Source organism: Lissotriton helveticus, chromosome 3_2 (assembly GCF_964261635.1).
Source record: "Lissotriton helveticus chromosome 3_2, aLisHel1.1, whole genome shotgun sequence".
Classification (NCBI taxonomy): Eukaryota; Metazoa; Chordata; class Amphibia; order Caudata; family Salamandridae; genus Lissotriton; species Lissotriton helveticus.
In genome coordinates, this window is record NC_136062.1 from 510,569,174 (window position 1) to 510,641,262 (window position 72,089).

Genomic DNA, 72,089 nt, shown 5'->3' on the forward strand with positions numbered 1-72,089 from the left:
AACTCAGAACAGCATTACATTTGTGCTACTATTCTGAATCCACGATACAAAAAGGCGCTGGCAGGCCAAGCATTCTTTCCTTTTGCTGATGAAGATGTTAAAAAGTACAAACGTTGGCTAGCCTGGTCAGCCAAGAGGTTTGAAAAAGAACGGCAGGATATTGAAGGAGAAGGCAGTACATCAGCATCAGCATCAGCAGGCCATCCCCAGTCAAAATAATCCACTTCTGCACCTGTGGCTGTGGCACAAGTGACCTCTCAGCCGTTAATGACACCGGCAACCGGATCATCTGCACCACACACAACAGTAACAGTGGCTGCTGTAGAGGATTGGCTAACTTTGCTTGGGTATGGTTCTCGAAAAAATGTCACAGGCACAGCAAAAAGTAAGCAAAGTGGAGGTACCGTTGAGGACCTTGAGTCGATGGTGCAGGACTATCTGAATGACTCAACAGAGGTCTTTCTTAATGATGAGCCATTGCAGTATTGGCATGGGAAAAAACAATTGTGGCCACAGCTCTCCAACCTGGCTATAAACTATTTGTCTTGCCCACTCGCAAGTGTGTCTTCTGAACGTGTTTTCAGTGCTGCTGGTGGCATTGTAACTCCCAAATGGAGCCGCCTCTCGCCCAAAAATGTGGAGCGGCTGACAATGATCAAGATGAATCAGCACCTCATACCACCAGATTACAAAGTACGAGAAAGCACGCCGCATGAAGACGAGGAGGAAGGCAACGTAGATGAGGGGATTTGTTCTCTGTTCGGTGACACTGACCTCATCCTGCCTGAATTCGCAGAGTATGATGACGAAATCTTCTTCTTATTCCCTGACACCGAGCCCTGAAAATGAGACAATGAATCAATAACTTTCTTTTTCGTCCTTATTCACTTTTATTCCTGTGTGTCTGTCTTTCTTTGTTTTCCACAGTTAATTTAATTCAAACTTTAATCACCTAATCCCAAAAACAAGCCCATCAGCAGAACTGTCTTCACTTGTTTGCTTATTGATTTGAAGGTGCCGCAGTCTACATTCCTCAGGTTCACAAGTTCAGAAGAACATGCTCCTCTATCCTCCTCCTCCTATTTCCCTCAAAGCAGAGGGCTGGATTACGCCCAATGAAGAAAGACTCAGCACTTGTGGGGGTGTTCTACTTCTTTGCGGGTGAGTTGACGGCTCTGGGCCCATTGCTGTGAAGGTCTAATAACGGATAAAAGTGTTTAGGACCAAATATGAGGCTGAAATTTCTTGCCGTTTTTGCTGACTTGCTTGCCTTTGAGGTGCTCTTTGGCGGGGTTCCGGGTGTTTGTGGGTGAGTTTTGGGGTCTGGGAGCACTGCTGCGACAGTCTAATCTTGATTGCATTTCCTTTTCAGGAAATCCGTGGTGGAAAACAGGAGTTATGATGATGATGACCTAGCTGCACAGCGCGTTTGGACCGAAGGCTGAGAGATATTGTAAGTATGAGATTTTGCTTTTTGGCTGTTTGGGGGTGTTGTCGCGTGCTTTTTTGCGGGTGGGTTGGCGGGTCTCTTGGGGCATTCCTGTGAAGGTCTAATACCGGATAGAAGTGGTTTGGACAAAATCCATAAGGAAAAGCCTTTTTTTTGCTATTTCTTCTGACATCTTGCTCAATGTAGCGTTTTGGGGGGCTTCCTGGTGTTTGTGGGTGGGTTGCGGGGTCTCTGTCGAAGCACTGCTGCGACAGTCTAATCTTGATTGCATTTCCTTTTCAGGAAATCCGTGGTGGAAAACAGGAGTTATGATGATGATGACCTAGCTGCACAGCGCGTTTGGACCGAAGGCCGAGAGATATTGTAAGTATGAGATTTTGCTTTTTGGCTCTTTGGGGGTGTTGTCGCGTGCTTTTTTGCGGGTGGGTTGGCGGGTCTTACGGCATTCCTGGGAAGGTCTAATAACGGATAGAAGTGTTTTGGACAAAATCCATAAGGCAAAACCTTTTGGCACTTTTTGTAACTTAGGGTTCGTTAGGGTTAGCCCTAGCAGCAGGATTGCATGTGTTTCGGGGTGTTCTATTGCAACTCAGTTCCGGGGTTTTAGAGCCCTCTTGGAGCGATGCTGGCTATGGATACTTTTGCTTGCTTGCAAGTGGTTTGAATACAATCCACGGTGGGTAAGGGTGTATTTGGGCCTACTTTTATTTTTAAAGTACGTTTTGTCACCATTTTTCTGCTAGGCCTCGTTTTTTGAGATCTGATTGGGGGTCTTCTACATTTGCGACTGGCTTTAGTAAGGGTCTTGGTGGGAGCATTGCTGGGAAGGTCAAATTTTGTTCTAAAACACAGTTTACAGTACACCTACCTTGAGGGGAAAGATCCGCTATAATATTTTGGCCATACTTATTTATCCTTAAAAAGGTGACTCTGACAGAGTACGCAATTTCAAAAATATTGTACTGTCTATTAGGGAAATCAAAGTGTGACTTTTTGCACCACACAGCGTACATACCTTATATTTATTTATCAGTGGTATTGTAATAGCACTTCCTGTTTTCCGTTCAATAATTACAGGCCGGGTTTCATTCAACATCTGCCAGGCAGGCAGTGGACAGGGTGTCTTCTGTCAGTGGTCACCAACATTGATGGACGAAGCGTCAGCTGGAATGGAGGAGTGCCGCTAATAAGAGGAATTGTTTGCTGCATGCAACTTACTTACCAAATTCAACAGGACAACTCCAACAACATACAGAATACAGATACAGTATCAATTGTTTTCTTCTATGAGTGTGACTGCATTTGGTTAGCTTTAGTTTGTACCCAAAGATTTCTTTATCTTCAATTATTGTTTGTCCATGCTGTGCTTTTTTTTCCTTCTCTCAACAAAACCTACCCAAAAAGAAACCCCCATTCCCATCCATTTTCCAAACCCTAACCCTCTTCCCCCGGGCTGTGTGGTTTTGCTTGATGTCTGACTAAATGACATCAATAATTCCACACACTTGCTGGGGAGGATAAGGTCATAGCAACAGGCTGGTGAAGGAATACGAGGATATATTCTAGACTTACTCAGCTTTAGTACTATTTCTTGTAGTAGTAGGAGCCAATGTCAAATAAATTCAACGCAAGTACTAGTTATACTTGCAATACTTTACCATTTGTTAGGCAACATTGTGGCACTGTTCTAGTGTACTGTCCCCTGCTATATTCTCGAGCGTACCGTAACCGTTGTAATGCTACAGTAAGGACAAACCAGGTTTCGTTTTCTTTTTTTCCATAGGCATGCAACTGCCACTGTGTCACACCACTAGTACCACCGCAATGAGGAAATTTCATCCGCCAACCTTATTCCCCATTTCACGTGGAGCCAGCCCTGGGCCTAGCCCTAATTTCTAACACAAATTTCAGGTAAGATAAGCGTTTGGTGGGAGGTAGTATAATGGAGTATTAGGACTAGACGAGAGATTGACGGTAGTACTACTAAAGTCCTAGGACTCTTCAGGAAAACAAACTTACTGTTACACCCCCACCCACCAGACTGAAAAGCAGTAAAAAACAGGTATGGTCAGATAAAGTTTAAAAAAAGTATATTTATGTAGCCCTAACAAAATAATCTCCCTCAAGACCCTCCCTAACCCCAACGATTGTCTTTGAAAAGTCCCAAAAAGCACCCAACTCCCAAATCCCACCCCCCAAAAGTCTCTAAAAAAAGGGCAAGGGACACTCCACTACTGGAGGGTGCTGGTGAATTTTGCGGCCAGGGCATCATACTCCTTGCGGAGGGTGGCATGCTCGTAGCGGAGGCCCTCCACCAAGTTCTTGTACCTATGGACCTCCTGCTCCAGGTAGGACATTCTCACTCCTAGGCGGGGCTGGCGTGCCGTTCAGCTCCTGTGGGGGGCAGCTGGTCTTTTTGCTGCTTGGCGGTGGCGGTTGGCTTTGTTAGCCCGGCTCCGTACCGCTGGAGCACTGCGCTGGCTGGCAGCCCGTGGGGTCACGGAGGAGGATGCAGCTGTCCCAGTCGAGGATGTTGTGGTAGCACCGGTCGACTGCGTGTCCTCCGACTCCTCCAGGGCCACCAGCCGCCGATATTCCGCGACAGTGGCATCCAGCCTCCGTTGCCGGGCCATTCGAGCCTGCTCCCTCCGGGATGTCGATTTGGAAGGAGCAACTATAGGAAGAAAGAAAGACATAGTCTGTAACCAATGCTCCTTAACATTAATAACACAAAGTGATTGAGCCGAAAGTTGTGTCACAGTACAAGTAGCAAATTGAAAGCACAGTACATAACTATTGAGGACAGTATCTATCTAACCTCCCACTTCTGCATCCTTGCTCTAACATTAGTGGTAGTTTAATGAACAAATTCTACGACCACTATGGACTTCCATTACAGTCGACTATGACAGTACACCAGTCTTATTCTTCTTCTTCTCTCTTGTTTCGGAAAATTGGTACGTTATCTTATGCAAGCCGGCAGAATGCCAGCGCAGTAAATTTGCACCCGAGAAAAACAGACGCACACCATGATGAGTGAGACAGACTTGCGTTACTGTACCGGTCCAGTACATGCAGGTGGTGAAGCTATTACTTTTCTATTACGGGTGGCACTGAGAATACTCTGTTACAAGGGCTACTGCTTAATTAATTTACCTTTCACCCTACAGTGCAAATAAGTACTAGAAAAGGAAAATGTAGAAGCGAAATAATTAGATTATCTATCACTTCACATGGGATGTATTTGATGACATATGGGATGACTTTAGGTGCTTTGCTTATTATTGAGTGAACAGTGATACACCCACACATGAATGACGTACTACTACTAAACTAAAGTTATTAAGAGAGGTACGGAGTGTCCACCGTAATAACCGGATATATGCTGTGCTTGCAGTTGCAATACAAACTATTGCTACTATTCATGGTAGTATTGGACAAATTTACAATTTCTTTTCCTTGCCTTCCCTACACTGGAACGGACGTGCGGGTGCGGTGTTACATGCTCTTCAAGGTAACACTTAGTTCATCCAGTGACCATCTACTCTCTCTAGATACACATGTGCTATCTAAGAGTCAGATAATACCATGCTCCAGGCATCCATCCATTCAAAGTATATGCACACATACAGTTTATGTTTCACCCACCCAGGCTGTTGTCCTTCCACCCATCCTTCCTTCATCATTGACCCAGCCATGCACCATACCATATTCTTTCCTTCCCAGCCACCTCGGGGGCCAAACAAACACATATCATTCTTCTTTGCCAGCCATCATAAAATTTCTCGTCCTTCCACACTTACTTACACCCTTCTTTCGCTTTTCGAATATATAGCTTACCTGTGCCCGCCACCACCGTGTCAACCCTCACAGGCACATTGGTGTCGTCCGCCACTCGCACCGCCTCCTCCCCAGAAGAGTTGTCCTCCTCATCCACCACCTCCGCACTGGCCCCGCCACCAGATGTTCCACCTACAAAGTAAATTTTTAGAATGTTAGAATACACCACTCACTACTGTATAATATTTGGTCTAGGAGGAATAAAGAAAGTTAAAAAAAACGAAATACAATGTAATAATTTGTAACTGTATACTCTACAGTAAAAATGTCCCTTTTTCCAGGGAAGGCTGTTGTCTTGCTGCGCTTTTTGGCACAACTGATGAATGCTTGCTTTTTATTTTTAACACACAACACTTTTTCTCCTAACAGAAGCTTGACTTCTAAGAACACGATCAGGGTCAAGCTCAAGTTCAAACCAGGTGAGAGCTCAGCTCGACCACAAGAAATGTGTCCAATTAATCGTTAGCACTAAGCACTTTTCCATTTTCAGTTAAACGTTTACTTTTATGACAAAGTTGATTTTAATAAATGTGTTTAGTTTTAATAAAGCTTTTAAACTTGAAATGAAATGAAATGAAATGAAATGAAATGAAACAAATATTTATAAGAGCGCACTGCGGCCAAGCGGCTTCCTGGCGCTGAGGAACACAGCCATAATTTGGAAGAGAACCGGGGGGAAGTTAGACAGGAAAAGCCTGAAGGAAGAGAAAAGTTTTAAGAGCTTTACGAAAATGGGAAAAAATAGGAATAGAGCGAATCGAGAGGGGAAGAGAATTCCAGATCTGGGGGGCTCGCACCGAGAAGCGGGTGCCTCCGGTGCGGGATTTACGGAAGCGGGGAACGTGAAGAAGAGAGAGGGAGGACGAGCGAAGAGAGCGACAAGGGGCATGAGAGGAAACTAAAGAGTTGATAAAGAGGGGAGCAGATCGGGCATGAGCCCGGAAAGCCAAGCAGGCGAGTTTAAAGTGAGATCTGAGGTGAACAGGGAGCCAGTGGAGGGATTTAAGGGCAGGGGTGATGTGGGAAAACTTAGGAAGACGCAAAACAAGACGGGCTGCCTGGTTCTGGATGGCCTGAAGGCGGCGAGTTTCGTAGGCCGGAATACCTACGAACAGGCCATTGCCATAATCCAGGCGGGAGGTGATAAGGGCAGAAATAATAGTTTTAAGGGCATCAACAGAAAAAAAACGGGAAATCTTGCGAATGAGGCGGAGGGAAAGGAAACAAGCGGAGACGACGGCGCTGATATGCGCATGCATAGTAAGATCATTGCTGATCTTAATGCCCAAGGTCCGGACGGAGGAGACTGGGGAGGGAGGGGGGCCAAAGGAAAGGGGCCAGTGAACAGCAGACCAAGGGTTAGAAGGGCCACCAGTGAGGACAAGCTCAGTCTTGTCAGGATTGAGCTTTAAGTGATTAAAGCTCATCCATTGGGAAATGAAGAGTAGAGTAGAACTGAACTTAGAAAGAGAGTGAGTAGGAGAGGACAGATCAAAAACGAGCTGGAGGTCATCTGCGTAATTGTACACAGAGACCCCCAGCTCGAGAAGGGAGGAGATAAGAGGGCGGATATAGAGGTTGAATAGAAGAGGGGACAGAGAAGAACCTTGGGGAACCCCACAGGTGACCGGGAGAGAGGGGGCAGAAAAGTCAGAGAGGTGAACTGCCTGTGATCTGCCCTGAAGAAAGGACGCGATCCAGGAGAAGGCGGTTCCCTGGATGCCCGCTGCGCCGACATGGTCGAGAAGAATGGTATGATCGACCGTGTCAAACGCAGCGGACAAGTCCAAGAGAACTAAGGCCTGGGGGAGATTGCTGTCAGCCTTCCCCTTCAGTTCATCCAGGACCGCAAGGACCACACTCTCAGTGGAGTGGCCAGGTCGAAAACCAGCCTGGCGAGCGGCCAAGATGTTATTCTCCTCGATGAAACTCGAGAGACAAGAAGTAACATAGCTCTCGAGAATCTTCCCGAGGTAGGGGAGGAGGGAGATCGGCCTAAAGTTCGATGGAAGGGAAGGGTCCAGGCCAGCTTTCTTCAGGATAGGAAGCACGATGGCAGTTTTGAAGAGAGAAGGAACAGAACCCAAAGCCAGGCAAGAATTAAGAAGAGTTAAGGGAGGAGTGGGGCAGGAAGTGTAGAGGGATCTAAGGATCCGAGCAGGAGCACAATCCGCCGGAGAACCGGACTTGACCTTAACAAGGAGGTCACGGAAGAGCTCAAGTGAAATAGGTTGAAAGTGATCAAAAACAGAAGAACAACAGAAAGAGTGGTCCGGGAGGTTGGGTTCAGGTACAGTCGGAATGTTGGACTTGATGGTGATTATTTTATTAATAAAATAATCATTAAGGGAGTGACAGAGAGATAGAGAGGGGGCGGGGGACAAACTAGCACGATCGGAGGTGGCAAGACTACGCACCAGTGAGAAGATCTCACGTGATTTATTGGCCGAAAGAGCTACGCGCTCCGAGAAATACTTGGATTTAGCCGCTAGGATGGCCAATTTGTAGCTGTTCAGAAGAGCTTTGTAGGTGAGGCGAAGATCAGGACAGTAGTTGCGGCGCCAGCGACGCTCAGAGCGCCTAAGTTCTAATTTCAGCGATCTGAGGTCGCTGGAGAACCACTTATGCGCATCATGGGGGCGGGCTAACTTAAATAGACTCTGTGGTTTTTGGTCCTCCAGACTAGAGTGGATGAGCTAAAGGTTTTGGAATTTTTGCAAGCATGAGTGCCTCTGACACTTCTTGACTGTGACTCCGTACTCTTGCCCTGCGTAGGATAATCTAATGATCATTGGGGATCAATCATCGGTGACTTAGGGAGCTAAATGACTCTGCCACACTATCTAGTCAGTAAGGAGATTGGGGGTTCTTCAAAGTCTGATATCACTGAGGTATGTGGAAAGAAAGTCTACCTGCGCCTATTATAATTGATAAACAATGCACTATTTAGTGTTCATAGTTCGGTTTGTGCAGATTTGTCCCTGCAACAGTAGTAGAATGGATTGTCCCCCTATCCAAAACAAAAGTAAAGTAGTATCTTATTCTTTCTTGGTGGTCATTCACCTTTTTATTGTTGGCAATTGTCAAAGCATAAACATTTAGAAGACTTGAAAAGACATTATGGACAATCCCAGAGGACTGCACTCAGTGCATAGAGCTATTGCTGACTAGAATGGGAGTCCAATGGAATTGCCAAATGTGCAATCTTAGTTAGCTACACAAACAGACTAATAAGAATAATCTAGTAATACCACAGGGAGTCATAGTCGAGGCAGGATAAGAATTTAGATCCAGTCTACAAGAAGATCAAAGACGATTTAGAAAAAATCGAATGAGGAACGCTAGGAAAAAATAGGTACTCTTTATTAAAATTAAAACTTACTGGGGCCAGCAAAGGAGCCCTCGCCTGCCCGATCCTGGCCTGCATCCTCCTGAACAGCACCCTCCTCCTGTGTCCTCTTGCCCTTGGGGGGAGCTGATGTACAACATGAAAGAAAGAAAGACCAGAAAACATGGATGAGATTTGTCAACCAAATCAAACATTTCAAAAGAACTATAACAAAATATTTTGGAGAAATTGTGGAAAAGTAAATTTTGCCATGTTGTATGTGCCTACGTGTTCCCCATCTTATGTTATATGTGCATGATCGAGATGCATGTATTCCCCTCTGATCGATTAAAGACGCAATTACAGTTGTGTCCATCTCTAGTATGCCAGTTTCCAGTCCTCGTGAAAACAACGAATATTAGGCCTATGTAAACTTATGTTGCCACATTTTACAGTGTGCACGTTAATTCATTGAATTGTTCCCGTTACTAGGCCTCAAAAGGGCCCGGACCCAGATTCAGCTCCTGTCTCCTGAACCCTCTCCGAGGAGCGATACAGCCCCCACCTGCATCCCTGACCCTTCGCTTACTTCCTACCTTGCAGTGCCCGGCCCGGCCTGGCTCTGCCTCCCAGTCTGCCAAGAGTATGTTATGTTTCTAGTTATCAGTCCAGCCCTCCTTCTCTGCATTCCTAAGCTACTGAATCGCATCAATAGTTTCCGTCATGGTCTAGCCTTTATGTCTCCATGTAAGAGAAATACTGTATTAATATTCATAGAATATTCCTCGCACACGCAATACATGTAGAATTATGCATGCACCAGCCTTAGTGTCTATTAGCCTTTGCCCTGATAACTTTTGGATTCTATCAACATGTACTCTAAACACCAGATACTAGATATGCCTTGGGTACATGTCGCTCTGACACTCCAGACTTTAGTCTCCTCTTCTAGCGCATAAGTCATAGCCCCCAGTTCTCCCAGGTAACACGTCATTGCCCGTTTGCGCGCACCACTAGGTTAGAGGTCCCAGCTGCTCAGGTAGCCCCCTCCATGTTTCCGCCCCGTTTATGACATATTCTGTTACGTTTACATCACATGTCTATGTATACGCCCTGTACACGCCTTCTTGTTACACCATTTTGCCCTTATCTTTCGCGACTGCTACGAGTCACGCCTACTGCTACGCCTACTGTATTGAATGTAATGTATTTGTTTAAGTATATATATTGTGCACCCATATTAAAAGTTGCCAATTAGCCCGCCTGATTCCCAGATCCTGCCCCCGGCAGCTGCCTTCATTCCTTTACCGTTGCTGGGGTAGTATCTAGACAGGGTCAAATTAATTTGTCTCTGGTCCGTGGGTTTGGGTACGCAGATCCAACACGAAGTGTTCACCTAGGTGGACGCGGGTCCTGACGTGTCTCTTTATGGGACCGGTAAGTTTCGTGCTGTTTTAGCAGTGCATCTAGTCATTCCAGTAAGTTCTGTTCTCGAGAAATTCATGTGTTCTGTCCGAACTGTTATTTTAAATGTTATTTCATGTGTTTTCAATGTCGTGGTATGAGTGATTTGTTTTTCCAGTTATTATTGTGTTTATCGTGTATTGTATTGTGTCCAGACTCCAGCCTAAAGAATGCCTCTATTCTCAAAGTTACGTCAGTTAAAAACTAGAAAAGGGTTGCTCGAGGAAGCAGTTCCTGTCCCGCCTAGGGACAGTCCAGGTCATTTTATGTATCATAAGCATGGCTTAAGTGCCATATTATATCTAGACTTATGGGTGGAGTACACCAAGGAATTAGAAGAGAAATATAGATGGCCCGTATCAGGTACGTGGGATGCCGAGTGCATCATACGAGTAGAAGAAGCATTATGGAAAAAGAAATCCAGACAGTCCCAGAAAGATGCCATCGAGTTATGGCGCAAAGAATCTCATAGAAGAACGGAAAAAGAAATCAGAAAAACAGAATTAAGTAGGGAATCCTCAGAAAGAGCCCAAGAAAGGGAATTGATCGAAGTAGGTGAACGAGTTAAAGCCGAACAGTCAGACAGACAGAGAAATGCCCTTATTAAGGGTATGTATCCTCTTCTTGCCGAGGGCTTGCCAAAAGCAACCCCGGAAGCACCATGTAGTTTTCCGCCGCCATTAGTTCCGATTAAGCTACGTCACAAACCGACCGCAGCTGATATATTTCTCTCGTCCTATTTGGACGACACAGTCCCAGCCTATGCTAATCCTGTTCCGCCTGCTCCCGTAAATAATGTAATTCCTGTTCCTCCAGTTACCGGGGCACCCGTTACAGCACCTGTTACGGTACCCCCGGTCCAGCCTACAGTACATGTACCCGCTACATCAGTCACTCTCCCAGCACGTACAGTACCCGTTGACGATTCTAGTCTAGGGGCCACGGGGGGGTAGTCCTCCTGGAACCCCGCCTCAACCCAGACGTATAACGTTACTCGAGCTACATGAACGAGCGTTACAGCGTTCGCCCAAACTTCAGTCAGTTGCAGATATCAAGCGAGCCCTTACCGAATGCCGTTATGATCCAGTCCCAGGCGATGATGATATGGTCCTGTATTCATTACGTGTAAGACGGGTGACCGAATATTTGGACACCCTACCGAATATGAAAGGTTATCTAGACAGAATATATTGTTTCATCCGTACAGGAGTAGATCCAGAAAGTATTGGCGACGCCATGGTACAAAGGAAAGTCGAGATTCAGCTCATGCTTTTAAAGTTTCTAATTAATTGTTTAATAAGGGAACAAGATTATCCGGATAAAGATCCAGAAGAAATGAAAGTCCTGACCAGGTGGAGTGACCATATAGCCGAGGGATGACACAAGACACAGAACTGTATAGAGAGTATGTACAAGAGAATCCGTAGGGAAATAATAAAGTTACACGAGAAACGAGAAGCAGCACAAGTAACCGAGAAAGAAGACAACTTTGATACCGAAGAGGTAGACGACGAGAATCCCTCCAGAATAGCGTATGTAGGTAGAACTAGACTTCCCGACCGACATTCACGCCTAGATCACAAGAAAGTTTTCCCTCCTCCAGCACCAGAACAAGGTTCTCTTGAGCAGGTATTTCAAGCTACCGATCACATTCTGAAATCACGAATCGGTTATAGTGAACTTAGTACCATGCATGAACAAGAACTAGCCCGATCAGCAGTCCGATGGACTACTGATTCTACCACTTTTCCAGACGAAATAGTGGCACAAATGTTTCTGAAACTGCCCCCAGCCGCGCAGCGACTGGTGGGTATGTATATGATCCAGCACCTCATTACACTGTATGAGGGACAGCATTCTGATCCCGGTCCGTTACATGATGTTCTGAACGAGTTACTCCAGTATAGATGGAGAGGTCTAGGTACCGATTTAATTAGTATCATCCTAGGACAGCGCCACAAATATCGAACGTTTCTGAATCCGCATTTTGTTCATGTCCCACCTCCAGAAAGTAAATCATTTTACATAGATAGACAGCATCCGTTACGAGAAGTACACCCAGTTAGGACAGCGGGTGGTGATCTAGAACGAGTATTTGTTTACACCCCTATCACAAAGATGGAACTCTTAGAGATGAAAAAGTTAATTCCCTGTCACGACAAAGATCCAGCAGGGTTCCATCGAGAATTAAAAGACATGCTCCGTATGGGAGAATACACGTATCCTGATATCATTAAAATGTTAAAGGTCCTGTTACCCGCAGGGGTATATGAAAAACTCAAGGAAAAAGAATGGGAGGTGGGAGAGAAAAAGATAGATTGGACAGCTCTAGAAGCTGAAGATATTTCACGAGTACCAGGTACCGGTCTTGGGGGTAAAGTTAAAGAATTGCCCGAGTTATTGATACAGGTTTTGCCAAGATTACTAGCCACGAAAAAGGAAGATTGGGATGCAATCTCAGCTTGTAAACAGAAACAGGATGAAGACACTAGTGATTTTTATTCTAGATTCGAAAAATGTTTTATTATTAACAGTGGTCTGAAAACAAGTAGTGAATCGTACCCTCATCTTTTTGTTACCAAACTAGTCGAGAATTCAAGTCCACAAGTTAAAAATCGAGTATTGAAAGTCGAAAGTAGTTGGCAAGCTAATACTCCGTCACAAATGTTACAAATGCTCCAGTATCACCAGAATAGAATCAGGGAAGAGCAAGAACACGAAGGAAGACGTATGAAAGACACGAAAATGAAAGTATTAGTTGCACAATCTGTTCCACAAGACAGTCAGAAGAGGGGTCCGAATCAAGCCAGTCATCCTGCAGGTCCCGTTAAAGGGACTTGCAATTACTGTAAACAGCCAGGTCATTTTATAAACGAGTGTGCAGTTCTGAAACACAACATAGCTACTGGTAAGACTAAAGAAAGACCACGTCCGCCTAGACAAGAACAAGTTCCACAGACTTCTCAGCCACCACAGAATGCACAATAGACAGTTCCAGCACCGCGGCCTATCGCTGCAACACAACACGTTACACAGCAGATGTACCAGTACGCACAGTCAGAGTATCCAGATTATCAGCCGTATTCATGAAACAGCCTAGAGAGGGAGGCAGGCTTGCCTCTCATCGAGATACCTGTAGATCAAGAGGGTCCCTATGTACACAATCAAGTATTAGGGAAAGACAGAAAGTTTTTGATTGATACAGGGGCAAGTAGGACTACTATCAGTCATGACGAGGTTCCAGGGGCTCCGCTCTCAGGCTCTAAAAATGTTTCCCTTGGATTTTCAGGAAAGCCAATTGTTAATGAAATTTCGAAACCAGTTACTCTAGAAGTTGGTCCATTGTCCCGAACTACTGATTTGTTACTCACGAAATCATGTCCAGAAAATTTGTTAGGCATCAAGACATTGAAAGAATTAGGTGCAGTAATTTGCTGCTCCCCAGAAGGGGTCCGATTGTTTCTGAGAGACTTTAAAGGTCATTATGTATTACGTGATTTTGATCCAAGATTATTGAATGTACCACAGCATTTATGGGCGCAAGGTCCAACTGATGTAGGTTGTATGCATATCACACCCCATCGTGTGACTCTCAAACAAGGTATAGTTTTGCCACGAATCAGACAGTACAGATTGCCACCTGAGGCTGTAGCAGCCTTATCCAAAATTATTGACGAGCTTATTGCTCAAGGAGTGGTTGTAGAAACTGACTCCAATGTATGTAATTCTCCTATCATTCCAGTTCTGAAACGTACTGATCCAAATGCACCTCCAGTATATCGATTAGTGATTGACCTTCGAGAGCTTAATAAATGTATCATACCCCAGTATCCAGTAGTCCCAGATATTTCATCCCTCTTGACAGCCATTGATTCTGAAGCTACATTTTTCACAGTTATCGATCTCAAGAATGCATTTTTCAGTGTCCCCATTCATCCAGACAGCCAGTACCTTTTCGTTTTTTGTTTAAATGGAAGGAGCTATAAATTCACACGAGCTCCTCAAGGTTTCACAGAAAGTCCTAGTATTTACAGTCAAGCACTTAAGAGACAACTAGACAATATCCGCATGCCAACTGACACTGCCCTGCTCCAGTATGTCGATGATCTACTGATCACAGCCCGTTCTGAACGTGACTGCGAGCGTGCGTCACTCACGGTTCTATATTTTCTGGCCGAGCAGGGGCACAAGGTGTCCCCTTCCAAATTACAATTCTGTGTCCAGCAAGTGGTCTACTTAGGACACTTACTGTCCAAATGGGGTAGGCAGTTGACACCAGACCGTATCCAGTTAATAGCGAGTCTTCCACAGCCCAAGACACAGAAGGAGGTACGAGCTTTTATTGGCCTCACTTCTTACTGCAGACAATGGATTCCTCAGTATGCATTTCTAGCCAAGCCACTGATACAGTTAACGACACAGGAGGCAGCCGTATCGACTGTCCTCCCTTGGACCCAGGAACATACACTTGTCTTTAATGAATTAAAGAAAGCCTTATGCCAAGCACCTGTTCTAGCAACACCGCACTACAGTAAGCCTTTTACACTTTTTGTCACAGAACAAGATGGTACTGCATTATCTGTTCTCACACAAGATCAAGCAGGACAATACAAGCCCTGTGCTTATTTTTCGAGCGCATTAGATCCAGTAGCCCAGGCTCTGCCTGCGTGCCTCAAGTCAGTTGCAGCCACAGCTCTAGCTATCAGACAAAGTGATTCCATAGTGTTAGGACACTCCCTGACAGTACAAGTTCCACACTCCGTGGAAGTTCTTTTAAACCGAACACAGACTCAGCACTTGACCATTGCACGTTTAACAGGTTATGAACTGACACTGTTCCAGCCACACATAGAAATCAGACGCTGCAACATTCTAAATCCAGCTACACTGTTACCGTCAGTTACTTCAAATCCGGCCACACATGACTGTGTGGAAGTTGTTAACACTATGACAAAGCCAAGACAAGACCTGACAGACATTGCATTACCTAATCCCGACCTGACACTTTATGTGGATGGTTCATGTATGAGAACGAGTACAGGAGAACTAGTAGCCGCGTATGCAGTGACTACTGAAACTGAAGTTATAGAAACACATCGTATTGACACCCTGTCTGCTCAAGCAGCAGAGCTAGTAGCTCTGACCCAAGCCTGCATACGTGCCAAGAACCTGAAAGTAAACATATATACAGATTCACGTTACGCATTCGGAGTCGTACACGACTTTGGAGTGCTCTGGCAGGAGAGAGGTTTCATGACCTCTCATGGAACCAAGATTCAGCATGGTCTCCTCATTCAAGCTCTGTTAGATGCAATACATTTACCGACAGCTATCGCTATCATGAAGTGCAAGGCACATACGAAAGTTACTGACATCATTTCCCAAGGTAACGATCTAGCAGATCGAACAGCCAAGCTTACAGCTCAGACCCCAGACATTCCAGTTAACACGACACAGACACTCACTCCAGATCAGACTACTTGTATGACAGTTAAGGACCCTACACAAGATATCATAGACATACAGTTACATGCTACTCCCGTAGAAATCAAGAAATGGTCCGAACAAGGAGGGGTCCAGACCGATCAAGGATGGTTGACGAAGGGAAAAGCCACATGGTTTCTCCCCGACTCTATGGTTCAAGTCATTATTAATACCGCACATAGTCCAGCACATCTAGGAGAAAAAGCTATGTTAGACAGTATTCAGAACCTTTGGTTCAACAAGCATTTACGAGCTGCAGCCAAGCAGAAAGTCCGTACCTGTATGATATGTTGTCAGTTCAATCCAGGGAAAAGTGTCCCGGTGGAACAAGGTGGATTCCAACCTCCTGACCACCCTTTTGAAGTCCTCCAGATGGATTATATTCAGATGGAGCGATGTCGAGGTTTCAAGTATGTCCTCGTAGTTGTATGCGCTTTGTCCAGGTGGACAGAAGCATATCCAGTTCCAGATTACACAGCTGCGACCACTGCCAGGCAGTTGGTTCGTGAGTTCTTTCCCCGCTATGGACTCCCTAGGGTCGTGTATTCAGATAACGGCCAGCCATTCTCATCTGAGCTTATGAAACATGTTTCCCTTCTGTTAGGGTACCAGTGGAAGTTCCATTGTGTACGCCATCCTGAAGCAGCCGGTCTCGTAGAGAGACATAATCAGACGTTGAAAATACGCATTGCAAAAGTATGTAAAGAAAAAGGTGTAGACTGGCTTGTAGCTCTGCCAGTTGCTCTGTTCTATATGAGGATGGTTGCACATTCCAGATCAGGTCTGTCCCCGTATGAGGTCGTATTCGGCCGCCCCCCAAACATGTGGGGTACACCTAGACCCCGCAGTATTACAGATGTTTCCAGTAATATGCTGACAGATTACCTAGCTTCCTTGATGTCTGCCCTACACTCTTGTCGTTCACAGGTTGCCGCCGCATTTCCAGACAACACCGAGGTGAAACCGCATGAAGTCGTTCCCGGTGATCTTGTGTTCGTCCGAAATTTTGATAGTTCAAGTCCGCTGGAGCCCCGCTGGAAGGAGCCTCGCATGGTTTTGCTAACCACAAGGACCGCCGTGAAACTTGAAGGCAGGAAGGGGTGGGTCCACCTCAGCCATATAAAGAAGTTCCATGGATTACGAGAAAAGACTTTTGCTAAGGACTGCCTTATTCCTAAAGACTGCCTAAAAACAGACTCTGAACTCAAAGTTCCCCTGTTAGAGAAAACTCCGCAACAGGAGTATAAAGAGAAACTCAGGTCTAGTAAAATAAGTCAGCCAGTTTAATTGTCTAAGTCCCTCTCGGGTGAAACGGTTAGACAGGTTCCTGACATGTATGAGATAGACCTCCACAGTGAGAGAGTTAGTCAAAACTCTAAAAGATGTATTATTGTTCTAAGTTTCTTGTTATTTTTGAGTCTTATGGTTACCTGCACAAGTTATGCTTTACATTTATGTTTTCCAATTTCACATGTACATATGTTTTCTAATGCTACAGTAGAGCACACATTTAGTGATCTGCCTTCTCACGAGCTATCCTATCGTCTTGCTATGCGAAATAATACATTAATCCGAATGTTGCACTATTCACACCAGACCAGCAATGCCACTAATTGTTGGGTGTGTGGTCGACTCCCCCCTTTCCAGACACCGAGGGGAGTTCTGCCACTCTTTCCTTATCCGTTTTCACATAATGGTTCATCTGGAGCATGGTCCACGTTAACATCATCTTCCAATGATATGTCCCTTCTGAATAGAACATGTTTTCCAGACAAGCAAGGTCTCTCCCATAGAATAGGGTTAGATCTAGAAAATGAAGTATATGATTAAGGTAATTATTCCTCGAATTTCATGGTTTTGAATGTTCAGTCCGATACTACTCCAGATTTGCCTGCTATTTCAGTACTACCAGTCAAAGGCGAATTATGTGTCAGAAAGAATGGTTCCGCACATGTAGGACATAGTGATTGTACTACTACTGTCGAGTATAGTGACAGTGGGAAATCTATCTTCAAAGCCTCCCGTCATTCTTATTTTGTTTGTGGTCAGACCGCATATGTTCGTCTGCCCCTCGATTGGGATGGAACATGTTATATTGCCTTCCTACTGCCACCAGTTTTTCTAGCTCCATCTGATTATCACAGAAACACACATCTAGTACACGTCAGACCTAGAAGGGAGATCGAGTCCCCAATTGTCGATCAAACTGAAACTACTCTAGAGCAGTATACAGACTTCAATAAAGGTTTCTTCTTCTTTATAGGACCTATCCAGAATAGTAAGTTAATACGTAGGTTAACCAGAACCCTTGAAGCCGTAGTGAATGAGACTACTTCTGCTCTAGGTAACTTAACGGAAGAGCAATCTGCTATGAGATTTGTCGTGCTCCAAAATCGTCTCGTTCTTGACGTCATACTGGCCGATAGAGGAGGAGCATGTAGAGTCATCGGATCTAGTTGCTGCATTTTCATTCCTAATAACGCGCCGTCTGTTTATTCAGCTATAACCAGACTTCATAAAATTGCCCATGAGTTACACCAGAATCCAGGCACCTGGACATGGTCCGGTTGGCTCTGGAGTATTATATCTGCCTGGGGATGGAAAGTATTGTCATTCCTAGGTATTGCAGTAATGATCATATTCAGTTGCTGCCTCTGTATACAATGTGGCCCTGCGATTTGCGGCATGTGCGCTACCTCTTGTATTCCTAGTCTTAAATCCCGTTCCAAGACAATTCGAGATGAACAAATGATGCTATATGAAATGATAGATGGTATCATGAATATTGATGTTTCCTGATGGAAACGTAGGGCACAAGGAGGGAATGTGGAAAAGTAAATTTTGCCATGTTGTATGTGCCTACGTGTTCCCCATCTTATGTTATATGTGCATGATCGAGATGCATGTATTCCCCTCTGATCGATTAAAGACGCAATTACAGTTGTGTCCATCTCTAGTATGCCAGTTTCCAGTCCTCGTGAAAACAACGAATATTAGGCCTATGTAAACTTACGTTGCCACATTTTACAGTGTGCACGTTAATTCATTGAATTGTTCCCGTTACTAGGCCTCAAAAGGGCCCGGACCCAGATTCAGCTCCTGTCTCCTGAACCCTCTCCGAGAAGCGATACAGCCCCCACCTGCATCCCTGACCCTTCGCTTACTTCCTACCTCGCAGTGCCCGGCCCGGCCTGGCTCTGCCTCCCAGTCTGCCAAGAGTATGTTATGTTTCTAGTTATCAGTCCAGCCCTCCTTCTCTGCATTCCTAAGCTACTGAATCGCATCAATAGTTTCCGTCATGGTCTAGCCTTTATGTCTCCATGTAAGAGAAATACTGTATTAATATTCATAGAATATTCCTCGCACACGCAATACATGTAGAATTATGCATGCACCAGCCTTAGTGTCTATTAGCCTTTGCCCTGATAACTTTTGGATTCTATCAACATGTACTCTAAACACCAGATACTAGATATGCCTTGGGTACATGTCGCTCTGACACTCCAGACTTTAGTCTCCTCTTCTAGCGCATAAGTCATAGCCCCCAGTTCTCCCTGGTAACACGTCATTGCCCGTTTGCGCGCACCACTAGGTTAGAGGTCCCAGCTGCTCAGGTAGCCCCCTCCATGTTTCCGCCCCGTTTATGACATATTCTGTTACGTTTACATCACATGTCTATGTATACGCCCTGTACACGCCTTCTTGTTACACCATTTTGCCCTTATCTTTCGCGACTGCTACGAGTCACGCCTACTGCTACGCCTACTGTATTGAATGTAATGTATTTGTTTAAGTATATATATTGTGCACCCATATTAAAAGTTGCCAATTAGCCCGCCTGATTCCCAGATCCTGCCCCCGGCAGCTGCCTTCATTCCTTTCCCGTACAGGCTGTCCTGTTCCTGTCCTTTATGCCTGATTAAAGCCTGTCGACTCAAGATACCTCGAATCCTGACTCTTATTTATTGAGCTACCTGTTTTATTGATTATATTAAAAAATAGTACCGGTAATTAATTATTTATTTACCACAAAATAGCAAATAGATAGACAACTATTCCACGGGATATATTGACCTATCTCATATGGTATACTACGTTATTCGTATTGCCTGATTTGCGGACCGTTGACTTTCAAAGTTCCTATGTAACTCAATAAACAGACTACTAAAAAGGTTTGCCTAGGCCTGGCAGGCAGAAGTCCGCAGCACGCAAAGTGACAGACAAAGTCCACCCTGCTTGCAGATCAGTGAATACTCAAACTATCAATCCACCGACCACCACCACTATTTCTTCTTATAGCCATGTGTCTAAAGGAAGGACTGGACTTCAGTCTGTTGGGGCTGATTTAGAAGTCCCTTGCGGCTCATTTTCCTCCATTGTTGCGTGACTTTTGTGACGCAGCGGCAGAACGAAAGAGTCGCCATGGTGCGACGTATATATTAAAAAAAAACGCATATGGGAGATGCATCACGTTGTAAAGCCCTGCACCATCAGGGGGCGTTCCGGCGCAAGGGAGGGCGTTCCTGCGCAGTAACGAATCCTAAAAGTAGCTGAGGGAAATCTACAAGATGTCAATCAGTCACTTTTAGGACAATGATGCGTGACTCAAACCCTGCGCCTGCTTGAAGCCGACGTACGGCTTGATGCAGCATTGGGGAGATAGGGCACCCCAGAGCATTGCTGGAGCTGCGCCATCGTTGGCACGCAACTCCAGCAATGCGCCGCCTTTACACCACAGATGCGTAAGGCTTCTGTGACGTTTTGGGCCAATGGGTGGTGGTGGCATGGCGCACAATTACTGCCGCATCCCTGCTACTTTGCAGGGATGCTCCGGTAATTGAAAATATGACCCTTAGTGTCTCATTACGCAGTTCTTTACACTACACTCATACATAATTTCTCAGGCCAATGAAATGAACACAAAATACAAAACAAATAGGCATAGTAGCAAGCAAGGCTACTGAGAAGGAGAGCAGTGCACCTGAAATGCATAGAAGATTTTGAAATATAATTTACCTAATGTAATCGGCAGCATTATTGCTCTTGGTAAAGAACAAAGATTTGCAAATAACAGAGCCGGATAAAACAGAGTAGTGATGAATAGCTACTACTACTCACCAAGCCCGGGGACCTCTACGCCGAGCGCGTCCAGCAAGTCCCGTTCCCGGTCCATGACATCCGTCCAGCGGTGGGTGGCCTGGTTATAGGTGCGCCGGACCCCAGAGAGCTTAAACATGGCCCGGCACACCTTCTCCCACCGCTTCCGGCGCTCCCGGATGCCATAGCCGGTTGCGATCTTGCCGCCTCCCAGGATGGTCTTGGGGAGGCGGCGCTGGACGTAGAAGATTAGTGCTGCCACCTCCTCCGCGCTAAAGATCTCCCGTGGCACCACTTGCTTCCCCCTCAAACGCCCGCACGGGAGCCGGGCACGGGGTGCGGGACCCTTCCCCTTCTCAGGGTGCTTCCGGGCTCCCTTTACCATGGTCTGGGCAGAAATAAAGTTAAATGATAAAGAAGAAATAGAATAGTGAAGAAGAAAAGAAAAGAGTTTAAAATAGTAGTTTAAAATTAACTAAAAGTAGCAGAAAACACAAAAATATAGAGCTAGAAAAATAGAGGGATAGATAATAAGTAAAATAGATCAAATAAACTTCAAACAAGCAAAGGATGGCAGACATTCAGAGAGGATACAGAAAGCATGCCCAGAACCATAGCAATGAATGAGAAACAAGATGGCCGCGCCCATTGACGACCGCGTGGGTAAGTTCGCGCGAGATTTTCCTCGCGATCACGTGCGAAATTGTACTAGCGAGCAGCACACTTTGCGAGATTACACATAGCGGCCGGAAACAGAATTACGTCACGCAAACAAGATGGCCGCGCCCGTGTACGACCGCGTGGGTGAGTTCGCAAACGTATCACTACAAGCGCCTTGCGAACATGCAAAAAATCACGCGAACATACACGCCGCAAACAAAAAATGAATGTATTTGCACGCATTCGCGGCTTCCGAAATCGATCTCGCACGGATTCGCGCCCCGCGAATAGCGCGAAATTGCAGAAAAACGATTTTTGCTAAACTGAAAGCAATCACCAGGTGCAAAAGTTCAAACTTAACATTAGTAACCATTCACTCTAGTGCTTCCTGAGGGGCCCCTCCAGAGTTCAGTTGCCTATTTGCAACTATTCTATGACCCTGCTATGACCCAAACAGCAGGCTCATAGAATAGCTACAAGTAGACCATAAAGGTCCTGTGAAAAAAAATAGCACTGCAACAGAAAGCAAATTACAGATAAGGAAAGAAGCAGGTGCCAGCCAGACTGAAAGTTTCAAAATTACTGACACATTAATCACCCCCAAATTAATTCATGGCAGTTGAAGAAGGGCAGGTGTGCTTGCTTTCACTGCAACAGAAAGCAAATTACAGATAAGGAAGGAAGCAGGTGCCAGCCAGACTGGAAGTTTCAAAATTACTGACACATTAATCAACACCAAATTAATTCATGGCAGTTGAAGCAGGGCAGGTGTGGTTGCTTTTTTTACCCCCATAATATACAGTGATAAACAAACCTAATGGGTGGCAGTGAGGATGTACCAGAGGGTGGCATGGGTGTACCAGAGGGTGGCAGTGGTGAAACAGAGGGTGCTGTGAACCTCTGATGATAAACCAGAGGTAGAAACAACATAGTCGCGGCCGTTCCGAGCCGAAAAGTAAGTTCGCAATTGCGAAATGGTCCACAAATCCTCGCGAACGCGCACCAACACAAAAAACGTAAAAATCCGCAAATCCGCGAGAGTTCGCGTATTTTTGCGGATTGCGAATCCGTAAATACGCAAATTCGCGTACGCGAGATCCGCTAGATCCGCCCATGCTTAGCGGTCCCGGTAGCGTATAGCTAGGATCGTTTCTCCCATCATTGCTGGAGTTTTGTCTGTGGCTTGGCTTGCCATATCGGAGCAGGAGGATCAAAAATAAAATTCCTGCTAAGAGTCCCAAAAGTAGAGGCAGACCGCCGAAGACAGAATGGACAAAATTCGGAATAATGTCCAGAACTGTTTCAAAGGGTGTTAACAGTCCCGAAAAAATTGTCTTAAATACATGTGCGATGCCACTGGTATCAGACATGTTTAAAATTTGGCTTAACATTTCTATGAAATGTACGGGGCAATTTGTTGATAATAGGGAATGTATCTCTGCTGCTGTCCTTGCAACTTGCAGATCATACGTCTCTTTGGACGAGGTTAAAGGCACAGTTGTCTGTAAAAGAATGGATTTCATTCTGCTTAAAGTATCAATTCGAATAGAAGAGATATTCAAATAAGGCCATATTGCCGCCTCCATGTCTGGATTGCTGTTTGGATACAATACTTGCATACAGCAAGTGACCATGGAACTAACGCTCAGGAGATAGGCTTTTCCTGGCACCATGCCATTACAGCTGTGGTCACTTATTAGAAGGTAGCTGCTGTTGGAAAGCTGTCTGAAAAATTGCTCTATCTGATTGACAGGTGTGCCCTGCAGGTGACATGAAAAGGTATTTGAAGACCCTTTACATGCTCCATGCAAGTTAATACCTTGACACAGGAGTGTACCGCTTAGTGGTTTTTTACAATTGTTACCACTAAGAAATACCTCTTTTTTCCCTTCACTATAACATTTGTGTGTATAAGGTAAGCTCCATGTTGACTTGATGTATCCTTACCCAACCTTTCATACAGGCCTGCTGGTATATATTTTTGGCAATACTTAAACTGGAAAGTTGTTATTGGGATTGTAATCGTTCCATGTATTATCCATTCAATGACAGGTCTTTCTGACATTGTCAATGGTAATCTCTCAAGTTTTTCAATGCTCATAATCGTATAGTCTGCTCCTTTTTGTGCCAAACTGATTTGTATATCAGTAAGGTTAAAGATAGATAATAATAACGTTGTGTTGATTAAACGCCAGGGCACGTAGCCTGAACGCAGATTTTGCAACGTCCAGCCAAGCTGTACAATAGAACGTAATTGGGACTGACCATGTTCTAACATTAGTAAGTCCTGCTCTATTATATAAAATAGCAGATGATACAATGCTGTCCAGTGAATATATTCTGGAGGACAGAGTCGTTAACCCATTGTCCACTGCAGAAAGTGATTTTTCCAAATTAATACGATCAATTTCTCGTATTTTTTCAGCTGTTTCAATTTGTGTTACTTTCCAAGCCTCGTTGAAAAGGTTTTTTGACGCTGTTTGCGTGGTCCCAGTATGAAATCACGCAAGTCAGCACCCTCTTTAAGTAAAGTCAAGTGTTGCTTAATTTCAGCCAGTGTGGATTTCTGTAGCCATTCAAGGCAGAGTTTCCCTACACTGTATGTTGTAACTATCCCTGGATGTTGTCTCTGGGAGTATCTAGGGTCTGGCCTGGTCTGTTTAAACCCCTGTATTTTGTTCAGGAATCTATCTTGACAGTTATTTGGGTCTGGGGGCCAGATCAACCCTTTTTTCCACTCAGGATTTGTTCTGTTTTGGTGTAAAATATGGGATACGTCTATCTCCACATCTGTAGTGCTATTGCTATTAGGTATGGGCTTCGGAATAGACGGTTTATTTAAGTCTTTTATCTTGGCTAGACCAAGACAGGTTGTTTGCTGAATGGTGTCATTCAGGAATATTAATTGTTCTGGGATCATGCAGGCTCTAAATAACGCTTCTAAACCTTGGACCTGCCATTCTTTTGTACCACAGATGGTTTTTGTTTCAATGTTGTTTTTCCAGAATTCAAAACTAAATGTAGTCATTTTTTCATAAAATGTTTCAGAATAAATCAATTTAGTATTTGTCAACATTGTTTTCATTCCTGTCTTATTTAATATTTTAAAATAAAACGTTTCTGGATCACTGTTGTTTAAACCTGAGAAGTATGGGAATTTTTCATAAAATGTTTTTGAGCTGCCTTTAGGCGGTGTTGCACAATGTTCCCATTGGTTATAATTAAAAACATTTCTAGGTTGAGCAGTTTTATGCAAATAGTGATTACCAAAATGATTATAACAATATAACAATATAACTCTTCATAATTTGATGAACCTTGTAAATAATCATGTTCTGTGAATTTAGCTGACATTACTAAATCTGACATCATGTTATTTATATTTTCAAAGTCCCAATCATCAGAAAAACTACTTGGTTTTACAAAGTCACTTAATGAAACCTTGAACTGGTGTGGATATTTCAAGAGCTTAATCGGGCCATAAATTTCATAATCCGTTTTGTCCCATGCTACCCCACCGGGTATTGGATTGGCTGTGATATTCACTGATGACAGGTCTCTTTTCTCGATGTGAGAGGATGTGTGAGACTTTAGGACCAAGTTGATGTACTGGCTTAATGTGTCCATTGTACTATAAGTTCCATCAATGAATTTTCCCAAACAAAGAACCATGATGAACCAAAGCAGGAGGAAAAGTACACCTAACACAATCCAAAATTCAATCAATGGAGAAATCAGATAGGTTTCTTTGAGTTGATGAAAGAGTTCAGTTACTTTGTCTTTGAAAGTTTTTGTTGCTGGCGTTTCTTCATGTTCACTTGGATCATCAGAAAAGTCATCAAAATTGATGAAGTAGCCAGATGCAGTTCTGTCAATGGTTGGAATTGCTTCAGGATTTTCATTTGCTTTTGGATTTTTCTTTGTTTCACTAGCATAGTCTGAGGCTACGTCGTTGTAGACTGGAGTTTCTTGACGAACTGTTGAAATTTGGGTTTCAAGAGGCGCAAGTTCCATGGCTTTGTTACATAGTCCTTTTTTATTCACTGCAGTTTTATCAAAAGTGATTAGTCTTTCAGTTTGAACCTCTTGGATTGTAGCAAGATTTGGTCTTCTGCTATTTCTATGGAGTCCTCTGGGCCTACTACTTATTATTGGCCACATGATTGTGGTTTTACCATGTCGATGGATACAACTCGGTTCTCCTTTTTTACCAGCAAGCGGCGGTAGTACTACTGATCTTGTTCCGCTGACAGAGGCCTTCTGCTTTTCTGTAAGAAGGCCCAAATTCCTTCTTCACCGCGATCTTCTCTCTGACCAGATCCCCAATCTTTGGAATACAGACAGGTCTTGCAGGGACAGGAGGTTTTTCTTCAGTGGCTGTTGGCTTTAACTTTGTGTTACTAAGACTTCTTCTTGTTTCTATTAAGTCCTGTAAAACAGCCAAACGGTCTTTGATATCAAAGGCTTTTTCTTCTACCACTGAAGTATGACTATCTAAGTACTGAATGTGCATTCTAGTACCGAACAATAGTTCGTAGGGAGTGAGACCTTTTAGAGAATTTCTTGGCAGATTGTTAAGACTACGTTGGACACTTGTTAAATTTTTGACCCACCCATCACCCGAACCTAATACCCTCGCCGTTATAGATTGCTTTATGTCACGATTTTTCTTTCCACTACCGCATTTCCGTCAGGATGGAAGGGAGAAGAGTACCGCAATGCAATGCCCATGCTGGCCATGTCCTCTTTGTAAGCTCGATAGCTAAATGCAGGACCCTGGTCAGAATGTAGCATGCCAATTGCATATATGCCGATAAAGACTCGCAAATCTTTTATAACGGTCTTGCGTCAGCCGAGCGCTGGGGTCTGCATTTTAAGTGATTCTAGTCTTAATATTTATGGGATCGCGTTTCTCCTGCTGGATTTTTGCGTATAGATAGCCTTATGCTTTCTAATAGAGGTGTCCTGGCACTAGTCTGGTCCGGTTCACGACTGCGATCTCGGTTGCAGTCAGGACAATTTTTTGCAAATTTGTAATGTTGCAAACTCATCCCCGGCCACCAATATTCTGATTGTAATTCTTTTAGAGATTTCATTATCTCTTGGTGCCTTAGACCCAATTCCATGTGTGCCTCTGCTATTAAAAAGACTCTCCTGTTCGTGTTTTGGAATTACTCTATCCCCCACTCCAGGGATTTGAGCAAAAGGAACGGAGTTTGCATCAATTATGTATGTATAACTGAGTGGATAGCCGAGAGGTAATGCTGCATAGTCGCCTTTTAATGACCCTTTTACCGCAAGCATGGTTTCTCCGTCTATGTATGTTTTAGAACGCTTTTTTGTGGCTACGGAAGCCGGTTGAACTGCTTTCGCTGTGGCTCTGTTAGCCAATGAATTCCCTGCAACGTGAACGCCATCACGTTGATTACTCAGTGTATGGATCACATGAGTCTTTTGTAGTTCTTTCTGTAAAAGAACTACTTGTTCCCAAAGCTTTTTATGCTTTATTGTGGCACCTGTGTCATCTTTGTAATCGTTTTGAACCCAGTTCTGCAAGTCATTATTGTAAGACTTGACGCAGAAATGCGAATCGTACACTATTAGTGTCGGGAATTCATGATCGGCATTTTCAAGCGCCATCTTTAAAGATCTTATTTCAGCTCGCTGAGCTGAACAGTTTCTGAGTGATTCAGTCTTTGTGACTATTGGTCTAAATTTACCAAAGCGCCAGCGACCTTTAACAATCGCGCACGCTGCGTTGTAGGATTTTTCTTCTACATCGTAGTGTTGTGCAGATCTGTCCATGTAGATTACACATGTGTATTGTTCGAGAGGCAGAATTTCGATTGGCAGAGGATATTCTTCTTCATATTCTAGGTTTTCTAGTTTTTTCATTTTAGGGTCAAAATAGTATTTCACGTCTTCTGCAGCAAATTGCGTGGGCTTGTTAATGCCTCAAGGGCTGATTCTGCTGTTAAAACAGTTATTCTTCTGTCTTGAGCTTGGGCTCCTTCTTTTGCTACAGCAGTCTGAACCGCAGTTAGAAATTTTTCAGTAGAACTGAATTTCATTTCAGCTTGTGTGTACAAGTGTGATTTGTAAGCTATTGGTACCGTTTCTCCCTCATTAGAGGTTAGGTACGTGAATCCGCATCTTCCTGGGATGACTCGGATTAAAGGTTGCGTATGTTTTCGCGAGTTTGCAACATGTCTGTTTGCAATGTTCTTAAAATTTCTGTGTGTTTCTGAGTCCAATTGATTGGTTTGAAATCAGGTTTTATTAATTCATAGAGAGGTTTAACCCTCTGTGCATAATTTAGAATGTTTGCTCTTCTGAAATTCAGGAAACCTAGTATTGATTGTAAGTTCTTCAGCGTTTTAGGTGCTTGAAGTACAGCACACTTCTCTAAGAAGTTGTCTGCTAGGCTTTTGCCTTCACTTGATAATTCATATCCTTAAAATAGGACAGTTAGATGGGCAATTTGTGACTTTTTAAAGTTGAATTTGTAACCCTCAGCTGCAAACCCAAGTATTATGGTGTTCACTCTTTTCAAGTGGGTCTCCAGGTAATCATCTGTGAGATAGATGTCATCGACATACGATAATGCCTTATCATCATATATTTGTAGTAACTCTGTTACTCTTGCTGAGAATAATCCTGGGCTATTCTTGAATCCCTGTGGGAGTCGACAGAAGTGTTTTTGCGACCCCATTATTGAGAAAGCAGTCAAATACTTACTTTCAGGTGCTATGTTTTGAAAAAAGAATCCATTAGAGATGTCTAATTTCGTTTTATATTTTTTGCGCACAATGTTATTCATTAGTGCTGCACTGTGTGAGTTTTGAACTGCAAATGTTTTGCAGCAGGAGTTTAGGTGTCTGTAGTCCAAAACTAGACGATATGAATCGTCCGGCTTAGAGACAGGAAACACAGGATTGTTCATTTGTGAGGTGCATGTTTCAATCACCCCCTGGTATTCAAGATGATCTAAGATCTCCCTGACTTGCTTTTTAGCTTCTTGTTTTACTGGGTACTGCCTTTGTGGAGTGGGTTGATTTTTTAACTGGATTTTGTGAGGAGGAGAATCCTCATCCCATCCTACATGATTTTTATATAATGCAGGAGCTTGGGCTACTGCCGATTTTCTTGCTAATGTATATTTTTTATGAATTGGAATGTGATTTGAGAAGGCAGGCATAATCATTTCTTCGCCATGAGGGCACTCCCTGATAAACTCAGGTGGCCAGTCTTTCTCAGCTAACAGGAAGTCATAGCCTTTTTTTTTTTTTTATAAAGAATTTTATTAGGCATCAGCAAAAAAAAAAAAAAAAAGAGCAATAAGAACAACTAAAAATTAAACACTTATATACATCGAGTCAAAGGCAGAAATAATAGTATGATTCACTTCCATAATTTCTCACTTTTCAATCCAATTAGTAACTGGTAGCCATAATTTACAGCCAAATGTCTTCCTTCTTATAGCTTTCAGTTTATACAATGCCATTTCAAGATGATACAAAGAGAGAAGCTTATTTCGCCACAGAATAATATTTGGTGGTTCTTCATCAAGCCAGCCGGACGAGACGCAAAAACGGAAAACAGAGATACTTATAAACACAAACCCAGGTACTAAATCTGAAATTGAGTTGGAAGCATTTTCTTCACACCCGAACAAAACCAAAGATGGGGTAATTTAATTGAAATACCCAATTCGGTGGTGAGAAAATGCTCCACATCGACAAAAAATTTTGCCAGTCTTGGGCAATTAAAAAACATATGAATAGCGTCAGCTCCATAAAGATTACAGCGATTACAACTCGTCCCACGTCCAACACTCCATTTGGCTATCTTCCCCGGTGTATAATACAGTCCAAATATAGACATATAGTGCTGACTGATTAATGACCCATTCATTAAAACCTTTCTAGCGATCGCTAAACTTCTCTCTAAATTTATAAAGGGGATATTTAATTTCTGTTGCCATTTGCTCGCCACCGGCTCTAAATCGTCCTCTCTTTTTTCCAAAATTAATTGATACAAAAATCCGATTCTTTGTCGGTGTTCTATTGCTTCTAAAATTTCAATTTTCTCCAAAAATATTAATGACTGAGAAAGCTTTTGTAGACAGAAGCTTCGAACCTGGAGGTATTTAAAAAAATCAGATCGATGTATATGATAAGTGTTTATCAAATGTTCAAATGAAACAAAGTCTTGTTCTATAAACAGATCCCCTAGCTTATTAACACCTAAATCATTCCACCTATGCATTACCCCGTCCTGAAATATCGCCGGCAAAAAGGAACTTTTCTGCAAGGGTGTATATTTCGTTCAATTTCTATTGAGGCAACATTTCTTCTTAACAACTCGCCAGATAGAGTAGGCTGTATCAAATATCTTAAACTTAGTTTTTTTGTAGTAACTGGGCTCTATGATCCTGTTTAGACATTGTTTCGCCTCTGTCCCCAAGAGCATTTCATAGATGGAAGGGATCAGGCATTCCTCTAAATGATCCTCTGGTAATAGAAGTACACCCATATATTGCATTATAGCCATCCAGTGATAGATTTGAAAATTTGGCACAGCCCATCCCCCTCTTTCTCGGGGTAATTCACAGCTTTTAAGTGCTCTCCTGGCTCGACGATACCCCCATAAAAAACTAGAGCTCATTCTATCCAGCCGTACAAAGTAGCCGGATGGAATTAACAGAGGTATGGCTCGGAAAATATATAAAAATTTTGGGAAAATAAGCATTTTTATCAAATTGCTACGACCTAGTAGAGATAGTCTCAAATTATTAACCCTTTCTAAAATCTTGTTAGAAGATGCTATTACTGGCTCCAAGTTAATTGGAATAATTTCTTCAATATTAGCCGAAATTTTAATACCAAGGTATGTAGCCTCCTTATCTATCTTCATGTTCTCTGGGTATCCCGCCGCCGAATGGATAAGCTGGGTTTTGTCAATATTTAGTTTATAGCCAGAGACCAGGCCGAATTCCTCTGCTAATTTTATAATGTTAGGAAAGGCTATATTGAGGTCTGCCGTGGCCACAGCTATGTCGTCAGCATAAGCGCAGACTTTTATTTCCCAACCATTTAATGATACTGGTTTAACTGCAGGGTTATTTTCCAACTTTCTTATAAAGGGGTCATTATATAGGGCGAATAGCAGGGGGGAACAGGGACATCCCTGTCTCGTCCCCCTTGCTATCCGCACCGGGCCTGACAAAGAGCCCGAGATCCGAATTACCGCAGTCGGATGACTATAAAGTGATCTTATAGCTTTAATAAAGTTTTTAGGAATTCCCATCTTCTCCATCACTGACCACAGAAAGGTCCACGTGACCCTGTCGAACGCTTTTTCAGCGTCCAACAGGGCCACCCCAACCGGAGATCCAGTCCCCTGAGCCCAATCAAACAAAGATATTATTCGCCTAATATGGTCAGTGGTCCCTCTACCCTGTATAAAGCCATGTTGTCTTATAGAGACGAGCCCTTTCATAAGATCATTTAGACGATTTGCAATAAGCTTCGAATAGATTTTGCTATCTGAATTCAGTAGAGAGATTGGCCTATAAGACCCCATCTCCTCAGGATTCTTTCCCTTTTTCCGAAAAATGACAATAATTGCTTCCGCCCAAGATGGTGGGGCTTTACCCTCAAAAGCTCGCTGACAGATTTCAACCAATTCGGTTTTAAGTTGAACTCTAAATGTTCTGAAAAATTCTAGCGGTATATTATCAGGCCCCATGGCTTTGCCAGAGGCCAGCCCTAAAATTGCTGCTTCTATCTCTTCCCAGACAGGGGGTGCTAGAAGATTAAGATGTTGAGCCTCCGATAGAGGCATAGAGTTTGTTTCCTTCAAATATTCACCTGGATCGATAAAGTCCCTTTCCTCACTATATAGACATTGATAAAACTCTCGGAAAGCAGTCAATATCCCTCCTTTTGTTTCCTGCATGTTCCCTTTTAAATCCTTAATTTTTTGGATGTCGCTGAATACCTGCTTCTCCCTTGCTCTTTTCGCTAACAATCTGCCGCTTTTTTCACCGAACTCATATGCTATTTCCTTATGTTGAATATAATTGATGGCTATTGAGTCGGCTAATTTAGAATATACTTTGGCTTTTTTGATCGATAGGTCTTTTTGGGCTGATCTACTCACATCTGATTCCCTTCCCTGTTTTAAGGTCTCTGACAGCTTCTCCTCTGCTTTTATAATTTCTTCAAAATCGTTCCGCTGTTCGTTTAGAAGTTGCTTACGCTTAAACCCGGAATAACTCAGAGTCTCCCCTCTAACTATAGCTTTGAATGTATCCCAAACCATTTCGTAAGGGGCAGTACCTTTATTACAAGCAAAGAATTCGGTTATTACTTTAGTCATATATTGACAATATTCAGTCTCTACCAATAATTTGCGCTCAAAAGACCATCGTGGTAATTCCATATTGCCCTCTGTTTCCACATTTAGTTCCAGCACTACCGGATTGTGATCCGATATTAATTTAGGGTGAATCTGGATTTTTGATTGTAATAAAAAAGAGTGTGAGGTGAAAAAATAATCTAGCCTAACAAATTTTTGATGGGGAGACGAAAAAAAAGTGAACCCAGATAGATTCGGATTCTTCTCATGCCAAACATCAAAGAGACCATTTTCCAGGAGTAGCCCGCGTAGGGCAGTATATACAAGTTTTTTCCTACCACTATATACGGCATTAGATCTTATATCAGCCTTTGCCTCCAAATTAATGTTATAATCGCCAGATAATATCACTGGGGTATCCCACTGTGCCAATTCTAAATTTAGAAACTTAAATACCTCTGGGTCATCAAGGTTTGGGCCATAAATATTGCAAAGTGTGAACCCCTGCCGACCTCCCTTAAATTCAGCTAACACCCATCTTCCCCAACTATCAGCTGCCGTTTTTATACAATCCAGCCAACCCCTCTTTTTTAATATTGCTACCCCCCTCTTAACTCCAGATTGTTTGGAGCAGATGACTAATTCCATTCCAAGATTTCTTAAATATTCTCTTTTAGCCCATGCGATGTGTGTCTCTTGTAAACAGAGTATATCCATACCCAACATCTGGACAATTTTGGCCAAACCTTGTCTTTTCCGTGGATCATTTAAGCCACATACATTTAATGTACATATCTTGATTTTTCTGATCATTGCATTTAATTTCCATTATCATTCTTAGCATTCTTATTTTTTTTTAGTTTTCTGAAAATACCCCTTTTCACGGTCGTTAACAAATAATAGTACTCCAGTTAAATCTTCTGCTGGTGCCTTTTTCACCCCCCTTCACCTATACCCCGTGCCCCTCCTTTCCCACCTATTTCCCCCCCGCCCATTTCGCCCCATCCTACCCTCCCCCCACCCCACACTCCCAACTCATGAGGCCCAAGGACCATAGGTCCCTGCAGTGATGGAGTGTCGTGTCCTCTCCTCCAAGAGTCTTATAATCATGTAATTAGCAATTAACCTGTAAATACAGTTAAAGTCTCACATTAGTGACCCAGGCGGAGATTCATATATTTGACCAACATAATGTGCTGTCACCAAATTTTATAGAGTTTCCAGATATTCTTTCGCCTGAATTTCCGACTGAAAGAACTTAGTCTGTCCTTTAAACATTACTTTGAGTTTAGCCGGATTTTGAAGATATATCACGGCACCTTTTTTTGGGAAATCTGGGATTAGCTGTCTTAAGTGCAATCAAAACAAGAGCAGGGAGATTTCCCGGGCTGCTGGAGGCTTGGTTTGTTTAAAGAACGCGTTGTACTTTCTAGGAGTCTAGGGGAGTAGCCTTGCTGTATTTGGACTGCATGGGCTATTACTAAATATGGATATGATTCTTATGCCTTTATAAGGATATTATTTATTATACTGGGGGTGAGTGTTTGTATTGTCAACGCTCCGTCCATCACCACCTTTGGTTTTTCTTTGTTCGCCCTAAGTTGGCAGGGTATGCTCAGACGTGAGTCCCTTGCTCACTTTGCCACTGGAGTCAAGCAAGCCTGGCTGAAGATGGCTGTAATGCCAGAAACCGGTCCTGGGAAGCTTGATTCCGGTCCAGGGAAGACATGGCTTGGCAGTTCGAGCTGGACTGTTCCCATGAGGCACAGGGTCAGACTGATTTGCATATGGTCATGTCTGAACTGGGGTGGCGGAGTGAGCTCAATCAATCAATCAGTGACACTTATAGAGCGCGCTACCTACCCGAAGGGTCTCAAGGCGCTGGGGGGGGGGGGGGAGGGGGTGCCGCTACTGCTCGAACAGCCAGGTCTTCAGCTACTTCCTGAAGGAGAGGTGGTCTTGGGTCAGGCGCAGGTCGGTCGGGAGGGAGTTCCAGGTCTTGGCGGCCAGGTAGGAGAAGGACCTTCCTCCTGATGTCGCTCTTCGGATGCGGGGGACGGCGGCGAGGGCGTGGTTGGCTGATCGGAGGTGGCGTTTGGGAGCGTAGAAGTTGACTCGGCTGTTGAGGTAGCTCGGGCCTTGGTCGTGTAGGGCTTTGTGTGCGTGGGTGAGGAGGCGGAACGTGATTCTTTTGTTGACGGGGAGCCAGTGAAGGTCTCTCAGATGTCCGGAGATGTGGCTGGTTCGTGGGAGGTCGAGGATGAGTCTGGCTGAGGCGTTCTGGATCCGCTGGAGTCTCTTCTGGAGCTTGGCGGTGGTCCCGGCGTAGAGGGCGTTGCCGTAGTCCAGCCGGCTGGTGACGAGGGCCTGGGTGACGGTCTTCCTGGTCTCGGTGGGGATCCACCAGAAGATCTTCCGTAGCATGCGCAGGATGTTGAAGCACGCCGAGGAGACGTTGTTGACTTGCCTGGTCATGGAGAGGGAGGAGTCCAGGATGAGGCCCAGGTTGCGTGCGTGGTCCCTCGGTTTGGGTGCGGTGCCCAGGGCGGGGGGCCACCAGGAGTCGTCCCAGGCGGAGGGCGAGGAGCCCAGGATGAGGACCTCCGTCTTGTTCGAGTTCAGTTTCAGGCGGCTGGTCGTCATCCACTCGGCTACCTCTTTCATCCCTTCGTGCAGGTTGGCTCTGGCGGCGGCGGGGTTGTTGGTCAGGGAGAGGATCAGCTGGGTGTCGTCGGCGTAGGGGATAATGTTGAGGTTGTGTTTGCGTACGATGGCCGCGAGGGGGCTCATGTAGACGTTGAAGAGGGTTGGGCTCAGAGAGGATCCTTGGGGGACGCCGCAGATGACTTCGGTGGCCTCTGACTTGTACGGTGGTAGGCGGACTCTCTGTGTTCTTCCGTCGAGGAAGGAGATGATCCATTCCAGTGCCTTCCCCTGGACTCCGGCGTTGTCGAGGCGCTGCACTAGGGTGCGGTGGCAGACCGTGTCGAAGGCCGCGGAGAGGTCAAGGAGGATGAGGGCCGCTGTTTCTCCGTTGTCCATCAGGGCTCGGATGTCATCGGTGGCGGCGATGAGGGCGGTCTCGGTGCTGTGATTGGCTCGGAAGCCGGACTGTGAGGGGTCGAGGGATCCGTTCGTCTCGAGGAAGGCGGCCATCTGCTTGTTGACGTTCTTCTCAATGACTTTGGCTGGAAACAAGAGGAGCGAGATGGGGCGGTAATTCTTGAGGTCGGTGGGGTCCGCTGTTGGTTTCTTGAGTAGAGCGCTGAGTTCGGCGTGCTTCCAGCTCTCCGGGAAGGTGGCGGTGTCGAAGGATGTGTTGATGATGTCTCGCAGGTGGGGTGCGATGACTGCGTCGGCCTTGTTGAAGACGTGGTGAGGGCAGGGGTCGGTTGGTGATCCGGAGTGGATGGAGTTCATCGTGCGGATGGTGTCTTCGGTGCTGATCGGGGTCCAGGTGTGGAGGGTGGTGATGGGGGGTGGTTGTTCGGTCATGGTGTGCGTTGGTTGGTTGTTGAAGCTGTTGTGTATGTCCGCGATCTTGTTGTGGAAGTATGAAGCGAGGGAGTTGCAGAGGTCTTGCGATGGGGTGATGTCGTTGTTTCCTGCGCTGGGGTTGGAAAGCTCTTTCACGATGTTGAAGAGTTCCTTGCAGTTGTGTGCGTTGTTGTCCAGCCGGTCCTTGAATGCTGTTTTCTTGGCGGCGCGGATCAGCTGGTGGTGTTTCCGGGTGGCGAGTTTGAAGGAGGTCCTGTTGTCCGGTGTCGGTTCCCTTTTCCAGACTTTCTCGAGGGCTCGGCAGTTCTTCTTGGAGCTCTTGAGTTCGTCGGTGAACCATGGGGCCTTCTTGCTGCCGGGTCTGCTAGGCGGGGTCCTCAGAGGGGCGAGCTCGTCCGCGCAGATGCTGATCCACTTCGTGAGGTTGTCGGCGGCCTGGATGGGGTCTGCTGAGCTGGCAGGAGGGTGCTGGCTCAGGGACGTGGCGAGCTGGTCTGCTGTGATCTTGTTCCAGCTTCTGCGGGCGGTCTGTTGCTGGTGGTGGTGGGTCGTCGTTCTCTTGAAGGTGAAGTGGACGCAGCTGTGGTCCGTCCATTGAAGCTCAGTGGCGTGGCTGAAGCTGACGTCTTTGCTGGAGGAGAAGACTGCGTCGAGTGTGTGTCCGGCGCGGTGGGTGGGGGTGGACACCAGTTGCTTGAGTCCCAGGTTGGCGAGGTTGTCGAGCAGGGTGCTGGAGTTGCGGTCGTTGTTGTTTTCCAGATGGAAGTTGAGGTCTCCCAGGAGGATGTAGTCAGCGGAGGGGAGGGCATGCGGGCTGACGAAGTCGGCGATGTCCTCGCTGAAATGTGTGCGTGGTCCGGGGGGTCGGTAGATCAGGGTGCCTCTGAGGGTGGTGTTCGGGTTGGTGTGGATCTGGAAATGCAGGTGTTCGGCGCTGGTCAGGGTGTTGTCGGTGCTGGTCGTGAGACGGATGGTGTTCCTGTGGATGATGGCGATGCCTCCTCCCATCTGGTTGGCGTTGCGGTCCCTGCGGACGATCTTGTAGCCTTCTGGGATGGCGATGGCGATGTCGGGAGCTGAAGAGGCGTTCATCCAGGTCTCTGTGAGGAAGGCAACGTCAGGGGCTGTGGCGTCTAGGAGGTTCCAGAGTTCTACGGCGTGTCTGTGGACGGAGCGGGTGTTGAGCAAGATGCACTTGAGGTGTGTGCTGCTGGTGTTCGACTTGGCGGGTGCTGGTGTGAGGCAGGTCCGGATGCAGGCGAACTTGCAGGCGTGGCAGCTGAAAGGTCCGTGGGTGCGTCGTGGAGTGGCTTGGTGGCACTCTGGGCGTCGGCCGGTGTTGAGTGCGCTGAGGGTGGCGGCGGAGTACGTCCTGCGGGTCGGTCGGGATCGTCGAGGTCCAGGGGTCCTGGCCCTGGGCGCGGTCCAGGCGCGGACGGGCGCAGACGGGCTTACCTTTGGCGCGCCTTCGGCGCACAATCGGCGCGCCCGCTGCGCGTCAACGCTGCGCGTTCGCACGGTCGCCATTTAAGGCGAAGTGCGCGGGTGGGCGGAGCAGCTGGGAGGCGGGAGCGGGGAGGGATACAGAAGAGAAGAAAGGGGCGGGGACAAGCGGCGGTGGCGGGAAGGGAGGGTGGAGGGCGGCGGACAACACGGAAGGAGAGCCAGAAACACGGGTGAAAAGGGGGATAAACAAAACAGGCACAAATCTGCTACAAAACAAGGGATATAAGGGGAAAGATACCAAGATACACGGAGTAAACTAAACAGGCACAACTGTTAGACAAAACAAGGAAAAAAGGAAAGAATAAAGGAGATGCACGAAGTTATGGAAAAACAGGCACAAATGCTTGACAAAACAAACCCTACTGCGGAGGCAGCCGGCAGCCGGCAAAACGAGGCAGTCGCGAGGCAGAGGGCGGGCAGGGGCACACGCAGCAGCTGGTGGCCGTGCGGCGCGGGGGTGTCCCACAAGTGGGTCACACTCACCTGCGTCGCACGGTCGCCATTTAAGGCCAAGTGCGCGGGTGGGCGGAGCAGCTGGGAGGCGGGAGCGGGGAGGGATACAGAAGAGAAGAAAGGGGCGGGGACAAGCGGCGGTGGCGGGAAGGGAGGGTGGAGGGCGGCAGACAACACGGAAGGAGAGCCAGAAACACGGGTGAAAAGGGGGATAAACAAAACAGGCACAAATCTGCTACAAAACAAGGGATATAAGGGGAAAGATACCAAGATACACGGAGTAAACTAAACAGGCACAACTGTTAGACAAAACAAGGAAAAAAGGAAAGAATAAAGGAGATGCACGAAGTTATGGAAAAACAGGCACAAATGCTTGACAAAACAAACCCTACTGCGGAGGCAGCCGGCAGCCGGCAAAACGAGGCAGTAGCGAGGCAGAGGGCTGGCAGGGGCACACGCAGCAGCTGGTGGCCGTGCGGCGCGGGGGTGTCCCACAAGTGGGTCACACTCACCTGCGTCGCACGGTCGCCATTTAAGGCCAAGTGCGCGGGTGGGCGGAGCAGCTGGGAGGCGGGAGCGGGGAGGGATACAGAAGAGAAGAAAGGGGCGGGGACAAGCGGCGGTGGCGGGAAGGGAGGGTGGAGGGCGGCGGACAACACGGAAGGAGAGCCAGAAACACGGGTGAAAAGGGGGATAAACAAAACAGGCACAAATCTGCTACAAAACAAGGGATATAAGGGGAAAGATACCAAGATACACGGAGTAAACTAAACAGGCACAACTGTTAGACAAAACAAGGAAAAAAGGAAAGAATAAAGGAGATGCACGAAGTTATGGAAAAACAGGCACAAATGCTTGACAAAACAAACCCTACTGCGGAGGCAGCCGGCAGCCGGCAAAACGAGGCAGTAGCGAGGCAGAGGGCGGGCAGGGGCACACGCAGCAGCTGGTGGCCGTGCGGCGCGGGGGTGTCCCACAAGTGGCTGAAGCTAAAGAACGGTGATGGATTAAACCCAGATCAGTTGACTGGGGGTGAGTGTTTGTATTGTCAACGCTCCGTCCATCACCACCTTTGGTTTTTCTTTATTATTTATTATAGCCATATAAGGGCATACATCAGGAAATTTCGAATTAGGGTCCTAGATAGAAACACAACAGTAGATCCAAGTCAAGTTTTAATAAAATATCCCAAAAAACTGCAAGAAAATAGAGCAATGGAAATTGTTGATGAGAAGATTAAAAAAAAAGGTTAAGAGCCCACATGAGAACCAATGGAAATGATTGTTGCAATAAAAGTCAAGTGAACACAAACAGAAGGAGTGAGGTTGACTCTTATTTGCACACCATCTAAGAGAGACAGGTTTTAGGGTCATTGAAAGAGCTTGCCTTCTTAGGAGAGCCCAAAATCACTTGTTTTCGTGCAACGCATCCACATTTGCTGTGCTACAATGTGCAAGGAAGAAAACAAGCAGAGGCTCATCTCAACAAAACTTGGCCTGCTTCTGTTGCCTTCCCTGTGCTGCCGCCCAAACATGGCTGCCTTGCTCACACACACGCTTGCACCATGGGGCAGAGGTGTACATACGCTGTCTAGCATAGCACTTGTACTGGAGGCATATCCTTCCAGTACAAATTCCAATATATGTATTGAATGTGTGCTGTGCAAATCAGCACTCCTCATGCAATGTGTTACTTGAGAAATTAACATATTTCCCCTGGGTTGTCCCTGCTTTAAATAGTTGTTTTTGATGCAAATTCAAATCTAGCTATAGATCAGGCTTAGCATTAAAATCCATGAGTGTTGGCGCTGATCCATCACAGTAACTGCCCCTTGATACAAAGCAAGGCAAAGTAGATTGTGCGCTGTGAAATCTTCACCTTTCCAGTGCAAAAGACACTTTGCTTTAGATAGTAAGCAAAGTAAGGTTAAGTAGAGGCAAGCTTAAGAATTCCAGACTTCAGAACATTATGAGCTGTAGCCCTCTGTAAAGTGAAGAGCCTGGATTCAAAAGCCACGGCAATCCTGAGGCACTTTTCAGTAGTTACTGCAATCAGATCATTTGTTAAACCCGGGGTGGTAAAAAGTAAAAAATCTAGGATGAGGAAATGTTATAACACGTAGGTGGAGATTTACTAAGATTTTGCGCTGTGTTTGCAACTGTAAAGTGACAGAAATCTGCACAAAATCTTTTTTTTCCCAATGTTCTTTCCTGCACCATAGCACAGAGGTGTCTCTGTGGTGCACGGCAGCTGATTTCAGCCCCAGTGCTAGGGAAAGGGGAGGGGAGTGCCATATTTTCGTTAAGTTGGTGCTCCCCGGCTCTCTACTTCTCACGCAGGGCAGTGCAGCATTTACAACTGTTGCCCTGCTTGAATAAATGGTAAATCTGCCCCGTAATGTCTTGATATACTCATTAGTCCAATCCCCTCTTCATTGTCTCGGGTCTTCTATGACTTACAAAATGTATATGGGCTTTGGTAGTTACAGGGAATCGATCATGGGTGATTGTGGCATTTATTAAGGGTGTGTAAAGTATCATTTCACTGGAGACGTTGGGTTAAGTACATGGCGTTTGCACTTCATGAAGTTACATAGCAGGCACATTGCTCCATCCTTCACTTGACAAGACAATTCACAGGTCTAATATTTTTGCAAGAGGACTTTCTCTCAAAATATTCTTTGGCTGAATATTTATGCCACTTAAAGGATTTGAAACCTGCTTTTTAGGTTTCGCTTGAGCCAGTGCATGCGTTACTCTGCAAGACATTTAGTAGTGCGGTTTTAAAGGTGCTACCCCAGCTTTTGCGGTCATGTGTGCATGCACGCGCGCAGCCACCAGCTTTCAGCACTCGATCATGCGCCATCTGTCCTCCGCCTCTCCCCGCCATGTCTCGCCTTGGGCCGATGGTTGGCATCCTTGCTGTGTTACTGCTGAAGACTTGCCCAGACGGGAACTGTGCAGCGCTCACAGATTGATTTCCCAATCACAGACCTGCGTCGTGTTGCCGGGCACTTGAATCCTGTCACTGTCTCTTCAGCCTGGCGGCAGTCTCGGCTCAGGCAGACACTCTCGTCCTTGTTGCCCCAGACCTATTTTAATAGGGCACTAAAAACCGTCTCTCTGGGAACCAAAGGATTTACTAGATAAACTGCGTTATTAAATGATGCAGATATAAAAATTCTAGCACGAGTTACATCTGCTTTGCTCGGGACGCTGGGTAAATAGCAGTGACGTAGCAGGGTCATATGATTGTTTATCTGAATTTAAGTATAGTGGTCCTTTTCAGCAGTAAAATACATCCGTAATTTGGTGCAGAAAGCCCTCACCTCGCAGGGCCCCAGTGCCACTGCAGCTGCTCAGGGATGGACAGGAACCAAAGCATCCCTGGCAAATACGTTCAAACTTCTCTCTTTTTCTCTCGTTCTTGTTCACTCTCTCTTTCTCTTGCTTTCTTTACCTCTTACTCTTTCTCAATCTTTCTTTCTCTATCTTTCTCTCTCTCCTCCCCTGTCTATCTCTCTCTCATCCTCTCTCTCTCTCTTTCTCTCTCTCCTCCCCTCTCGGTCTCTTTCTCTCTCTTTCTTTATCTATCTTTCTCTCTCTCGTTTTCGTTCACTCTCTCTTTCTCTTGCTTTCTTTCCCTCATTCTCATTCTCTCTCTATATTTCTCTATCTTTCTCTCTCTCCTCCCCTGTCTATCTCTCTCTCCTCCTCTCTCTCTATTTCTCTCTCTCTCTCTCTTTCTCTCTCTCCTCTTTCTCCCTCTTTCTTTCCCCTCTCCCTTTCCGCCACTCTATCTCTTTCTCTTTCCTCCACTGTCTCTCTCTCCTCCTCTCTATCTTTCTCTCTCTCTCTTTCTTTCTCTCTCTTTCTCTCTCTCTCTCTCCCTTTCTTTCTCTCTCTCTCCCTTTCTTTCTCTCTCTCTATCTTTCTATCTCTCTCCTCCTCTCTCTCTTTCCCTTTCTCTCTCACCTTCCCTCCTTGTCTTTCTCTATCTCTCTCTTTCTTTCTCTCTCTTTTTCGTTCTCACTTTCTCTATTTCTCGTCTTCTCTCTCTTTTCTTCCCCCTCTCTCCTCATCTCTTCCTCCTTCTCTCTCTCCTTCCCCCTCTCTCTCCCTGCCTTTCTCTCTCTCTCTTTCGTTCTCTTTTTCTCTCTCTCCTCCTCTTTCTTCTTCCCCCCTCTCTCCTCTGCTCTCCCTCTTTCTCTCTTTCTCCTTCCCCCTCTATCTCTGCCTATCTCTCTCTTTCTCTCTCCCTCTCATTCTTTCTTTCTCTCTCTCTCCCCGCTCTCTTTCTCTCTCTCTCTCTGTCCCTCTCGCTCTTTCTTTCTCGCTCTCCTCTCCTCCACTCTCTCTTTCTCTCTCTCTCTCTCTTCCTCTCTCTCTCTCTCTCCCTCTCTCCCCTGTGTCTTCCCCTTTTCTCTCTCTCCTTCTCTCTCCTCTGTTGTGCTTGCTATCATTACCTTGCATTGCTAGATAAAGAGCCCGAGGAGCAGCCCCCTGCTTTCAGAAACCAGACCCCAGTCGCTCCGGCCCACCAGGAAAACAAATGCCAGATGGAATAAACTAGGTTGACCAGATTCCCAAAACTAACAGGCATTGGCATAGCCAAATAGGTCTCGCTTTTGGAACCTTATAAGTATTTAGTTATGCAGCACAATATCCTTGGTGCAATAACATAAATTGTTGCATCACTAAAAACGTATAAGGTCCCAAAGGCAAGACCTATTGGCTCTGCCACTGCTTGTTTAAATTGGTTTCAAAGATACTAAAGGGGCCTCCTCCATCCAGGATGCAGGAGGGGCTACAGCTTGAGGCAGTACAATCTCATCTATCTATGTTTTGTGAGCTGCAGAGACTTTCTATTGGCATAGTAACGTCATTATCTGCTAGTAATTAAGGTATACTTCCACGAAAAGCCTTTATCATTGTTAAGTGAGGGACTAATTGGTTTCTGACAAGGCCTAGAAAAACTAGCCTGTCATGTTTGTATATATCCTCATTTCATAAATTGTCTATTTATAAATGTGTACAGTAAATAATTGCCAGCAATCTTCAGTTGTGTAAGACTCTTTAATGGTAGCCTCTGGCAATACTGCTCAGTCTCCTCCAGAAAGCAGTCCCTGCTATTTACACCCTACTCTCAGGACCAACTTTACTAAAAGAGGGGGTGATTGATCCGAGCTCCCAGGAGCTCTGCTGCCCTTCACCCCATGATCCCATCCTGTGCAGATGGCACCTGGGGCAATGACAGAGAAACTGAAGCAACCGTGATATTTCCAGGAATGCGCGCTTCTGTTAGATTAAATACAATAATTTGAGAGCATCATTTAGAGACATGTGCACTGCTGAAGGCAGTGCTCATCGCCAGAGACCACCCAATGACTCCTAAACCAAGTGAAGGTCAAACACTCTCTTCCTGGTTCTAATTTCAAATGTTTGGTTGAAGTAAGGAGCGTGCTTGGATTTTACCACATGTTTAGCTGGTCAATATGAAGGGCTAAGCCACGTTTTCTATCAATGAGGCAGTCAGTTACAAAAAAAAACAGGTATTCGATTAACCAATGTTGTGCCTTCTTTAACGCTGGGTGCACAACTTAGAGCCTCATTTATGAGAAATGACGCAACGCTGTGTGAAAGCAAAAAGTGACAAAAAGTCATAAAGTAAAACGCCTGTAAGCGGACAGCCAAGTAAAGGAGCCTGTCAATGGGTGGACAACGGATTCCAAATGGACAGCTGGCAGTGAATAACCACCGTCCATGTGTGAAGGGCCTTTACAGCAGGCTAATAACGGAAGCTGTTCTATCATGGGCAACTCCCAACTTCCTGCGGCTCAAAGGGCATCTGTACGTGTCCAGCATCACACTCTCAGATAACCCTCACTACTTTCTGATTTTTACTAGAAATGCGGCATAACCCTCCCCTGGACGCCAGGTGCATTGCAGCCACACAATTGGATCTTTGACACATTGGGGATTACACGAGTGACTAGTGTATTTATTCGTATTGCCAACATGAGAGTGGAAGCGCCATGATAATGCAAGTCATTACATCAAAATGTGGTTGCACAAGGTACAGAGGGGGGGTCTCTTGAACGTTCAAGGGAGAGACAAGTAAAGAAGAAGCAAGCCTGCTCCGCAGGGTTCTTGCTACTTCAAAGCAACATGTGTGTGCAGTTGATTAGTTACCAACTCGAAAGGGTAACTTTGATTGGATCAGGCTTAGCCGCCTGGGCTGCTCCTACTTTGTCTGAAGGCGGGGCAGCTAATAGTAATAGGGCAAATGCAGTGCTGGTGGAGCCATCAAGGTGTCCAGCCTGCTTCTTGCCCCCACGAAGCAGAATATACTCCTGGGAGCTGAAGGGGCCACCTGTGAATGCATGGGACCTGGGTGCATCATGCATTGCATGTTTGAGCTTGGGCTCCTGGAACCACAACAACAAGAGTCACTAGTGCTGTTGTTCCTGTTTTTCACCAACTCGGCCAGCACTCCATTTGTCACCAGAAAAGCAAAGCTCCTCTTCAGACAAACATTTTTGGAGCAGCTAAAACATGTACGGTTGATTCGATCCACTCCTCCAAGACCAGACTACTTGGTGGAAGGGGTGGCTGATATATCTATTTCAGAAGTGGTGCAGGAAATGCACCATTTTTTCACCATTTTTACAAAAGATTCTTATGGGGAGAATCCTCTGAAGCCCCCTAGGAAAAGTCCAGCTCGCCCACTATGCTCACTCGCACAACAAAGTTGTTTGATTAGTTCTACGCTTCACCACATTCAACCTCCACCAGCCGCCACTGCCAGCTTGTGTATTATGAAAAGTGATAACAACATGTTTTTCATCTGGTAATCCGTGTAACAAATGGGTCTACTCCTTACTGGTGTCTGAAAACCTTTTGAGTGTATTTTGCCCATTAACGTTTGTTTGCTTGTATGTTGTGTGCCCTTTATGTTGAAACCTATGGAGCAAACCAGACTTCCACTCAAGTTTTTCCATGAATCCCCAAATGACGTCAAGCAAACGTTGCGATCGTTTTTTGTATTTTAACTATGTAATTGCAGCAACACATATAATCATCAAAAACATTAAAAAAATCAGTAAGAAACAAAGAAAGAATATTTTTCTCAGTTCAGGCAGGAGAGCGACAGCACTGAGGAATTTGTAGAGCAGCTTGCCGGAGAGGAATGCCTGCTCCACAGGTTTCAAAGAGAGATGAAAGGCATAAACTGGAAATGCAAACCAAGAAAGAAAGGCAGACACAGCTCAAAACTGCTCCAAGACACCAGGAAGGAACATTTCCAATGCCAGCTGTGCTCTTTTAGGAAATTAACACATTCCTAACACCTCCTGAAGTATCTTGTCAAGCACCGACGGGACGGCCCCTTTAACCAACTGGCCAGAAAGCACTATACTAACTTCAGATGTCTCAATGCCTGGCTCTGTAATCTGTGGCAGGGAGCCTCATTCCACAAATCACTAGAATGTATAGCACCTCTCTCAAACCAGCAACAAGGTGAACATGAACACATTTATAGCGCTTTACATGCGGTGTCCATGCAGAGCTGTACTGGCTATGAAACTATTCTTCCTCAAGTTTTATAAAGCCTTACCATATTATGATGCTTTACCATCTGGAAGAATGGGGTTCTGGCCCAGGCAGGGAACTTGACATTTAAGAGTCACTGCAAAGCAAGGTCTAACTTTAGCGCTTTACATGAAAGGCAATGTGGAACTGGCCTTCCAGTGGTGCTTTATGGATTGAGGAAATCTGAATATAATCAATCAATCAGGGTTTTCTAGAGCACACTACTCATCCATGAGGGTCTCAAGGTGCTGATTGGGGGTGATGTGAGCAGGTTTGTTGGGGTCATCCGAAGAGCCAGGACTTGAGGTCCTTTCTGGATTGGTGCAGTGTCGGGCTTTGTCGGAGGTGAAGGGGGTGTTCTTTCCATGTCTTGGCTGCGAGGTTGAAGAAGGATCTTCCACCTGCTCTGGTCCTGTACAAACGAAGGATGGTGGCTAAGTTGAGGTTGGCTAAGCGGAAGTTCCTCTTGGGGGGTAGAAGGATATTCAGTCTTTGGAGTATTGGGGTCCGGTGTTTATAGAGCGCTTTGTAGGCATGTGAGAGCACTTTGAATCTTATTCTTCTTTTGACGGGGAGCCAGTGGAGGTTGCGGAGCTGTTAGGTGATGTGGTCATGTTGTGGGATGTCGAGGATAAGTCTGACTACAGCATTCTGGATGGTCTGGAGTTTGCAGAGAAGTTTTTTGTTGACTCCGGCGTACAGGGTGTTATTGGAAATTGCCCCTGGTGATTTTACGTTCCTTGGTGAGGATGAGCTGTGTGTATTCAGTGTAGGAGACGATGTTCAGTCCATGGTTTCTGACTGTGGAGAAATTTGCCACACAAATCAGGGGTGATTAATCGGTTAGGCAACATCTCATTGTGCCACGTGGCTATTGTACACATGTGGAAAATTAGTACGGTCTGGTAAACATTATCTGCGCCATCTTGCCTTTTTCCCCTGATGCCACACTTTTTGTCGTGCGCACCCGCCATTTTAGGTGCCTCGATCAGAACAACCCTTTTGCATGCCACTGGCCCCCAGCATAGCCCTCCTCCCTCACAAAGCCCGCACTCTGACAACCCCCGCTCGCACATGCCTTGGGTCATAAACCCCTCTTCAGCGCAGCTCTGCCTCAGAACCCCATCCTGTCCCCAGCGCGACACCTCCCTTCCTTCCTTTCATGGTCCCAGGCCCTTTTTGATACAAATCCCCTTTTCCTGTGTGCCCGTTTGTCTTCCTCGTTCCCAGGCCGACACCTAGCTCTGCCGATACTGTTCCTTGCCCCTCCCCGTACAGTAGAAAGCTTCCCTCATCAAAGGACCCCCGAGTTGATCAAAGCCCTCACCCTATGAGATCCGACCAAACCCCCACATTCCATGAATCGGCGGAATGTCCAGCTGCGCGGTAGTCATCACCTGTTGTGACCGGGGTGAGGACTTCAACTGTAAATGTGTGTGGGAACGGGCCTGAAGGGGAGATTCGGAGGATATCCCTCCGTAAATCAAAGCATTGCCAAGAATGTGTTGTATGTAATAAAGCAATAAACCTGTGTATAAGAGGCCAGGCCTCAGAGATGCGGTTAGAGCACCTCATGACGATACCTGCTGTCTGAACTGATGTGTTCTCCTCCGGAGAGAATAAACCTTGTTTCCTGCCTTCCCGTCTCCAGCGCCTGCCTCTTCATTGATTAATATTTCGTGGGTCAAAGAGGCGATACCGCCGGGCAAATATCGATTGTCCTTGACCTAGTTTTAACAATTGGCGTCCCAAGCGTGGGGCCCAACAGCGACTCGTGGATCCAGTGGGAGAGGTCCTGACGACAGAGCGAACGACTGCAACGATCGGGAGAGCTCTTGCCCAATAGACCCTCGTCTGGCAGCCGATCATCCGAACTTTGCTGGTTCCGAACAGACCTCTCCCGAGTGATCTACGGTCCTGACTGGGAACCATCAGGAGTGCTGCGAGGAATACGAGGAAAAGAGGACGATCGGGCGCTGGATTCGGAAGATAGGAAACTGTCCATACGGTCCAGGTAAGGTCGTGTAGACACGACGAATCACGAAATAATTGTTTAATTGTTCAGAAAATACTAGTATTACTCTTTGTTGACCTATTTGGAGATTCACTGTCTGCACACGAAGAAACAGTAGGCTCTTTCTCTTTGCAAACAGTGAAGGATAAGTAACGCAGCCAGCGTGCCTATCTTTCTCCCCCACTGATCGTTCATTTGTTTACGAATTATTTTCGGGAGATTTCCCCCTCCCACACTGATTAACGGTTTTTTGACCTCGAACTACTGTTCGCGGATTGTTTTCTGGAGATTCTCTGTCTACAAACAGGAAAGAACAGGTTCCCCTTTGCAGATAGTGAAAGGGTAGAGGACGCAGACCTTTGCGGATCTACTTATTCTCCCCACTGGTCGTTTATTTATTGTTTTGATATTGGTTCATGAGGTATTCACTGCCTGCAAACAACGTAGAATAGAAATATTCTGTCTAGTCTTTGCACACAGTGATAAGATAGGCAGTGCTGACTTTTTGTCCCTCGTTGTGAGCTGTCATGTCTGTCTTCTCCCCACTGGTCGATAGCTGGTTCAGCCCGGACCGTTTATTAGAGGTGGATCATCTAGCTCCGCTGGAAGGCACCCCTAATAAAGACATGTTCATAAACTATGGATTAGTTACCATAGCCTATAGTAAACTGTGGCACAGGTATACCAAAGAAAGTCAAGAGAAACAGTGGCCACTGATAGGATCCTTTGATCTTGGTAAAATAGAAATGTTAGAAATAGCCCTTCTTGATAATAAGACAACGCCTATTATGCTCGACTGCCTCGGTATGTTGGCCAAAGAAGCAATGCAACGAAAGAAAAGAGACGAGGACAGAGCAGGTAAAGGAACATATCGACAGGACGACCCCAGGACACAACGTCCCGAAAGTAATCCCCCGACACTACGCACAGGACGGCCAGACTTAGGGCAAAACCAATGTGCTTTTTGTAGATATGCCGGGCACTGGAAAGCCCAATGCCCGACTCTACTGAACGTGAGTAGGAGCAGAGGGCCGACAGGAATAACAGGCCGGCAGAAAGGGAAAAGGCGCGAGACAAAGATGAATCAGACTGACATGGACAGGCCAGATAGAACCACCACGTTCGATTATGCCCGATGGCTCAGATTTCGCCAGGCCGATTTCTGCGACATGTTCGAGTCCTCATAGATCAAACAACGCTAAGCCGGGAAACCCAGTCTAGCTCTAAAATTAACAGACGACAAACCCCGAATAAAGCAGAAAGAATAATGTACACACATGATCAAGCATCCTTACGTTTAGCCAAGTAGGGAAAAGTTTAGGGTATTTCGAGGTAAGGGTTACACAAGTATCCTTCGCCGAGAGGACTAGGGATATTGCCAATGTCTGAAAACCTACTACCTCCTTTCTTCCGCATCCTTATAGGCATATAACTAAAGCCTGCCCCATTGCTCTAACGATAAGTGTGCGCAGCATACAGAAAAAGATAATTATGGCCAATAACTGTTTTATGTTTGTCTTGGGTCTTTTGTATATCATACTTGTATTGTCTCCCCGTCTGAGTTTGTGTGTACGTGATGCATGAATCTGCGTCATCCCTCTGCCTGTGTTTCCGTGTTACTTAAACTTCTGTTAACAGAAGCTTTAGCATGGAACAACCTGGAAAGAAAGGAATGGGAAAACGAAATCCGTAGGCCACTGATGAACTTGAACTTTTATTTTAACATAACGAACAAGAAACAAATAACAGTACGTAATAATAACACCTAATAATGCCCTAACAACAGAAAACGTTTGAAACAAGAACGGTAAACTAGAAAATGAAAGTCAGCAGAACATTCGCCCCCCCCCCCACTCTGGAACCTTCCAAGGTAGGGCAGGGTTACGGCTACGCCCAGCCGGCAGCAACCCATATAAGGCGGGTCCTGCTGCCAACAGTCGGCCAGGAAATCGTAACATAGGGTGGAGCCGGAGGAGAGACAAGGGCCAGCGGGACCCAGCCAGGGGATCACCTTGACCACACCGGAGAGTTGTAGGGGGGGGGGATGTCTATGTCCTCGACCCCCCCTCTCTCTCTCCCCCAGTCCGGCCACGGTGGCGCGTGGGAGTTTCAGGTAGTCCCGCCACATGTCTTCCCGGTCCGGCCACCAATGGCCAGGGACTGGGGCCAACTGGATCCGGCTGCAGCCGATGAGCCAAGGAACCCGTTCATGGGGCCAGAGCAAGGGGCGTCCGGCCGACATCCACCGGAAGCCCGGCCCAGAGAAGGACGGGACACTTCTTTCTTTTCTCCTCCGTAATGGCCGCAGCAGCACGCCCGGTGCCACTTGAATAATGGCTGTGACAACTCTGGGGGGAGGGATGTCTTGTACATACCTCCGCGAAAATTAGTCCAGGTCGGGCTGGGAGGGAGAGGCGACGCGGACGGGCCTCTCCCACCTCCACGGATAGGAGGTTTCCCAGCCCCCGGCCCAGCGCCGAACTCCTCCAGCCAGGCGGTGGTGCCAATACCTGCGTAGCACCGAACATACCATGGTGGCGCCCCAGTACTTGCGCAGCACCGAACATGCAACGGTGCCGATACTTGCGCAGCACCGAACATGCAACGGCTGCGCCAATACCCGCACAGCACTGAACATGCACCGCAGGTGGCCATACTTCCGCAGCACTGGACATGGGTTCACTCCAAAAGGTCTCCTCCACTCTTGCAGACTCGACGAAGGGCGGCTGCTGCAGGCCTCAAAATGGCGTCTGGGCCCCCCTGGAAGGCGGTTCTCGGCCGCTAGAGTAACTTTGAACAGCAATGTAACTCGGGCGCTTGCCCACCGGGGCACGAGCCCCCACCTCCGACAGCACCCCCACAGCCTTGAAGATTCTACAAAAGTCCCAGGAGCCCTCGGCCCCTGCAGGTGTCCGGTGAGGGACAACTGCCTTGATCGCTAACGAAATAAGCATGACATAGCCACTCCTTCTGTTAGCATGAATTCTCGAACTGCCGAAAAGGACTCTGGTCCAACTGCCGGTTGTAGGAAACATTTTTTCCTTGATACTACTTCCGGACTAACCCGGCCCCGCCCAAAATGGCGCCGGTAACAATAGGAACTTACGAACGCCTCGTGGTGTTTTCTTTTGCTAAAAAGACTCGATGTTCCGAGATATGTTATGATCCTTTGTACACTTGACGGAAAAGAGGGAGGATTCACTCGACGAACATGTAAAAGGTCCCCGTGAAAAATGTTTTTCAATGTACGATTCATTATGATATTATCATGTCTGACATGTAACCTCGCTTATGACACACTCCCATGGTATACCTATAGGAATTTGATTACAACTAGTCCAACTGTGTTTCCAATTATGAAATGAATGCCCCTTGGTCCCTCAACTATTCGATAGACATTTTTAGTTCCCTGCAAATGAATGAATGAACCTTTTTAAACATGTTTTTAATCCTACAAGATAGCCCCCCCCCCTCTACTGTACGCACTTTAGCCATTGCCGTATCCGGCCAACCCCGATCACACTGTCCTATCAACATGCTGAACGATTGTGAAAATAAAGGTTTTCGAAACTATGAACGGGTATTGCATGCTTTATTTAAATGTGGGATCGGCGGGAGAGTTTTTTTCTGTGCACCCTACTCTGCTCTCTCTTTAAGGTTAATAGAAGATGGTTGCCCAGCCCCGGATGGAGGATCGAATCTAAGACACGACACTCTGCCGTCAAATATGCGACTGACTCAGGGACTCGCGCATGGAGAAAGACCTCGACTTCTGGGGATGGGTAAAAGCGAAACGGTGTAAAAGATGGAATATAAAGGATGGGTAAAGTGAAACGATGTAAATGATAGAATATTATAAAGATACGACACTCAAAGGTACTAGGGAACAGAGTTGACCGAAGAGCTGATAAACCCTAAAACATCACAGCGTTGAAAGAGATTTAAGGACCCCGATAGCTAAATACACCTACCAACTAGAAACCTCGCGCTAAGTGCTTCTGATTCTCTAACGTTTTCCTACTCACAGCCTATGAGGACACACTGCCCCCCCCCTTGGCTCCAGAAACCACAACCCCAGGGATTCTATCCCGAAGAGATAAGACGAGTATGAGGTAAGTAAAAGACTTTCGTACCCGTGCTTTTGATATGCTCGAATGTTGTCCCCCTCCCCTCCGCTCCTTTTTCCCCCCCTGCAGGCCACATCGGAATCACGACCGAGGTATGGTGAAGATCTGAAGTCTCGCCATGTCTGATACACGAAGCGGACTAACACTGCCTGGTGGCACCTAAACACACCCACAAACTGCTCTTGTACCAAAAGAGCCAATAAATTGTATGACATGATGAAAGCGATCACCCTTAATCCGTGTTGCGTGAATGGACGCCTGTCACGTATGTCCGAAACTATGAGATGATGTTTGTGTATGACTGACGCGTTGACTTAACTGGTTAAAGGACCGAGAATGCAAGAAATGCGACACAATGGTGCCCTTTTTACTCGATGTATGTCCCCTGTACCCGGCCTAATGCTCGTCCATCCCAAACTGCATGCTTTCAAAATTCTAACACAGACCCGTAATGTCTTATGTTGTGTAATGCGCTGAATAGCCTATCTTAATGCACGGCCACTCCCCATGTCGCACGTGTACTATTTAGCCTGTTGTTGCACATCTCTCTCTCTCTCTCTCTCTCTCTCTCTCTCTCTCTCTCTCTCTCTCTCTCCCTCTCTCTCGCTCTTCCGAACGACTAGCACCTAAATTGGCAAACCGCCACCCCTAGTGCACCACCCAATTGGCTCCAAATACCACAAGTATTTGCTCAAAATTTATCCTAAATAAAAATCACCCTGACGCCGTGTCACTACCTCTCCTTTCTGCTAAAAATTGATGAAACCGAGATTTGGCCATAAGGGAAAGGACAGGTAAGACGACTGAGGTTCCCTAATCTGACCCGAAATAAGGGAACTACATGTCAGCGGCTCCTGTGTTATAAAAAGATGCCTCAGATAACGCGACCTTCCCCGTCCCGAATTGTCGCAATACCCAAACAGTAAAGGTGATCGAAACATCCTCATGTTCCCGGAACGCCCCCTGTTTCGTATCAGCTGCCCCAGACGAGAGTTATAAAACTGTCCCTCACCCCCGGTTGTAAGAGATGGGTCGATTTACGCCCTTACCACAGTTTTCTATGTCCCTAGTTGTTTCCCATAAGACCCCTGTCTTTTCTAATTAAGTAGTCAGGCCGTAAGAGGCTACGTAGGAACCAGAATGATGTTTTACAAAGTTAAAGATTAGACCGAAGCGAAGAAATCATTGCAATGAACCCTGTTGAAAGCGTTTAGTTGAAAGGCAGGATGCATTGATAGAATGAAAAATGTTTAGCCTATGTTCGTCCCTCAGCAAGATACCTGTCAGACCATGGTGATAGCACACAGCACCCTTTTTAAATATAAAGCCCTGGAGAACGGTATAGCTTTGTAAGGCTCGTATTAAGAAGGTGGGTCTCCGTCAGAAGAACTGACGTAACTGTAATGCGATAAAAGGTACCAGATCTCGTCCCACGACCAACAAACACCAAAGAAATAGTTGTGAAGGAAAGTTATAGTAAATCCAGCAGGCCCATCATCAATCATTTATATGTTAGTTGTGAACCCTAATATAACGGACGTTTCCATTTTTGCCTGGAGCTGGGAGAGAAATAGACTTATGTGATTACCTTCCTCTGCCAATTCTCTAAAGACTGTCTTTTCAAACTCATTTAAGGGTACGACTGTCGGAGGAAAGAAGGACCGGATGTGGGAGCACGTGGCCTGACTACAGACTATGGAACATCTGCGACATTGGCCAAGGCGAGACCGCGACAGTAAGGAGCTGCAGGACGAGGCACTGTTTTCGACAAAACGAGAGGAAAGGGCTGACCTGATGCCCCTGCTCGATGTTCAACGTATGCCGAAAAGTCCCCGCTCTCTAAACTCGGTCATGAGCCCGCCTACCTGAAATTTTCCGTCTCCCTAGTCTGTTCCCGATCTGGCCCTGCTCCATCCCCCTTTTTCTCCGACCTACCCTAAAGGACTGCTCACACGCACATTTCTTCCATCTGAACCTTTTTGACAATCAACTCGAAGGACACAGGGCGAAGAGGACCTTTTTGACCAGAAACGCGAGGAAAAGGTCGTGCCCTGCAACACGGGACCTAGAATAGAGCTGGACCCGTAGCTCCACCGCCGGTGCTCCACAGCGCCAACAAAAGACGACAAAGAATGCTGAGAACTCATTAACTTCGAACCTTGACACCCTCAATTATCGTTTCTACTACGTCTCATTTCTCTCCCAGCCACCATTGTATTAATTATGCTCCAACCAAACATGAACAGAACTCACATATGTAATGACCTATCAATTTACATTCCGAACGACCATAAGTAGCTATGAAATGTACTCAATGCTCTCACTACAGAATCATTTTTTGTCTGTTATTGCATTACTATGACTTTCCTGCAAACGAGTTTTTATCGATAGACCCGCCTCCTAAGATGAAAGATTTTAAAATGTAATGTTTATAACTCCTTCACCTGGGTACCTACTTCTTTTCCTATGACCACCACAGTCGACATGAATTGGAAATAGGCCAGCAAGATGTCTTGGATATTTTAAAGGGAGGACTTTGGAAAATTAGTACGGTCTGGTAAACATTATCTGCGCCATCTTGCCTTTTTCCCCTGATGCCACACTTTTTGTCGTGCGCACCCGCCATTTTAGGTGCCTCGATCAGAACAACCCTTTTGCATTCCACTGGCCCCCAGCATAGCCCTCCTCCCTCACAAAGCCCGCACTCTGACAACCCCCGCTCGCACATGCCTTGGGTCATAAACCCCTCTTCAGCGCAGCTCTGCCTCAGAACCCCATCCTGTCCCCAGCGCGACACCTCCCTTCCTTCCTTTCATGGTCCCAGGCCCTTTTTGATACAAATCCCCTTTTCCTGTGTGCCCGTTTGTCTTCCTCGTTCCCAGGCCGACACCTAGCTCTGCCGATACTGTTCCTTGCCCCTCCCCGTACAGTAGAAAGCTTCCCTCATCAAAGGACCCCCGAGTTGATCAAAGCCCTCACCCTATGAGATCCGACCAAACCCCCACATTCCATGAATCGGCGGAATATCCAGCTGCGCGGTAGTCATCACCTGTTGTGACCGGGGTGAGGACTTCAACTGTAAATGTGTGTGGGAACGGGCCGGAAGGGGAGATTCGGAGGATATCCCTCCGTACATCAAAGCATTGCCAAGAATGTGTTGTATGTAATAAAGCAATAAACCTGTGTATAAGAGGCCAGGCCTCAGAGATGCGGTTAGAGCACCTCATGACGATACCTGCTGTATGAACTGATGTGTTCTCCTCCGGAGAGAATAAACCTTGTTTCCTGCCTTCCCGTCTCCAGCGCCTGCCTCTTCATTGATTAATATTTCGTGGGTCAAAGAGGCGATACCGCCGGGCAAATATCGATTGTCCCTGACCTAGTTTTAACACACATTGCTCCTGTATATAAGACTCCATCATCATGCCAGTTTGCACACTGCACTAACGTGTACAGCGGCCCTCTATCTGGATCAGTGTCTACACTGCCCATGTACAGTGGCGCAACATTAGCCCCTGCAGCCCCCACAGTGCTGTTGGCCCCCAGAACTCCAGGGTGCCATCTCAGTACAGTAAACTTACAGGGTCTGGAACCAGTTAGTGTTTTATTGATATGCACTATCGCTGGTGGTGGGGCAATGTGGTAAGTGTGGTCCCCACTGTGGTAAGTGTGGTCCCCACTGCCCCTGTATGTTAAGTAACACAATATTTGGGCCAATTGTCCCAATGCCCCAGTATGCAAAGTGTTTTTCACACTTTCTGAGTACGGAAAGTTCCATAGACAATTCAGTGCTGTGGAATGTAGAGCATAAAAACATACTTCAAAGTATGAAAATGATAAATCCAACAACTTGCAAAAGTTAGATTTATTATAACTATCACAGAAAATAAATTATAGAACTTGCTTTTCTACAGTGCTAAGATTCAGCATTTCAGCGGCCTTTCTTGATTGGCCTACCTTTGCCAGGGTGAGCCAAGCTACTTTGATGAGGTGTGCAGTGGCCTGGATAGTGAATAAGCATTGGCATAGCCAATAGATCTCGCCTTTTGGACCTTATAAGTGTCTGTCCATGTAGAACATTATCGTGGGTGCTGTGCAACTAGGTATTGAAGAGGTTTACATTTACTCTACACGGGGTGTGAAAGAGAGAGTGAATATTTTTTTTGCATTAAAATGGTGGAGGGTGAGTGCATGTAAGAAACAGCAAAGGGGCTGTACCTTAAAAGAATGCGTGCATCTTAATGGTTCCTACATAGACAAATTAGTGAACAAACCAGTAAATACACAGCCCCTCTGTTGTGAGACCACAACCTAGGCAGCCTCGTGTATCGTCCCTCCACAATGCGCCTAGAGGCAGCCCAGTTCACAAGCCCTGTCACTTCTATTCCAGGCCCCTGTGAAGGAGGAAGTCGCGAGGCATCCAATCCCAAGCAGCGAAGGGCAAGGAGAACGGCACTCCTCTGAAGGCATGCACCTTTAAGTAAGGTAAAACAGCAAAGATGTCTGTGCTCGCACAACACATCATAACTCCTAAACCATTATCATCTCATTTTCACTATGACCCAACCTTTCACTCTCGCTTAGAAAAAGTGAACAGAAGGCACCGGGTTTTGTGCATGGATATATAAACAATGCATACGTTGAACACTTTAAACATACATATATATAAATATATGGCTTTTTTATCCTTTCTCATATCAAATATATATGTTCAGTGCATCTCATGGTACATACAAATCATTAAGGGTGGGCGTAGTATGCGTAGTGGGGCTACGCGAAGCTGCGCAATGTGGGCGAGAAACTACGGCCACCTACGCACTTCGCGTAGCCCCACTACGTGCCGCCTGCCCCCCTCCCCTACATACCTAATTTGTGTAAATACTAAAAGAAAAGTAAATAAAAAGCACTTACCTTGTGCGCTGCGTCTCGGAGCTCCCTCTTCTCGTTCGCGCAGCCGTCTTGGATACCAATGCGCATGCGCGTGCGGCAGCGCATGCGCATTGGAATCCAAGACGGCGGCGCGAACGAGAAGAGGGAGCCCCCGGACGCAGCGGACAAGGTAAGTGCCTTTTATTTACTTTTCTTTTAGTATTTGCACAAATTAGGTATGTAGGGGACAGCTGGAGGGAGGCGGGCAACTTCGCTACGCCCACAGAGTGGGCGTAGTGTTGCCTGCTACGCCTACTTTGCAAAGGGCGAAGTAGGCAACATTACGCCCACTCCGTGGGCGTAGCGAAGTCCTTCGCTCAGGGTTACAAATCATATCGGACACTCTCTACCATCTTACAACCAATCTCAAAATATCTGATACATGCTCATTTTTTCAATTATATTGTAAACCCCTGATTCTGCAAAGGACAATTAGTCACAATTACAAATTTGTTGGTTTATCACGCAGATTGATGATAATATGTCATTAGGATGGTTACAATCAAGATGATAGCTGGTAATAATATAAAGAACCAATCATCAACGCATTTCGACCAATGCCTTCCTCAGGAATTCTGTATTACCAGAAAGAGCTATGAGACAAGAGATGTCTATTCATTTTCTAAAGTGACAACGTATTGCAAAGACAAATTTATATACAAGCTATAAATACATATGGGACATTAATAAGAGTGCGGGAGGTGAAACACAATAATGAGTATACATAGAGAAACAGTGCTGGGTCTATACCACATAATTCTTATTACATACCTAATAACATACAGTGCTATACAAATTATACTTCTGATTACATGCCTAATTCTAAACAGTGCTATCTATACAAATATTATATACATAATGGGGGCATGTAGAGGTCTTTTGACCCTTACTTTTATTTCTTAATAACTTCCAATACTATACAATTTATACATAATCTATTAACATTTATTGGAAGCAATATTCGTGTTCTCCTTCATGTAGATGGTACGTCCCCTAATTATCCCTATTTGTCTATAAAAAACAAAATAGGTTAGCTATACTAATCTAGAAGTTCTATATCCTCTGTTTTAAAGGTACTTCATGCCTAACAGTTTAGATAATGAAATATATTCACCTTTATAAATTGGTCATGGTTGTACAATGAGTGAACTGTCATGGAGTCATGAAATTTGTTGATGGTGTAATGACCAGGAATTAGGGATAGAGGCAATTATTTATATGAGTTATTCTTGTCTCCTGAACTGGATAACCTTGTTAACGTCCCAACTTCAAATTAAACTATACAGACACCCTCCAATTCCTCAGGGATGTCTAAGTTTTGTAGAGTTTAATATAACAGTACTTCTCAGGCTCTACTCCCATTTAGCCTGGGTTTAAAAGATGGACACAAGGATTATTTCCTACTTACACTTCTAAGGCGTAGGTTCCTATTGTAGGCGTAACACTTATAGGTCGTAGATTCCTATTTTAGGCATCCTGATATGCACGATATATTCACTCTCTGGTCTAGTGCACATGTGGCATGGAGGTAATTGCACTAACATCTCAGACTATGATACCAGGTCTGCAACAATGAAATTGAAATTCCAAGCAAGAGATTATCCTAAAACAATTGTGCGAGATTCATATAAACAGGCTCGTTTTTATGATCGCCAGCACCTCCTTGAGTCCACTAAAGATAAATCAAATCCAGGACTAGTTTTTATAACCAAACATTCATTAATGACAGAATTAGGCAGACAGTATGTGCCAGTTGGCATATACTGAATGTAAATACTCCAAAAGAAGAAAAAATACCCAAGCCCATGTTTGCCTACAAACGCTATAAATAAAAAAAAAAACATATTGTCAGGTCCCGCATGAATCAAAAAACAAGTGCCCCGTAAATTAACATTACCACCATGCGACCAGTGCAAGGGACATATAAATGTTTAAATTGCAAATCATGTGATTTCGGCCATTCAAGGCCCAACCTTGCATTTTGATAATCAGGTCATCACCCCAGAAGACTTAAATAACTGTTGAAGTACAAATGTTGTGTACCTGGTTATTTGCCCATGCAAGAAAGGATACGTAGGTCAGAGAGGGCGGGCTATGAATGTTTGTTTGACTGAACATCGGTCAGCTATTAGAACACATAAAACAGCGGCACCCATGGTTAGCCATTTTTTGGACAATAACCATGCGCCAGAAGACATGAAATGGTACATCCTGGAAAGGATTCACCAAAAAAAAGGAGTAGATACAGATAAGAACAAGAAAATGCGCGAGGTTTATTGGATCTTTATCTTAGAAACAGCAATCAAAGGATTGAACATGGAGATCCCATGGCAGCAGGCGATAAAATAGTATCCTGGGGTCACCATATATAAGACTTCATGTCCATTAGCAAATATACGAGTATGATTGGCCAGTCAAGATGAGAAATAGTGACTCCTTAGAGTTCTTTATCAACAGACAATCTTCCATAGGGGCTTAACTGATCCCCACAGGTAGATAGCGGCTGCTATCTATCTAGTGGATAATAGAGAAATCTATAAAACACTTAGTCTATATTTAACAGACAAGATTCCTGGGGTACAGTCATGGTTAACTGGACCAATATACTCTGCTAGTATATTCTAGTGACGATCATATATATTGATATATGAGCAAAAGCAATATCCATTTGCAGATAGCGGCAGCTATCAGCGAAGGTAGACTCAGTGACACCCGTTGATATACACAAGATGAATCTAAAGAGTTAAAATAAAGGATTTATTGATTTTCATTTATCGACCAAAATCCAATTGGGGTTGGTGGACACAAAAATTTCTATGTATTTAATATATACAAGTTTTCATTATTAAGGTAATTTTGATTTAAAATCATGGAAGCTAGTAAGTACAATTTAGCAATATGTACAGCCATACTTATCCCACAGAATATAATAAATACACATTCAGAACCCAGAGCAAGCCGGGTGTATAAATTCACAAGGATCCCTATGCGTTCATCACACTTCACATAGCCCCAGTAGACCAATCCAGCATGGCGGCTAATCATATAGACAGTCCAAGTGCCACTTTCCATAAATACAGTATAAGCCCAGAAAGTAAACACCAGCTGATTCACCGGCTGTTAGACAATTAACCATGCCCATGAATTTACCCGTATATAATTATTTGTATATAGTTCGCATACTAGCATAATTATGGAAGCTAATTTATACACCATTAGACCATTGGCGGTCACGCTTATATTCCATAGACTCTGAAAAATAAATATTCAGAGAGCAGAGAAAGTCGGTCACAAACAATTAATCTGACCTTATCGTGCTTATTCTATACAATACAACTCTAAATACACTAGTCCATCATGGCGTCGAGCCTGCGAGCTAGGAGTACGGGCGAAATCGGGGTTAGTTAAGAACGCCGCCATACCATCATGCTCTCGCGACATTATCCACGTAATTTCGCGGGGTAAATAGATTTAAATGGCGCTGGCATACCGGGCAACTGTTTCTCTCGATGCGTGAAGATACACCGGGGAACACACAACTTATCTTGATTCCAAGTAAGTAGGCAGTGATAAAGAGGTTATATCGGTAAACCGCAATTAGTTCACCGTACTTTTGCAGAGAATAGAGAGGGAAGCACGAAGTGTAGTGTACACCGGTCTTGTGAAAGCAGCGCTTCAAGCGTTGGTATAGAAGTATCCCCGGGACAACTGTTAACTGTAATCCTTTTCCGATAATGTAGAGGGAAGCGTGAGATTTAGTAAACATCGATTCACTCTAGATGTATATCTAGAGATATCTGTTAGAAGCACTGCTGGATGATGTATATGTCTGATGTGCCTTATTACATACAAATATACTAGTAGATATACCTTGTCTTTCAGCGCAAAAATTGATTCCTATGAGGAGCGTAACATCAGCGAACATGGGCTATCAGTTATAAGGTCGCCATTTGAAATTCGAACGTGCAATTCATTCAGGTATCTATTGAGAAGGGCTATCTGAATATGAAAGTTATTGGCAGGCTAACGGCAAGTAGATTGGTGAATCAGGGGAGATTCATATTGGGCTTATTGTTTATGTCTCCGCTCTTATTAGAATATACAAGACGCTAACTCACACGCCCCAACCAACTCTAACATAGTGGAGGGACTGGGCATAATACGTACCACACTATGATGTGCGAAATGCTAATGAACTAAACTACTTATATTAGGTATGTATAAACCTATGATCTATTTAATTCTTATCATGCGATAAAATGTAGCAACAAGATAAACAACATATTGTCCCCCTTTAACCCAGTACTGCAGGATACCTCCATGCCACTTGTGCCCTAGACCAGAGAGTGAATATATCGTGAATATCAGGATGCCTAAAATAGGAACTTACGCACTAGAAGTGTTACGCCTACAATAGGAACCTACGCCTTAGAAGTTTAAGTAGGAAATAATCCTTTTGTCCATCTTTTAAACCCAGGCTAAATGGTAGTAGAGCCTGAGCAGTACTGTTATATTAAACTCTACAAAACTTAGACACCCCTGAGGAATTGGAGGGTGTCTGTATAGTTTAATTTGAAGTTGGGACGTTAACAAGGTTATCCAGTTCAGGAGACAAGAATAAGTCATATAAATAATTGCCTCTATCCCTAATTCCTGGTCATTACACCATCAGCAAATTTCATGACTCTATGACAGTTCACTCATTGTACAACCAAGACCAATTTATAAAGGCGAATATATTTCATTATCTAAATTGTTAGGCATGAAGTACCTTTAAAACAGAGGATATAGAACTTCTAGATTAGTATAGGTAACCTTCTTTTTTTTGTTATAGACAAATAAGGTAATTATGGGACGTACCATCTACATAAAGGAGAACACGAAAATTGCTTCCAATAAATGCTAATAGATTATGTATACATTTTATAGTATTGGAAGTTGTTAGAAAATAAATGTAAGGGACAAAAGACCTCTACATGCCCTCATCATGTATATAATATTTGTATAGCACTGTATAGAATGAGGCATGTAATCAGAAGTATGATTTGTATAGCACTGTATGTTATTAGGTATGTAATAAGAATCATGTGGTATAGACCCAGCACTGTTTCACTATGTATACTCATTATTGTGTTTCACCTCCCGCACTCTTATTAATGTCCCATATGTATTAATAGCTTGTATATAAATTTGTCTTTGCAATACATGTCACTTTAGAAAATTAATGCACATCTCTTGTCTCATAGCTCTTTCTGGTAATACAGAATTCATGAGGAAGGCATTGGCCGAAACGCGTTGATGATTGGTTCTGTATAATATTACCAGAGATCATCTTGATTATAACCATTCTAATGAGATATTGTCATCAATCTGCGTGATAAACCAACAAATTTGTAATTGTGACTAATTGTCCTTTGCAGAATCAGGGGTTTACAATATAATTTTAAAAAAGAGCATTTATCAGATATTTTGAGATTGGTTATCACTTATCAGATGGTAGAGAGTGTCCGATATGATTTGTATGTACCACGAGATGCACTGAACATATATATTTGTTATAAGAAAGGATAAAAAAGCCATATATTTATATATATATATAAAAAAAGAGAATTTATTAAATAAAAAGAATATTTTCTATATTTTTACTCTATCTATTTTGTGCGTTTTAAGTGTTCAATGTATGCATTGTTTTATATATCCATGCACAAAACCCGGTGTCTTCTGTTCACTTTTTCTAAGCTAGTTATTCCTTGCTAGGGTTCATCCTTAATTGCAGGGGCCCCGTAACGTTTACTAAAATACCAACCTTTCACACTACCATACGGCATTCATTAAGCAGTTTAAAGCATCGGAAAGAGGGCAGGAGTTATGGAAAAGGGCTTCTTGAGCACAAAGGTCAGTGCTGAAGTCGGTGGGAGGATTCTCAACTGTTTCCATTGTTAAGCAGAGAAGAGTACAGGCATTTCGAGTTGTAGGGTGACTTTGGCATATATCGGGTAGATGATTGGGAGAGTAGGATTTATCAGATTTGAGACCCTGCCCTCCTGCGTTAATTTCTAGTAGACACACTGGCACTGCATGTTTAGCTCCAAGACACTATAAAATAACTGTCTTTGGAACAAATCCCTGCCCCATATCAAGTGACAGTGGCCTTTCAGTACACGCTGCTCTACACATTATATACCATACCGACTCACATCAGAATCTGGCCAGCCACTGTTCAGACTCCCGCCTATACTCACCTCTCTGACCACCACCCACAGTTACAAATCTCTAAAGGCCTGAAATGTATCCAATTACCAATATCAGCAGACCATTTTGGCTCGGTGAACCTCTAGCTTGGTCCGATAACTGGGCTCTGATTTAAAGAGCACTATGGAACCTTACAAACGGTAGTTACTGCTATTCACAAAAAGGTTGAGGGCGGGAGGGGGGTGGAGTGGGAAGACAGGGTATAGCCAGACGGGTGTCAGAAGTGGAATAGGTTTCTGGAGTTAATTTTACCCATGTCTGGCTGTATATGGTAACAGCATGCTGCTTAAATTGCCCCTAACTGTACTTGTCAGATGTTTGGAATCCCAGAAAAATCTGGCAGACGCTGGCAACATGTGACCCTCGTTGTTTGTTGAATTCTACATTTACCTCCAGGTAATTATAGGTCACATGCAGCTTTGAGGCTGGTTCAAACATGCCTGAGCTATAGACCACTGGAGAACTGGAAAGAGGTGGCTGTGGGGGAGGGAGGGTCATCTGAACTAAGCAGCCACAGTTGGTGAATTACTCCTGCTGCTCACTGCAATGGAGGGGTCAGGACAAGGCCTGCTTTTCATGCTAAATCAAAAACACAACTTCGCAAGTTAGCATGTGTGTGGGCTCACCTATGTTACTTTTCTGTGTTAAAATCTGAAATGAAGCCTGCTAGTCGGTTTGTCTATGACATGCGTTTTTTGAATCGTTATCCTTTAAGTAGAGACGTAACAAAAATAACCAACAAAGACAACCAGCATATTAAACAAAAAAAACCTCCATGCCCATAAAATATTCTAGTAAAATATTGGCAGCTGAGGTAGCCTGTAGCCAATGATCTTGCTTTGACACATGACAAACAAGTTAAAGGCATGCACCTAGACATGCAGATGAGAAAAGACGACAGCACCATCGTGATAAAAAAAAAGCTGTGCGGCCGACCAAATTATGCAAAGAAACTACGTTTTTTGTGAAATTCAAACATGCCATAATATGCATATGTGCAAGGTGTGCTTTTGAGCCCCTCTACAGAGGGCTACGTTGTGGATTGAGCTTTACCTTGGGAAGCGCTGTACTGGGGTTTTGCTGTGGGACATCCCTGCTGCTACTGGATCCATGTAGGACAAGATGCATCCGGCCACCCGCTGAGCTAGCCTGCTTGTGTGTTGCCACGGATGAGTGGGCATAGGCGCCCAGCAATAGCTGGGTGGGAGTGTTGTGCTCTCATTTCCCTAGCCATCAGGCTTCCCCCGGGCCATGCCCTTCCACATTAGCACGTAGACATGGACAGCCGGCAAGAAAGTAAAAGCGACCGTGAGCAAGAAAACTGAAAGTGAACACTAGCAGGCAAATGTGACTAAGCACGTGCAGCCACGATAATTGAAAAGAGTTGGCCCCTGCGTGCCGCTGCTCGCTCCCTCAAGGTGGATGCCGCCACAAGCACGAGTGCTTGAAAAATGTAGATCGATTCCACGGGGTCATCTCCTAGAGCAGGGGATGCGCGCTGCACTAGGCTCGACCTATAAAGGACATATGGTGGGAGGAGATCTGAGAGCCGCAGAGCAAAAAGCAGCTATGGGGTGGAGTAGCCAAACTGGTCTTCAAAGGGGGAATGAAAATTTGGACAGGACAAAAGCTCACCACCACGTTCTGCACCCCTAGCCAGACAGGAGTCCCAGTAATTGAATAAGCAGAGGGGCTGTAAGGGAGTGTTAGGGAAACTTAGCAGCACCAGTAGGTTGGCTAATCAAGATTCTAAACTCCAGGAGGGAGTTTCTCAATTTTGGGTTTTAAAGGAATAGTGCTTACTGGGACAAGAATATGCCACTTTGGAGGAAGTTATCATACTTCTGGGTGTCAGCCTGTACCCCATTGTTCAGGTGTGTCCTCCATTTTGTCACCCAGGAACACTGAATAAAGATGGGAGAGCTGCCCAGAAACTCAGATCCCTGCCTGAAACTACAAGGAAAAGAACTGCCCTGCTGGAACCTTGGCCTGCAACCCAAAGGACTGCACTCTGAATGACTGCACTTGCTGCACACTTTAGAGCTACAGCCCTAACGACATTGCCACAGTTCAAGAAGAGAATGAGTGGACTCCCTGAAAGCAACAGTTTAAAAGAGCTCCATCTTCATCATCTCCACCAAAAAGGACCATTCTAGACATCATCCAATGGACTTTTAATGATTTTGCCTAGCACATTCTGGGAGATATAGTTCCAACATCCCAAAGACCATCTCAGAGCTTCTATCCCCATGGACTGGTTTTGCGCACACTTTAGAAACCCAAAAGGACCTTCTGGAAGAGGATCCAGACGTTTGGAGAATTTTTGTCAAAACGTTCCATAAGGTGACCGACTCATCAGTGAGAGTCAAGTTGGCGACTTCGAACTGCGATCCGGCCTGAGATCCAGGTTTCCTATGCTGAAGCTCCAGAGCTTTTTGTCATCGTGACAAGACTTCTAGGAGTTGGCTGAGTAAATTGCGAAGAGCCAAGCCACAGCTGTGAACTCGAAACCCAGCCTGAAGAAGAGCCTCACTCGACATCGAGAGAAAAAGCTCTAAAAAAAATGACTAAGTCAGAAGGTCAAAAGTTGACAGGGCCCTACAGCTAAGTGTATCCGACCAGCACTCCATTGTGGATGGTCTGAAACTTTGACTTTGTCACGATCAAGCAGATATCCCTAAGAATTCTTTAAAATACTTTATGTTTGGCATTTTGGTGGCATTTTAATCATAAAAATATTTCCTATTGTTATACGTTAGTTTTGGATTTTATTGGGTGTTGTTACTCCTTAGCAATGTGACGCATGTCGCAATGGCGGTTGGGATATCAGTCGTGCTTGTGAGAAATACCCGTCCACCAAACTATAAATCAGGCCCTTTAAAACACATAGATCTGTGGGTATTCTCAAACTAAGGTGGCTACATTTATTTAAATGCAAATGCAACATCCTTGCTCATTAAAATGTTTGATGTAGGGGTTCCCCAAAGCAAAAAAGAAGAGTTAAATGTGACATTGAATGTATTTTGTTACAGTTCAGCAGGCACACGTTTCAATTACATGTGAATGTCACACAACTAAATGTCAGCCTGTGAGTGAGTGGTCCTGATTGTGTCCAGGAGCACTTCAAGAACTCTTTGAGAACTCCCTAAAAATTACACACATGCTGATCACAAGGGTGCACAGCTTTTTACCAAACAGATGTGGCATCACCTGATCGCTGTAAGAATACGGTCGCACCATACTAGTGGAAATTACTTACTTTCTCTAAATGTGTTTTTTGTGTGAAAATGTTGATGAGGTGCCTCAAACATTTCACTGAACGAAAACACCAGTTGATTACATTTGTATTGTGTGCATTTTTTGTGTTTGTACTGGGGTAAGTAAACAGGACCAACGTAGTTTTTTTCAGCCAAACGTTTGAGAATATTGTTCACACAACTTCAAATTCTCAGCCATTTTAACTATAATTTTTTTTCTTCTCTTAAACATGTAGCACATTCTTGGTGGACTTCATGGAGCTTGGAGCAGGTCATGAAGTCTACCATCTCTCACAACGATTAGATTACAAACCTACACTTTACCAATTAAACCCAAAATGCAGATGCCTTCATACACAATGAACACCCTGAAGACGACACAAAGGCTAAGAATATGCAAAGCGATTTTACTTCTCTTAGGACTTCTTTGGAGGTGAGAAGAGCCACTCAACTGCTTAGGCAGCAGAGACAACATCTCTCCCACACCACTAAAGTAGCATAGAGGGCCCCATGTGGTCGGTGGAAATTTTGTGTGAAAACATGCTTCTGCCCAAGAGGAAAGAGCACTTTTTCTAAAACATCATATCGCCAGATGGCCCACCATGGTGGTGTGGCAGCATCTTCTTCATTTTCCAATATCATACCACACAAGCAGGGTTTATTTTCTTAATATGAACAATTGGTGTGCCTTTTCTCCCAAGACGGACCGCAATACCAAGCATGCTCTGCATGGTGGTCCCAGACAGGAAATCATCCAGCTGACATTGTGTTAGAAGCCACATTCTAAACAAGCATTGGCATAGCCAATAGGTCTCACCTTTGGGACCTTATAAGTGTTTAGTTATCCAGCACAATATCCTTTGTGCAACAACATCACCTGTTGCATGGCTAAACACTTATAAGGTCCCAAAGGTGAAACCTATTGGCTATGCCAATGCTTGTTTACTTATTTAATGTATTGGTGTTTTTAAATGCCTTACACACCGATCTCCTAAGTTAAACCTGGCTGTTCATCAGCAGGGGCCGGCACAGGTGAGTGCAGTGGGGCAGAGCAGGGCGCGGCAGGGGGAAGTCGACAGACGACAGAATAGGTATTATTTATTTTTCAATTATACGACTCGTCCCCTATCACCCCACACCGCCCTGCCGCGCTTACCTGTGCTGGCCGCTGCTGCTGATTGCAGCCAGCTACCTAATGGTGAGAAAGGGAATAATTTATAGAGACCTTGACTGGACCTCTTATTGTGATTGTGTCCTTATTAGTAGTGGTAGGTACCTACTTACCTATACTAATAAACCAACTTCCAACAAGCACGCAGTCAAAATTTTACATACCGTTCTCTAATTGATTGCAGTCGCTAGGCTAGAATAGGATGAAGGTGAGAAAGTCCAGTTTTCCTTCTCAGACTACAAGGTAGTCCTCAGCAGCAGGTCAGTCCTTCTGCTGCAATGTTCAAAGTTCCAGGACTGTTCCAAAGAGTGGCTCTGGAGGTCCAATATTTACACATGTCGTCAGCCTTTGTGTGGGGGACTCCCTGTCTTTCCCCTACATCTAGCTCTGGAAAGTTCTTCCCCTTCCTTATCAAGACTCCAGAAGTCAGAGAAGGCATGGTGTCAGATTCCTTTGTGTGTGAAGGATGCAAAGCGGGGCTGGGTAGAGCCCCTCCCAGTATTCCTGCCAGGATGGCCCATCCGGGCCCCAACTAAGTCCCTTTTGTGTACTGTCTGGAAGCAATACACAGACACCAACAGCAGAGCTTTTCTTTTGACCCAGGACACTAGCAAAAGACACAACTGGTGAGGGCAAGAAAATGCCAACCTTCTAAAAGTTGCATTTTCAGAATTGGGACTGAGAATTCAGCTTTACCGCTAACGAAGATTTTAAATTACAATTCCCTTGAGTGCAAACAGCATATCTTTAAGAGCTCCCAATCTAAAATTATCACGTATTAACTTTAATAAGGTAACCCAGTGTTAGTCAATGTGAGGGATAGGCCTTACAACTGTGAAACAATTATTTTGATGTTTATCACTGCCAATGCCTGTTTAAACTTAAGTACATATGTTCTGCTTTTTAAATACTATACATCTTACCTTATTAGCCTTAAGGGCATATCTAAAGTGTAACTTATTGGCCTGGCAAATGGTTCATTTTGTCAGGTCGAAATGGCATTTTGAACTGCACTACAGGCAGTGGAAGGCCTAAGGCATGGTTTTAAAATGCTACTTTAGAGAGTGGCACAGCTAGTGTTGCAGCCCACTAGTAGTATTTAATTTACATGCCCTGGGTACATGTAGTGCCATGTGCTAGTGACCTACAAGTTAAGTAATGTAGCAATCAGGTAGATGCCAGTTGTACCATGTTTTAGGGGGAGAGCACAAGCACATTACCACATGTTAGAAGAGAAAAAGTGTAGATAGTCCCAATGCCAACAAAAACAGGTTCAGCAACAGAAGGCAAAAGTCTGGGGCAGACACTACAAAAAGGGCCAGGTGCAACACTACTCATCTTCTCTAGCTGAAAGACCATATTGCCTTTGATGTTGCCTAGTTAGTTATATAGTCTTACGGCGCCTTCTGTGCTCTTAGGAAGATTTCATGTTAACGTGTCCTGCATTGTAGCTGTAACAGAATCAGTTTAACCTCCCCCGCATTCAATGAACGAGAGTTCATCTCTAGTTCAATGACAAACCGGGATCAGGCTTCTTTTTGTGAGCTTCCTTAACTGATTTTTGCATTGTTTTTTATTGTTCCATTTGGAATATGAGTTTCTCCTGGCTTGCTTACTTGCACACTGCCTATTTTATTCATTGTGCTCCAAAATAATGCACCCATTTCTGTGAGGCCTTGGGAGCTGACACTGCAGTGCGATTCATGGTTCCCATTTCTAAACAATAATTTTCTTTCTTATTTTCTTTCCTTCATTCATTCATTCTTGTTTTCCTTTGCTCACATCTTGTAAATGTTTGTTGCGTCTCCTTCTTTCTTTCCTTCTCTTTTTCTTTCTTTTTATAATTCATTCTTTCTCTTCTATCTGCTTCCTTCTCTTTCTTCTGCTGTACTTTCATCCTCCTCTCTTGCTATGATTCTATCTTCTATGTTTTCTTTTTATCTCATTTCTTTCCCTACTTCTCTCACTTTCCTTTTTTCTCATCTTTCTGTCTCTCTTTCTTCTTTTGTTCTTTCCCTGTCTTTTTTTCTCTTCTTTTCTTCTCTTCGCTAATTCTTTCTCTCTTCTTCTCCTTCTTTTCTCCTGTTTCTGTCTTTGTCTCCTTTCTTATTTCAATTTTCTCTCTCGCATCATTCTTGCAGCACCTTTTTTCGCTCTTTCACTGACTACTTGTTTCTCTGCCTGCTTTTTCCTATACGGTTCTTCTTCATCTCTTTTATTTCAGTTTTGACTTTTTCCTGTCTCATTTTTATTTGTCTTCCTTACTATTTCTCATGTTTGCATTCTAAATCTTAGCTTTATTTTCTCCTATCTTATTTTGCTTCCTTGCTTTTCTCTTCTCGTCTATTTCCTTGTTTTCTTTTTCTTCCCCTATTTCTTTCCCTTTTTTTACCTTCCATTCTCTGCTCTTTATTTACTGTGTCTTTCTTTTTTTCTTTTTTGCCTTGTACTTCTTTTTTCTTTTTCCTTCTTCCTCATTATTAATTTCTTTCACTATTTGTTTCTATTCTTCTTCCCTTGTGCTTCTCTTTCTCTCTCTCCTTCCTCTGATTTATTTTCAGCTTCCTTCTTTTCCCGAATGTGCCATTCTCTCCCTTCTCCCACTGCTACTTTCTCTCTGTCTCTTTCCTCCCTCTCTGTTTCAGCAGAGTAATGGGAATTGGCTGTTTCTGCTTCGGGGTACACTGTTTGTGATGCAGCTCCTGTGACTTTAATTCTATTTGCTCACAGGGGCAGTATTGGGGTTCTTCAGTGGTGCTGTTCACGTTTCTTGACGCTTTCGTAGCCCTATCAATCACTCTATTAGAAGCTGCTCAGGATAATGTTCAGTGATCTGAAGTTGCTCTCATTATGGTAAAGGTTGGAGACTGTGGTTGGCGGCGAACATTTTTTAAAAGCGGCCCACGCTCATTAAAAGACAGATGTTGCTTTAAAAATGCTTTCTTTTGGGAACCCTTAAGGGGGGCGGTCAGCGGTGCCATGCAACCACAGCCAGATATCATTAATTTATTGTATCTCTGAGGTTTAACAACGTTAGTGTGTCAGTAACAGACATTCTACCTATAGCACCAGAATTTATTTAGTCTTTCTAGAAAAGTCTGACCATTAATGACATATGTATGGCAGTCTCGTGGGTGAATCCTTGAGCCTTTTGTATTTTTTGTCCATATGTCCAATGCAAAGTGATGCTTCAATTCCGGCTCCTGCATATGGCGTCTTACTCTCGCTGTTTATGTTCATAGGACCTGGTTCCCCCAGCATGCTCTCCGCTCCCTCCTGATAATTTGACAACCCACATTAAATCATCGACAGAGATTTTTGTGGGTGTAAAACGGCCATGTTTAATATTTGACATTTCATAAACATGACAAATCATTTCAAATTCATTATTTACAGTTATCAACACAAATTTATTATTGACTTTCCAGATCTTCTTCGGCGAGACTCTAGTCCTCCAGCACTAAGGGGCCTTCCATCTCGCATCTTCCATGCAGAGCATCCACGCAAGGTGCAACCCACCTGCGCCAATGAGGAGTGGGCCCCCAAACCTCTGATCCTTGTCCGCCCTCTCCAGGGGCCCACCCTCAGACCACCAGGCTGACCAGGGACCCAGGAGGCTCGTAACCTGTTGGCCTAGCCTCCCCAGCCGGGGTCATATTTTACAGCGGAGAGCTTACCGTCTCTCTCCCCCCCTCAGTGCTGGCCTAGGGAGTACGCAAGGCGGACTCCCGTCCATTCCGTCGGTCAATTTTACTGTTCCGAGGTCTTTCTACCACAACACGCCCCTCCAACCTACTGAGCTAAAGGGACGGGTGGGTGGGAGTTAAACTAAACAATGGAGTGAAGAGGGAAGACGCTCCTGGGAGCTCGCAACCGGTCCGGTGTCGTGGAGGAAGAAGAGACTGGGGTCCCTGTCCCATGAACCTAAATAGGTCCCCAGTCCCCGCCCTCCACACCACCGGAAGTGCGTCACCTTATGCCCCGGAAGTACTAGGCGGCCAGTCACCCATTAGGGCTGACCGGCCGCCCCTAAGACTAGATGAGGTAGGGGGCGGGGGCCGGGGGGCCAGGTCCTAAGTGCGCACTTCACGATGCTCGCGCTTGGCATAGGACCTGGATCCCCCAGCATGCTCCCCGCTCCCTCCTGATAATTTGACAACCCACATTAAATCATCGACAGAGATTTTTGTGGGTGTAAAACGGCCATGTTTAATATTTGACATTTCATAAACATGACAAGGCATTTCAAATTCATTATTTACAGTTATCAACACAAATTTATTATTGACTTTCCAGATCTTCTTCGGCGAGACTCTAGTCCTCCAGCACTAAGGGGCCTTCCATCTCGCATCTTCGATGCAGAGCATCCACGCAAGGTGCAACCCACCTGCGCCCATGAGGAGTGGGCCCCCAAACCTCTGATCCTTGACCGCCCTCTCCAGGGGCCCACCCTCAGACCACCAGGCTGACCAGGACCCAGGAGGCTCGTAACCTGTCGCCCTAGCCTCCCCAGCCGGGGTCATATTTTACAGCGGAGAGCTTACCGTCTCTCCCCCCCTCAGTGCTGGCCTAGGGAGTACGCAAGGCAGACTCCCGTCCATTCCGTCGGTCAATTCTACTGTTCCAAGGTCTTTTTACCGCCACAAAGGTGACTAGGGCCCACAGGTCACCTTCCCCAACTGCGCTCTGAATGAAAGACCCCAATCGCCCAATCTAGGCATCTGTACCAATGTCAGATAACTGTACTCCGTCCCTGTGATAGCTCACCTCACCGGAAACCCTTCAGTGTGGAATATGAAACCAGCTGCCCTTCACTGAACACAACCTGGCCCATTCTCCCTTGAGCCGCATCACCATGTTCGATAGCCGCACTCCATCCTCGTGATACATCACCCCACCTGAAGACCATTCGGGTGGAATGTGCCAAGTGCGGCCCTTCACTGAGCTCAACCTGGCCAATTCCCCTCACCAAGACATTCCAGGGTCTTGCCCACCTTCCGGGGCCGCCCACCTCGCCATAGGAAGTCTGTCCCCTTCGGGCCCCCCGGCTTCACCACTCGTCGCTGCCATAGCCGCCTCGTAGCGTGACGCATGAACGAGTGCCCAGGTACCCATACCACCATTGCGGGCATACTACTGAAGAGGAGAGAAATAGAAAAGTCAAGCACGGTTATTGGCAAATCATCAGCATTCTTGTCCCAACCATTCCGGCCGAATGTGTCTCTCATAACCCTCGGACAACCATCGCTCGGCCTTTCCATGGTGCTGTTTGGTAAGCCTGCTTCTACAGCTAGCGTCGCCGCACCTGTCCTGACCAAGTGGGACGAATATCTTAACGCACCTAGTCCCAGTCCTGCTAATGCTCACCATAAAACAGCTACCTTGGTACTGTACCAAACTGTCGCCAAGCTCCAAGTAAACCCCAGGCGCCTGGCCAAGTATGACCGCTTTCGGGCCTCTAGCCAAGCCGGACCCCGCCGTATTCTAACCCCCTTTCCCTGCCTTTGATTTCTTCAGGGTCCCCTTAAAGTCCCCTGGAGTTCCCTTTGTATCGTTGCCCTGGATGTCCACCCCCCCGCCTGATCGGATCTGGATGTCCCGGACAGAC